At 53.1% G+C, this 64,855-nt stretch overlaps 4 protein-coding genes and 1 pseudogene across 5 annotated transcripts; 4 read left to right on the top strand and 1 right to left on the bottom strand.

Annotated features, from left to right (window-relative positions):
* The first annotated feature begins 13,685 nt into the window (after nt 1–13,685).
* Nucleotides 13,686–15,871, top strand: APOA4 (apolipoprotein A4). Its single transcript, XM_065417302.1, has 3 exons — nt 13,686–13,734; nt 14,240–14,366; nt 14,944–15,871. The coding sequence occupies exons 1-3, from the start codon at nt 13,686–13,688 to the stop codon at nt 15,869–15,871; spliced, it is 1,104 nt and encodes a 367-aa protein (XP_065273374.1).
* Nucleotides 15,872–23,188: 7,317 nt separating this feature from the next.
* On the top strand, nt 23,189–25,925 carry APOA5 (apolipoprotein A5). Its single transcript, XM_065417430.1, has 3 exons — nt 23,189–23,237; nt 23,971–24,082; nt 24,989–25,925. Exons 1-3 carry the CDS (start codon nt 23,189–23,191, stop codon nt 25,923–25,925), a joined length of 1,098 nt encoding a protein of 365 aa, XP_065273502.1.
* Nucleotides 25,926–28,683: 2,758 nt separating this feature from the next.
* ZPR1 (ZPR1 zinc finger) lies at nt 28,684–38,234 on the top strand. Its single transcript, XM_065417095.1, has 14 exons — nt 28,684–28,827; nt 29,691–29,852; nt 31,071–31,161; nt 31,837–31,907; nt 32,123–32,209; nt 32,312–32,434; nt 32,740–32,793; nt 33,082–33,148; nt 33,612–33,682; nt 34,166–34,255; nt 34,501–34,611; nt 35,528–35,614; nt 36,855–36,920; nt 37,442–38,234. The coding sequence occupies exons 1-14, from the start codon at nt 28,705–28,707 to the stop codon at nt 37,574–37,576; spliced, it is 1,338 nt and encodes a 445-aa protein (XP_065273167.1). The 5' UTR covers nt 28,684–28,704; the 3' UTR covers nt 37,577–38,234.
* An 832-nt stretch (nt 38,235–39,066) lies between these two features.
* On the top strand, nt 39,067–51,674 carry BUD13 (BUD13 homolog). Of its 2 annotated transcripts, XM_065416947.1 has the most exons (11): nt 39,067–39,188; nt 40,858–40,951; nt 42,709–42,793; nt 44,186–44,243; nt 44,891–45,792; nt 46,594–46,949; nt 47,243–47,351; nt 47,747–47,885; nt 48,290–48,474; nt 48,891–48,972; nt 49,985–51,674. In XM_065416947.1, exons 1-11 carry the CDS (start codon nt 39,067–39,069, stop codon nt 50,076–50,078), a joined length of 2,226 nt encoding a protein of 741 aa, XP_065273019.1. In that variant the 3' UTR covers nt 50,079–51,674. The 2 variants fall into 2 exon arrangements, with proteins under 2 accessions (XP_065273019.1, XP_065273020.1); XM_065416948.1 differs by lacking the exons at nt 39,067–39,188; nt 40,858–40,951 and adding an exon at nt 41,012–41,087.
* A 2,994-nt stretch (nt 51,675–54,668) lies between these two features.
* LOC135889182 (uncharacterized) lies at nt 54,669–62,215 on the bottom strand (annotated as a pseudogene).
* Nucleotides 62,216–64,855: the final 2,640 nt, after the last annotated feature.

Below are 64,855 nucleotides of genomic sequence, written 5' to 3'. Positions count from 1 at the left end.
CAGCACCGCAGCAGCGGGGAGAGGGCAGCAGGGCCCACGTGGGAAGCTGGATTGCCTGGTTACTGATGAGTTTTCTGGGCCCTGTCCAGCTACTCCCCCATGGAGAGTGGAGACCCAGGTCCAACCTGCTTCCCCCCAGGGAGGGAGAGGAGGAGCAGGGTGACCCTGCTTCTGATGACCTTTTGGCTCTGGCCCAGGTGACAGCCCCCAGGGCTCCAGGCCATGTCATGCCCCAGTCACATGGACCCCCATAAGCACCAGCTGCAGCCCTGCTAGCTTCCAGTTCCGGAGCATGCCCCGCTCAGCTGCGGCAGTGAGCGGAAAAGAGGCCAGGCTCCAGCACAGCTGAGCTGCGTGGAGGTTTGGAGAGGAGGCCCCTGAGGCATATTACAGCAGCAAGCAGGGGTCCCAGCCCTGCACAGACAGTCCCTGCCCAAGGAGCTGGCAGCAGAGAGACAGACTGGCCCAGGAAGTTCCCCCTTTTCACAAGTGGGGAGCAGAGGCCCAGAGAGACTTGCCTACCGGGGGAATAACTGGTAGCTCTGGGCATTGAAGCAGGACACCAGCATGGTAACGAGGAGCTCAGCCTTCTGTGGCTCCAGGCTTGCTGGGTTTGGCAGGGGAGGGATGCTATGAGTGCACAGACCAGCCCTGCCTTTGCTTTGCTCTCAGCATGAGCCGGGACATCCTGCTGCTGCTGGCATCTTCCTCCCCGAGGTCTCCAGCTAGCTGGTGTCCTGCACAGGGTCCTTCTACGGCCAGGGCAGGGCAGCAGCCAGGGCTCTTTGGACTCTGGTGACGTCATCCCCACGGAGCCCTGCCACTAGCCCGTTGCCCCAGTCACCTTGTCCTGTGAACCGGTGATAACACATCGCAGGTGAGCTGCAGCCTGGGCCCGGGAGCCAATGTGCTGCATCTCTGGGGAAGCTCTGGGTTGCCACCGGCTGGGGGACGAGCTGTGGGGAGACATTTAAATGTGAACTAGGAAAACTCGGGGGGAGGCTTGCGCTGACGCCTGCAGCTGTGCCCATCCGGCGCTCTCCATTTCTCCCTCAGCGCTTAGGTGGCTTGTCTTACGCTCAGGCTGCATCTCCTCCTGCTGCTGCTCGTTCCCCTCCTCCGGGCTGAACCGCGCCCTGTGACATCATAAGCGGCCGCCATGGAACCGACTGTGATGTCACAAAGCGAGGAATATGATGTCAGGTGTCCCAGGAGCTCGCCACTCTCCTCTGGCCGAGCTGGTGGAACTGCAGGTGGGACTGGGCCGCTTTTTCCCTGGCCCAGTGATGGTTTCTCCAGGCAGATGTATTTTTAGAGCACTAGCTTTTCCTTTGTCTGGATCCAGTTTGTTTCCAGACTGGGGCAATTCCAGGGGTAAACATGAGCCTCTGGCAGCGGGCTGCACGGTGCCTTAGCTCACAAGGAGAATGAACTTCCTGAAGCGCAGTTTGTTCCCTGCTGCAGATTTGGACACATCACAAACGCAAGCCTTGATTTCGTACAATGGGGCCTAATTGTCAAGAAGAGGGTGGGAGATGGAGGAGGCGACAGGGCAAGACTTGACGTACATCAGCAGATCCAGAGTGCAGGGGAAGGGCTGGAGACGGGGCTGCTCTGGGTGAAGGGTGAGGGGGGTTGGCAGAGCCGGGCACAGGGCTGGAGACGGGGATGCTGTGGGTGAAGGGTGAGGTGGGTTGGCAGAGCCGGGCACAGGGCTGGAGACGGGGATGCTCTGGGTGAAGGGTGAGGTGGGTTGGCAGAGCCGGGCACAGGGCTGGAGACGGGGATGCTGTGGGTGAAGGTTGAGGTGCGTTGGCAGAGCTGTCTGGGACCCATGTGATTGGCCAGATTTCTGCAAATCAGGACTGGTGTCTGAGCAGGTCCAGCGGTAGCAGTGTGCGCAGGTCACCTCTGCTGTGCCTTGCTCCGGCTCCATCACCCAGCACACACCTAGGCCCTCTGCCCTCGTTAAGTCACTGAGTCCGAGAGGCGGGAGTGGAGCGGAGCCGAGCCTTGGTGCATCCAGTGTGCACTCAGACTTTGCCTCCCGCCCAGCCTTGGCAGTACCATGCTGGAAGCCAGGACTTTGACACCAGCGTCTGGTTAGCAAACACCCGCAGACCATGTTGCTCAATCCAGCCCTGCCCAAAGCCAGCAGAGCAGTGGAGCATGGCCATGCGGAGCGGTCGCCTCCCTCCATCCCTGCTGGGAGACTGACCCTGCGCTGGGCAGGAAAACCAAACAGCCACTTTGCCCATAACCAAACCCGCCTCGCCCTGGAGCCAGCTGCCGGGTTGGGCCAGGCTAGATTTGCTCTGCACCCGTCACTGACCCGTGGCCTGCAGGGCACTGTGCCTGCTGCCTGGGGCAACGCCTCTTGGGCCTCATCCTGCAGTGTGCTGAGCACGGCCCCTGCCGGGTAGGTCAGTGAGCACTGGGGACACTCAGCACATGGCCAGGCCCTGGCTGAGGCAAAGCTAAAGGAAATGCTAGACAAGCGGCCCCTGCACTGCTGGCCACGGTGCTAACGCTTCCTAGGGCTCCCCGACCTCCCGCAGCACAGCGTCCGCTGGGACTGGGACACATTTCCCCCTCCTGTGGGATACTCCTGGGCAATTAGTCTTTACTGGGCGCTGACGGCTTCCTCTGCCATGTGCCCCTCGGCCCCTGCCAGCTGGACACCGTGCGAGCTGGGGCCTGGGCTGCCTGGGCCTGGGGGTGGGACGGTTCCAAAATCCGTTTCTTTTTGTGCTGGGCTCCTGAGCCCTTGTTGTGCCCCTGATCCGCCCCCTGCCCCCAGCCTTCTCACACACTGGCACTAAGCATGCTGTGGGGTTTGAGTGGGGCTGGGCCTGCGTCTGCCAAGGCCTGGCCAGTGCCAGCGCCTCATACGGAAATCCTGGGCTTGCTCCCTCCTCCCACAGGATATACAGCAAGTCGCATTGGCCCCAGTGTTCCCAAAGCCATTACACGCCCCTTCCCCCTGTACACGCACCGCGTGCTTGTCTGCAGCCCTAGGGGCACAGGCGTTCCGCACTCGAGGGCTGGCTGGGCGCACGCTCTGTCCCTAGCTCCCCGTACCTGACCCGAGCGTGCATTGCTAGCGTCTGCCCTGCTGCGCAGCTGGAGAATCAGGCCTGGGCTGTTGAGGTTTCTTTAGCCTTCTTGGAACTGGTTCCTCCCTCCTCAGCTGGGACCCTTGATCCAGGTACCCTGGGGCAGCAGCCCATCACCTGGCCACCTGCAGCATGGGGAGCGGCCAGGCCTGCTAGGCAGTGCCTGAAGAAATGGCCCATGGGGTGGGGGGAGAAGGACCCACACTGAGTTTAAGGGCTTGGTCCCAGTGACATCTTTTTGCATGACATGTCGCCATGCATGTCCCTTCACACACACGCACACTCCCCCCCCCGGGGGTGACTTGGAATGACAAACAATGGTCGGATCCCCAGCGGGTGGCGATCAGGGCACTGCTTCACATCAGCTGCGGCTCTGGCCCCAGGGCCCCTGTGCTCTGCTGCCCCAGACGGCCGGGGGGCGGCTCAGCGCAGAGACTTTTCTTCTCAAAATCACGGGACGGATGGATAAGAACTGGGCCCCTTGCTAGGCCGTCCGGAGCCTGTGTGGGGTGGGTCCTTCAGGGCATCAGTACGGACAGGGACTCCGGTGCACCTGGGAGCTGGGCTCCATGAGGGCAGCGAAGCTGGCTGGGGAGGGGGCAGTGAGGACCAAAGGGTGGAACGGACGTTAAATGTACTTTGCCCATGATACAAGAAGGGGAAACTGAGGCACTGAGCCGGGTGATGGGCCTTGCTCCAGAGCCAGTGGCGGAGCCAGTAGAGCCTGAGTGTTCTGCATGGCTGCACCCCGGGTCTTCCCACCACGCAGCAGCTTCACATCCACCCTGCAAGCAGGGTTACGGGTGTCCCAGCTTCACATCCACCCTGCAAGCAGGGTTACGGGTGTCTCAGCTTCACATCCACCCTGCAAGCAGGGCTACGGGTGTCCCAGCTTCACATCCACCCTGCAAGCAGGGTTACGGGTGTCTCAGCTTCACAGCCACCCCTGCAAGCAGGGCTACGGGTGTCTCAGCTTCACAGCCACCCTGCAAGCAGGGCTACGGGTGTCTCAGCTTCACAGCCACCCTGCAAGCAGGGCTACGGGTGTCTCAGCTTCACAGCCACCCTGCAAGCAGGGCTACGGGTGTCTCAGCTTCACAGCCACCCTGCAAGCAGGGTTACGGGTGTCCCAGCTTCACAGCCACCCTGCAAGCAGGGTTACGGGTGTCTCAGCTTCACAGCCACCCTGCAAGCAGGGTTACGGGTGTCTCAGCTTCACATCCACCCTGCAAGCAGGGCTACGGGTGTCTCAGCTTCACAGCCACCCTGCAAGCAGGGTTACGGGTGTCTCAGCTTCACATCCACCCTGCAAGCAGGGTTACGGGTGTCTCAGCTTCACAGCCACCCTGCAAGCAGGGTTACGGGTGTCTCAGCTTCACAGCCACCCTGCAAGCAGGGTTACGGGTGTCTCAGCTTCACATCCACCCTGCAAGCAGGGCTACGGGTGTCTCAGCTTCACAGCCACCCTGCAAGCAGGGTTACGGGTGTCTCAGCTTCACATCCACCCTGCAAGCAGGGTTACGGGTGTCTCAGCTTCACATCCACCCTGCAAGCAGGGCTACGGGTGTCTCAGCTTCACAGCCACCCTGCAAGCAGGGCTACGGGTGTCTCAGCTTCACAGCCACCCTGCAAGCAGGGTTACGGGTGTCTCAGCTTCACATCCACCCTGCAAGCAGGGCTACGGGTGTCTCAGCTTCACAGCCACCCTGCAAGCAGGGTTACGGGTGTCTCAGCTTCACATCCACCCTGCAAGCAGGGCTACGGGTGTCTCAGCTTCACAGCCACCCTGCAAGCAGGGTTACGGGTGTCTCAGCTTCACAGCCCCCCTGCAAGCAGGGTTACGGGTGTCTCAGCTTCACATCCACCCTGCAAGCAGGGCTACGGGTGTCTCAGCTTCACAGCCACCCTGCAAGCAGGGCTACGGGTGTCTCAGCTTCACATCCACCCTGCAAGCAGGGTTACGGGTGTCTCAGCTTCACAGCCACCCTGCAAGCAGGGTTACGGGTGTCTCAGCTTCACATCCACCCTGCAAGCAGGGCTACGGGTGTCTCAGCTTCACAGCCACCCTGCAAGCAGGGTTACGGGTGTCTCAGCTTCACATCCACCCTGCAAGCAGGGTTACGGGTGTCTCAGCTTCACATCCACCCTGCAAGCAGGGCTACGGGTGTCTCAGCTTCACAGCCACCCTGCAAGCAGGGCTACGGGTGTCTCAGCTTCACAGCCACCCTGCAAGCAGGGTTACGGGTGTCTCAGCTTCACATCCACCCTGCAAGCAGGGCTACGGGTGTCTCAGCTTCACAGCCACCCTGCAAGCAGGGTTACGGGTGTCTCAGCTTCACATCCACCCTGCAAGCAGGGCTACGGGTGTCTCAGCTTCACAGCCACCCTGCAAGCAGGGTTACGGGTGTCTCAGCTTCACATCCACCCTGCAAGCAGGGCTACGGGTGTCTCAGCTTCACAGCCACCCTGCAAGCAGGGTTACGGGTGTCTCAGCTTCACATCCACCCTGCAAGCAGGGCTACGGGTGTCTCAGCTTCACAGCCACCCTGCAAGCAGGGTTACGGGTGTCTCAGCTTCACATCCACCCTGCAAGCAGGGCTACGGGTGTCTCAGCTTCACAGCCACCCTGCAAGCAGGGTTACGGGTGTCCCAGCTTCACATCCACCCTGCAAGCAGGGTTACGGGTGTCGCAGCTTCACAGCCACCCCTGCAAGCAGGGTTACGGGTGTCTCAGCTTCACATCCACCCTGCAAGCAGGGTTACGGGTGTCGCAGCTTCACATCCACCCTGCAAGCAGGGTTACGGGTGTCCCAGCTTCACAGCCACCCTGCAAGCAGGGTTACGGGTGTCCCAGCTTCACATCCACCCTGCAAGCAGGGTTACGGGTGTCTCAGCTTCACAGCCACCCTGCAAGCAGGGTTACGGGTGTCCCAGCTTCACAGCCACCCTGCAAGCAGGGTTACGGGTGTCCCAGCTTCACATCCACCCTGCAAGCAGGGTTACGGGTGTCGCAGCTTCACAGCCACCCCTGCAAGCAGGGTTACGGGTGTCTCAGCTTCACATCCACCCTGCAAGCAGGGTTACGGGTGTCTCAGCTTCACATCCACCCTGCAAGCAGGGTTACGGGTGTCCCAGCTTCACAGCCACCCCTGCAAGCAGGGTTACGGGTGTCTCAGCTTCACAGCCACCCTGCAAGCAGGGCTACGGGTGTCTCAGCTTCACAGCCACCCTGCAAGCAGGGTTACGGGTGTCCCAGCTTCACAGCCACCCTGCAAGCAGGGTTACGGGTGTCTCAGCTTCACAGCCACCCTGCAAGCAGGGCTACGGGTGTCCCAGCTTCACAGCCACCCTGCAAGCAGGGTTACGGGTGTCCCAGCTTCACATCCACCCTGCAAGCAGGGTTACGGGTGTCGCAGCTTCACAGCCACCCCTGCAAGCAGGGTTACGGGTGTCTCAGCTTCACATCCACCCTGCAAGCAGGGTTACGGGTGTCTCAGCTTCACATCCACCCTGCAAGCAGGGTTACGGGTGTCCCAGCTTCACAGCCACCCCTGCAAGCAGGGTTACGGGTGTCTCAGCTTCACAGCCACCCTGCAAGCAGGGCTACGGGTGTCTCAGCTTCACAGCCACCCTGCAAGCAGGGTTACGGGTGTCCCAGCTTCACATCCACCCTGCAAGCAGGGTTACGGGTGTCGCAGCTTCACAGCCACCCCTGCAAGCAGGGTTACGGGTGTCTCAGCTTCACATCCACCCTGCAAGCAGGGTTACGGGTGTCTCAGCTTCACATCCACCCTGCAAGCAGGGTTACGGGTGTCCCAGCTTCACAGCCACCCCTGCAAGCAGGGTTACGGGTGTCTCAGCTTCACAGCCACCCTGCAAGCAGGGTTACGGGTGTCTCAGCTTCACAGCCACCCTGCAAGCAGGGTTACGGGTGTCCCAGCTTCACAGCCACCCTGCAAGCAGGGTTACGGGTGTCTCAGCTTCACAGCCACCCCTGCAAGCAGGGTTACGGGTGTCTCAGCTTCACAGCCACCCTGCAAGCAGGGTTACGGGTGTCTCAGCTTCACATCCACCCTGCAAGCAGGGTTACGGGTGTCTCAGCTTCACAGCCACCCTGCAAGCAGGGTTACGGGTGTCTCAGCTTCACAGCCACCCTGCAAGCAGGGTTACGGGTGTCTCAGCTTCACAGCCACCCCTGCAAGCAGGGTTACGGGTGTCTCAGCTTCACAGCCACCCCTGCAAGCAGGGTTACGGGTGTCTCAGCTTCACAGCCACCCTGCAAGCAGGGTTACGGGTGTCTCAGCTTCACAGCCACCCTGCAAGCAGGGTTACGGGTGTCTCAGCTTCACATCCACCCTGCAAGCAGGGCTACGGGTGTCCCAGCTTCACATCCACCCTGCAAGCAGGGTTACGGGTGTCTCAGCTTCACAGCCACCCTGCAAGCAGGGTTACGGGTGTCTCAGCTTCACAGCCACCCCTGCAAGCAGGGTTACGGGTGTCTCAGCTTCACATCCACCCTGCAAGCAGGGTTACGGGTGTCCCAGCTTCACATCCACCCTGCAAGCAGGGCTACGGGTGTCTCAGCTTCACAGCCACCCTGCAAGCAGGGTTACGGGTGTCCCAGCTTCACATCCACCCTGCAAGCAGGGTTACGGGTGTCGCAGCTTCACAGCCACCCCTGCAAGCAGGGTTACGGGTGTCTCAGCTTCACATCCACCCTGCAAGCAGGGTTACGGGTGTCTCAGCTTCACATCCACCCTGCAAGCAGGGTTACGGGTGTCCCAGCTTCACAGCCACCCCTGCAAGCAGGGTTACGGGTGTCTCAGCTTCACAGCCACCCTGCAAGCAGGGTTACGGGTGTCTCAGCTTCACAGCCACCCTGCAAGCAGGGTTACGGGTGTCCCAGCTTCACAGCCACCCTGCAAGCAGGGTTACGGGTGTCTCAGCTTCACAGCCACCCCTGCAAGCAGGGTTACGGGTGTCTCAGCTTCACAGCCACCCTGCAAGCAGGGTTACGGGTGTCTCAGCTTCACATCCACCCTGCAAGCAGGGTTACGGGTGTCTCAGCTTCACAGCCACCCTGCAAGCAGGGTTACGGGTGTCTCAGCTTCACAGCCACCCTGCAAGCAGGGTTACGGGTGTCTCAGCTTCACAGCCACCCTGCAAGCAGGGTTACGGGTGTCTCAGCTTCACAGCCACCCCTGCAAGCAGGGTTACGGGTGTCTCAGCTTCACAGCCACCCCTGCAAGCAGGGTTACGGGTGTCTCAGCTTCACAGCCACCCTGCAAGCAGGGTTACGGGTGTCTCAGCTTCACAGCCACCCTGCAAGCAGGGTTACGGGTGTCTCAGCTTCACATCCACCCTGCAAGCAGGGCTACGGGTGTCCCAGCTTCACATCCACCCTGCAAGCAGGGTTACGGGTGTCTCAGCTTCACAGCCACCCTGCAAGCAGGGTTACGGGTGTCTCAGCTTCACAGCCACCCCTGCAAGCAGGGTTACGGGTGTCTCAGCTTCACATCCACCCTGCAAGCAGGGTTACGGGTGTCTCAGCTTCACATCCACCCTGCAAGCAGGGTTACGGGTGTCTCAGCTTCACATCCACCCTGCAAGCAGGGCTACGGGTGTCCCAGCTTCACATCCACCCTGCAAGCAGGGTTACGGGTGTCTCAGCTTCACAGCCACCCTGCAAGCAGGGTTACGGGTGTCTCAGCTTCACAGCCACCCTGCAAGCAGGGTTACGGGTGTCTCAGCTTCACAGCCACCCTGCAAGCAGGGTTACGGGTGTCCCAGCTTCACATCCACCCTGCAAGCAGGGTTACGGGTGTCTCAGCTTCACATCCACCCCTGCAAGCAGGGTTACGGGTGTCCCAGCTTCACATCCACCCTGCAAGCAGGGTTACGGGTGTCTCAGCTTCACAGCCACCCTGCAAGCAGGGTTACGGGTGTCTCAGCTTCACAGCCACCCTGCAAGCAGGGTTACGGGTGTCTCAGCTTCACATCCACCCTGCAAGCAGGGTTACGGGTGTCTCAGCTTCACAGCCACCCTGCAAGCAGGGTTACGGGTGTCTCAGCTTCACAGCCACCCCTGCAAGCAGGGTTACGGGTGTCTCAGCTTCACATCCACCCCTGCAAGCAGGGTTACGGGTGTCCCAGCTTCACATCCACCCCTGCAAGCAGGGTTACGGGTGTCCCAGCTTCACAGCCACCCCTGCAAGCAGGGTTACGGGTGTCTCAGCTTCACATCCACCCTGCAAGCAGGGTTACGGGTGTCTCAGCTTCACAGCCACCCTGCAAGCAGGGTTACGGGTGTCTCAGCTTCACAGCCACCCTGCAAGCAGGGTTACGGGTGTCCCAGCTTCACAGCCACCCTGCAAGCAGGGTTACGGGTGTCTCAGCTTCACATCCACCCTGCAAGCAGGGTTACGGGTGTCTCAGCTTCACAGCCACCCTGCAAGCAGGGTTACGGGTGTCTCAGCTTCACAGCCACCCTGCAAGCAGGGTTACGGGTGTCCCAGCTTCACATCCACCCTGCAAGCAGGGTTACGGGTGTCTCAGCTTCACATCCACCCCTGCAAGCAGGGTTACGGGTGTCCCAGCTTCACATCCACCCTGCAAGCAGGGTTACGGGTGTCTCAGCTTCACAGCCACCCTGCAAGCAGGGTTACGGGTGTCTCAGCTTCACAGCCACCCTGCAAGCAGGGTTACGGGTGTCTCAGCTTCACAGCCACCCTGCAAGCAGGGTTACGGGTGTCTCAGCTTCACAGCCACCCTGCAAGCAGGGCTACGGGTGTCTCAGCTTCACAGCCACCCTGCAAGCAGGGTTACGGGTGTCTCAGCTTCACAGCCACCCCTGCAAGCAGGGTTACGGGTGTCTCAGCTTCACAGCCACCCTGCAAGCAGGGTTACGGGTGTCTCAGCTTCACATCCACCCCTGCAAGCAGGGTTACGGGTGTCCCAGCTTCACATCCACCCTGCAAGCAGGGTTACGGGTGTCTCAGCTTCACAGCCACCCTGCAAGCAGGGTTACGGGTGTCTCAGCTTCACAGCCACCCCTGCAAGCAGGGCTACGGGTGTCTCAGCTTCACAGCCACCCTGCAAGCAGGGTTACGGGTGTCTCAGCTTCACAGCCACCCTGCAAGCAGGGTTACGGGTGTCTCAGCTTCACAGCCACCCTGCAAGCAGGGCTACGGGTGTCTCAGCTTCACAGCCACCCTGCAAGCAGGGCTACGGGTGTCTCAGCTTCACAGCCACCCTGCAAGCAGGGCTACGGGTGTCTCAGCTTCACAGCCACCCTGCAAGCAGGGTTACGGGTGTCTCAGCTTCACAGCCACCCTGCAAGCAGGGTTACGGGTGTCTCAGCTTCACATCCACCCTGCAAGCAGGGCTACGGGTGTCTCAGCTTCACATCCACCCTGCAAGCAGGGCTACGGGTGTCTCAGCTTCACATCCACCCTGCAAGCAGGGTTACGGGTGTCTCAGCTTCACAGCCACCCCTGCAAGCAGGGTTACGGGTGTCTCAGCTTCACAGCCACCCCTGCAAGCAGGGTTACGGGTGTCTCAGCTTCACAGCCACCCTGCAAGCAGGGTTACGGGTGTCTCAGCTTCACAGCCACCCTGCAAGCAGGGTTACGGGTGTCTCAGCTTCACAGCCACCCTGCAAGCAGGGTTACGGGTGTCTCAGCTTCACAGCCACCCTGCAAGCAGGGTTACGGGTGTCTCAGCTTCACAGCCACCCCTGCAAGCAGGGTTACGGGTGTCTCAGCTTCACAGCCACCCTGCAAGCAGGGTTACGGGTGTCTCAGCTTCACAGCCACCCCTGCAAGCAGGGTTACGGGTGTCTCAGCTTCACAGCCACCCCTGCAAGCAGGGTTACGGGTGTCTCAGCTTCACAGCCACCCTGCAAGCAGGGTTACGGGTGTCCCAGCTTCACATCCACCCCTGCAAGCAGGGTTACGGGTGTCTCAGCTTCACATCCACCCTGCAAGCAGGGTTACGGGTGTCTCAGCTTCACAGCCACCCTGCAAGCAGGGTTACGGGTGTCCCAGCTTCACAGCCACCCTGCAAGCAGGGTTACGGGTGTCCCAGCTTCACATCCACCCCTGCAAGCAGGGTTACGGGTGTCCCAGCTTCACAGCCACCCTGCAAGCAGGGTTACGGGTGTCCCAGCTTCACAGCCACCCTGCAAGCAGGGTTACGGGTGTCTCAGCTTCACATCCACCCTGCAAGCAGGGTTACGGGTGTCTCAGCTTCACAGCCACCCTGCAAGCAGGGTTACGGGTGTCTCAGCTTCACAGCCACCCTGCAAGCAGGGTTACGGGTGTCTCAGCTTCACAGCCACCCTGCAAGCAGGGCTACGGGTGTCTCAGCTTCACAGCCACCCTGCAAGCAGGGCTACGGGTGTCTCAGCTTCACAGCCACCCTGCAAGCAGGGTTACGGGTGTCTCAGCTTCACAGCCACCCTGCAAGCAGGGTTACGGGTGTCTCAGCTTCACAGCCACCCTGCAAGCAGGGTTACGGGTGTCTCAGCTTCACAGCCACCCTGCAAGCAGGGCTACGGGTGTCTCAGCTTCACATCCACCCTGCAAGCAGGGCTACGGGTGTCTCAGCTTCACATCCACCCTGCAAGCAGGGTTACGGGTGTCTCAGCTTCACAGCCACCCTGCAAGCAGGGTTACGGGTGTCTCAGCTTCACAGCCACCCCTGCAAGCAGGGTTACGGGTGTCTCAGCTTCACAGCCACCCCTGCAAGCAGGGTTACGGGTGTCTCAGCTTCACAGCCACCCCTGCAAGCAGGGTTACGGGTGTCTCAGCTTCACAGCCACCCTGCAAGCAGGGTTACGGGTGTCTCAGCTTCACAGCCACCCTGCAAGCAGGGTTACGGGTGTCTCAGCTTCACAGCCACCCTGCAAGCAGGGTTACGGGTGTCTCAGCTTCACAGCCACCCCTGCAAGCAGGGTTACGGGTGTCTCAGCTTCACAGCCACCCTGCAAGCAGGGTTACGGGTGTCTCAGCTTCACAGCCACCCTGCAAGCAGGGTTACGGGTGTCTCAGCTTCACAGCCACCCTGCAAGCAGGGTTACGGGTGTCTCAGCTTCACAGCCACCCTGCAAGCAGGGTTACGGGTGTCTCAGCTTCACAGCCACCCTGCAAGCAGGGTTACGGGTGTCTCAGCTTCACAGCCACCCCTGCAAGCAGGGTTACGGGTGTCTCAGCTTCACAGCCACCCTGCAAGCAGGGTTACGGGTGTCTCAGCTTCACAGCCACCCTGCAAGCAGGGTTACGGGTGTCTCAGCTTCACATCCACCCCTGCAAGCAGGGTTACGGGTGTCTCAGCTTCACAGCCATTTGTTTCAGCAGGCGCACCTGCAAGCAGTGCTGGAGACTGATGGCCAGGGGGGGCAGGGGGCAGGCGGGCTCTTTCTGGGAGCATATTCTCAGCAGAGGCTGCCAGTGATTTTCCTGCTAGCTGAGAGTTCCCCTCCTGTATCGGCTGGGAAGACATGCAGCCCGGGACTCGGCCTGGCCTCTGTGCCTGGCTGGGCAAAATGTGCTTCATTCTTGGTCCTGACCCTGCGAAATAAAAAGCGCTATCCCAGAGCCCGCTCCCCGGGCAGCCCCCTCCCCGCTCTGCAGAGCTACCTGCTGTGCTGGGCTGATTAACAACACCTCTCCCTAGCTGCTGAGCAGGGGGAGGGAGACGGGATCCCCCTTGGGCCGCCTCAGTGGAAAGTCCCAGACACGAGCCCAGCAAATGGCCTGGGCTGAGTCCAGTTCTGCTCTCCCTCTCCCATGTCCACGCCTGTTGGCTGCCGTGAGTTACACCTGGTTCCCTGCAGTGCTCCCCCCCCCCCCCCCATCTCCAGCATCGCGTCCCAGCAGATAACGACACACCCGTGCACACGTCAGGAGCTTCCACGTTGGGTCCTTACTAAAGTCCAAGCCCTGGGGACTGTGTCACCAGCCTGCGTGGAAGCCGGCGGGGGCTGCTGGCTGCGGTATAAATACAGGCCAGCAGGGCACACCCGGCAGCCGAGGAGCAGCAGCAGCACAGGTCAGAAGGCTGGAAGGGGGAGCAGCAGACAGCCTAACCCCTGTGGCAGGGAGCTGCAGCAGGAGCCCTGAGACCGCAGGCCCTGCTGGGCAGTGGTCCCTGTCCCTGGCTCTTCACTGCACAGTGTCTCGCTGGGGAACGGCTGCAGGGGCATCCTACAAGGGGTGCAGCCAGGAGACGGGCAGGGTCTAAGGGTCTGTCCAGAGGAGTCAGTGGGGGGGTGAGATGGGCACTGGGAACCGCAGCCGTTTCCAGGTCAATGGCTGAGCTGCGGGGTCCCTGCGGGGAGCTCAGCCCGGCAGGAAGAAGGGGTGCTTGGACGGGGGGACAGAGGAGGGGGAGGAATCCCAAGCTGACCTCGTTTGTCCCCCCCTGCCCTGTGACAGCGAGGGGCTCAGCATGGGGTGGGGGCGCTGCGGGAAGAGCAGGGTTAGTGCACACAGGGAGACTGACGCATTTTGTTCTCTCTGCAGAGTGGCTCATTTTGCCTGGCCGGTCCCTGAACCCAAACAGCGCAGGATGTCTCTGAAGGCTGTCACCCTCGCTCTGGCACTTCTCGCCATCACAGGTAAGGGAGAGCAGCCTCTCCTGCTGGGCGGGTGCAGCCCTCGGGGCTGGGGGCCCTCTCGGGCTGCCTCCTGTCCCCGTCCCAGCATCCTAAAAAAAAAATAATGGAGATATCCCATCTCCTAGAACTGGAAGGGACCCCAAAAGGTCATCGAGTCCAGCCCCCTGCCTTCACTAGCAGGACCAAGTACTGATTTTGCCCCAGATCCCTAAGTGGCCCCCTCAAGGATTGAACTCACAACCCTGGGTTTAGCAGGCCAATGCTCAAACCACTGAGCTATCCCTCCTGCTCCGCAGAGCCATGACCAACTGGACTCTTTGCTCCTGTCTTGCTCGGGTCGGCTCCAGGGAGTGAGGAGGGCCTTACCTGGAGAGGTGGCCTCAGGGCTATGTAGGATGCTCTCTGAGGCTGGATGGAAAGGAAACCCCTGGGAATAGGAGAGAGGTGGGGCAGGCCTAGGGCTGGCTGCACAGGGCACTGAGCACTGGTGCTCGTTTCTCCATAGGGGCCCATGCAGATGTCAGTGCCCAGCAGGTGGCCGATGTGGTCTGGAATTACTTCACCCAGCTGACCGGCAATGCCAAGGAGACGATGGAGCAGATCCAGCAATCTGAAATCAGCAAGCAGCTCAAGTGAGTGCACCTGAGAGCAGGCCCCTGGCCCCCACGGGTGGGCGGGTGAGGCCGCGATCGGTAGGGAGGGGTGTGTTGGAGCCTGTGGGAGGGATGAGACCTGAGCAGGTTCCTGGGGCTGGCACGGTGGAGAGAATAAAGCGCTGGTACCTGTTTCTCTGCACTGGTTTTAGGAGATCCAACTAGAATAAACAGTAACACCAGAGCAAAAAGCAGCAATGAAAGAGAAGCCGGCTGCCCGATGTAACAAGGGCTTATGGCCTGCCAGACCCACTGCCCCACTAAGCGGGAGGGACCCACTCTCATGTAAAACAATGGGGACAACAGGCTTGCAGGGAAACGTGCCCCCCCAGGTCAGGAGCAGGGTAGCTGGGAGAGACGGGGTTCTCTAGAGGCACCGACAGGCAGGTCTGCAGCCAAGGGCTGCTCCGACAAGGGTGAGAGCACAGAGATGGGTACCCCGGAAATGCTGCTAGATGTAGTTGCAAGGGTACAGGGTAGGGGACGGGGCTTGAGTGGTCAATGAATCAATGAAAGACACTCCAGGTGCTGAGCGTCCCTTCCCCTTCTCCCCCAGCACCCTCTTCCAGGACAACCTCCAGAATGTCAACTCCTACGCGGGGGACCTGCAGAAGAAGCTGATCCCCTTCGCCACCGAGCTGCATGCCAAGCTGAGCCAGGACTCGGAGAAGCTGAAGGAGCAGATCCGGCAGGAGCTGGAGGACCTGCGCCTCAAGCTGTCCCCTTACGCCGACGAAGTGCACCAGCAGATCAGCAAGAACGTCCAGGCGCTGCAGCTGAAGCTGAGCCCTTATGCCGAGGAGCTACGTGGCCAGGTCAACCAGAATGCGGATTTGCTGCGCCAGCAGCTGGCCCCCTACGCCCAAGAGCTGCGGGACAAGCTGCAGGAGAACGTGGACGGCCTCCAGGCATCCCTGGCCCCCTATGCCGAGCAGCTCCAGCAGCAGATTGACAAAAACGTGGCGGACATGAAAGAGAAGCTGGCGCCCTTGGCCGACGAGCTCCAAGTCAAGCTAGACCAGAACGTGGAGGAGCTGCGCCAGCAGTTGGCCCCCTACGCCCAGGACGTGCAGGACAAGCTCAATCGCCAGCTCGAGGGCCTGTCCTTCCAGATGAAGAAGGGTGCAGAGGACCTGCGGGCCAAGCTTTCGGAGAGCGCGGAAGAGCTGCGCCTGAAGCTGAACCCTTATGCCGAGGAGCTGAAGGAGAAGCTGCGCACGGATGCCGAGGGCCTGCGCCAGTCCCTGGGCCCCTACGTGGAGGGCCTGAGTGAGCAGATGGAACAGAAGATTGAGGAGTTCCGCCAAACCGTGGGCCCCTACGGGGAGGCCTTCAACAAGCAGCTGGTGCAGAAGGTGGAGGAGATGAGGCAGAAGCTGGGCCCCTACGCTGGGGAAGTGGAGGATCATCTCAGCTTCCTGGAGAAGGACATGCGGGACAAGGTCGCCTCCTTCTTCAGCACCATCAAGCAGATCGAAAACTGAGGGGATCCCTAAGAGGGCTCGGCTTCGCTTCCTATCGCCACTGCTCACCCTCACCTCCACTGCACAAGGCAAGCCACTGTCTACCTCAGAGCCAGGGGCGAAGCACACTGGAACCAGCCCCAGGACAGGCTCAAGGGCTTGCTGCTCTTCCGCAGCTCATGCCCCAGCGCGGGAAAGGGACCCGGAGCTGTGAATGCCAGGAGACCTGCACATGCTGGATGACTGTCTGTCTGTGCTGCTACTGACTTTCCTGCACTTGCCCTCACTCCAAAATTGCACCTACTGTATCTGCTGAAATAAAACTGCAACACAGCAATGCACATGGCGACTCTGTCTTTCTCTTAGCCTGACCCATACGAGACGCATTCTGCTATTACTGGTTCTGCAGAGGCCCTAGGTTCTTCCTTGGGTGCATGGGGTGGGGGGTGCTGTCCCTTCCCAGTTCTAGTGGCGTGATAAAGTGCCTAATTTGTTAAATTAATGAGCCCAGTACACTCCAGTGAGGCTGAACAGGAAACCAGGGAATAAACTAGGCTGGATGAGTGGAGAGGGAAAAAGATTATCTAGTTTTTCTTTCTTTCTTTCTTCTCACCAGTTGAAAGCCCTGTGCTGGGATGTCCTGGGATACACCCAGGTGATTGCCAATGGGAGGGAAGCAGGGTCTGGGCAGTGGGGGATGGAAAGGGACCTGCTCCAAGCAAGGTGGTCTGCATGGTCATGAATGGTGTGGGGCATGGGGCTGGGTGATGGAAGCAGGGAGGGGAGGTGTCCACAAGACAGTGTCTCTGTTAGTCTGTGGTCCACGCATTGAGCTACTTGGAGAACACTTGTAGCAGTGTCTGGGGTACAGACACTGCAGAGGGAGGTTTAAATCCAAGGGGAAACACTTTTAATTGGGATTGATAAACAGACCAACCCTGGGAATTAACATTCCCTGGCTTGCCCACCTGAGAATGACCCCCTTACAATCACCTCCTGAGCCCTGGCAGCCACCAGCCAGTTGTGAGCTCTTGTGCACCTCCCACTCTGCCCCACTCCACTTCCCTGAGCAGCAGATCCTGTGTCCCAGGATTGGACGGGGTCTCCCAGGGGTCCTCTTCTGCCAGGCGAAGACACTTGCTGCCCTGGGAACAGGGCACTCTGGTTTTCCCGGGCTCCACTTCCTACTCTAATAGTGTGTCATTCATCTACAGACAAGGAGCCAAACCCTGCACTGGGGTAAATCGGTGCAGCTCCTTTGAGGTCAATGCAGGTATGGTGCTTTGCATCACCCGAGGACCCGGTCTGAGGGACCCTGGAACACCCCCAGCTGAGGGAGCGTGGTTTGGGGACACACGAAGGGCTGCTAGCTACAGACAGCGGTGGTGCTTGTTAACATCGGAGCCATATTGATATGCAGCTGTGACTGTCTGCCAGCTGTGCGCTCTGACAGCAATCACTCCACCTTGGCCCTGCTCTTCATGGAGCAAAACCCCAGGGCTGGAATTATTAGTGTTTGGTTCACGCTGGATTGACCACCCAAGGGTCTCTACCCACGGAACAGGGACAGCTTTTCCCCACACTGTCACAGCCCTGGCCCGAGGGCTCCCTCTCCCGGGGGGAGAAGGGACTGCAGGCTCCACGGTGCATTCATCCCCTTGGCTGAGGCTGCTAACAAGGAGCTAGTTAGTGCTGTGAGTGATGGGGATGCCTGTCCTGCAGCAAGGGGCTGGAGACCCACCCACCTCTTTGTTTCAACGAGGCCTCTCAATGGCCAATGCATGGAAACCATTTTGGGTGCCTACCACCCCGTGCGCGCTGTGAAGCTGTAATCTAGAGGGGTGGATTGCCGACACTCCGGTGTGTTGGTGATGTAGCAACGGAAGCCCTCGAATGCGTTGCTCTGAATCCAAACCATATAGCCACATTCCCAGCCTCTGAAGCCTTCATAACGCTGGGTAGGTCAGCCCAGTGCTGTTGTTTTGTTGTTCTCTGTGTGTGTGAATGCGTATGCGTGTGTGAGTGTGCACTGAACTTCTTACGCTGCACTGTCCGCAACGAATGAGGAGCAGGGCTTTGTCTCTTTCAGACACCCCAGGAAGGAAGCTGCTGAAGCAGGTCCGTTCTATTTTACAGCCGCATTGATTTTGTCTGGGGTGCTAATCTGACACCTGTGGGTGGAGGGCTTCTTTGGGCCTTTATCATCATCTTCATCATCCACATTCCTGCAAGGGGAAGCTTTCCGGCATTGCACTGGCTTTAGCCCAGACTGCCCCTCGCCTCTCTAAGGACAGCCCTGCTAAAGTCCAGGAGAGTGCTATGCTAGGCAAACAGCATCTAGAGCGATAGTGGGTTATCTAGCTCCCACTAGGCAGTCTCATTGCCCAACGGCCCCTAGGAAGCTGGGCCTATCTATTAGCATTCCATGAGAAGGGTCAAACTGGGATTAAGGTGGCAAGGAGAGGGCTTGCTTTGGCAGCAGCAAGCTAGCTCAGGCAGTTGTGAAGACGAGTCACTGTAACCCATGTCTCCTCAGAAATAATGGTTGGATTTCTGCTGCGTGCACAACTCACTCCCCAAAGTGACACCGAATCTGCTGTTGTGACCTGCCGCCAGGCTGCTCTCACAAACTAAGCAGTGTTAGGCTGGCTCTGTATTTGCATGGGAGACCCCAAGGGACACCTCGCTGCAGAGGGAAAGAGTGATGCAGGGGCCCCAGTAAGCTCCTGCTCTGTGTTTGTACAGCGCCTGGCACAATGGGGTCTCGGTCACTACTGTAATACCAACACTACAGACCAGTTATGTGGTTTAGATACCTGCTACTCTCAATGTCCTGCTCCTGGCTGGGCTGCCCTGATCATTAGTGCCCACACCAGCCACCTTCACCCGTCAGAAACCCAAGTTAACTCAGCATCAGAATCGATTTCCTGAGGAGCAGGGTGCATGTGGAGCCGTAGGAGAGGGTGTGGAGCGGGGCAGCAGGGCTGGGGAACGAGGGCAGAGAGAGACGAGCCCACTCACATGACTGAAGAAGCTGGGGAAGGCCTGTGGGAATGGCTCATGAGACCTAGGCTGTGAGCTCTGTGCAATGCCCAGCACTGTGGGGCCCTGGTCTCAGGTGGGGTCTCTGGGTTCTTCAGTCCTGCATCAATAAACAATACACATCTTTCCTCTCTCAGCAGCTTTTCGGCTCCGGCAGGGAGAGGCGGAAAGTTGTCCCCAACTCATGGCTCTTTGGTGGCCTCGTTCCAGTTCCCAGTGGCCGGTTCTGCATGTCCCCCAAAACACCAGCCTCATTCTCGGCACTAATTGGCCCCCTGGTGGGCAGTCTCAGGAGTGAGGCGAGGGGCTGAATGGGCCCTGGAGACTGAACGCCTCTCGCAGCCCTAAGGAGGTCAGTGTGAGGCACTCTGTTACTGCTGGGGAGCTTTACCAGGGCTGCTCCTGTCCTGGAGATGCGGAGAGGACCTAGATCCCCAGGCCACCTCGCCCCAGTGCTACATTCACATGAAAAATGTTTTAAATGGAATAATAATAATGGCAGAAATTGATGGACTAGGGCCAAGTTCCTCCAGGGGCTGGAAGGTGCCCAATTAGAGGGAGTTATAATAGGCATCATGCAGGAGCAGCTCCCCAGCTAACTGTCCAGGCTGGAGAGTGACTTCGGGGTCAGGTGGAGAGGAAAATGGGGGTGCAGCAGAGCCCTGCGCCCTGTGAGCCGCTCCTGTTTGCATGGCTCAGGGGAGAGAGGTGAACTTTGGTGTCAGAGGAGGGTCAGTGACTGCCTGGAACTTCACCCTTGCCTCAGGCTGGACTTTGCCAAATACGTGGATTGTCACCTCCTCTGCATGCAGATAACACATCCTCACTGGGAATGAGGCTGAAAACATGAAGTACCCTGTCTGCCTGTTTCCCAGAAAGGCCTTAGGTATTAATGTGATACAAAAGCTAAATGAGGTAAAGGTTTGCAGATCAGTTCTCGGAATAAGCAAATCGGAGGTGGAGAGACAGTGTCTGAGGAGTTTACTCCCGTCACTGTTTACAGAGTTTGATTCATTTCCCTCAAAACAAATATTTCCAAGCTTTGTTTTCCTATTTCAAATGCAGTGCCAGCAGCCCAGTGCTTGTGAGCAGCCCTGCACGAACACACCAGTGTGCCCAGACCAGAGTTCACCAGCTGTTACGTTGCTTTGGTTTGCTGTAGCAACCTGAGCCCAGTGGAAGCGTATAGATAACGTATAGATCTTAGCAGCGGTGCACGGTCTAGAAGTCAGCTTGGAGATCAAAGCACCTGCAGTCTATGCTGCACAGAGCCCCTTGGCTCTGCATCTGGTTGTATTAGTGACGCTCAGGTAGGATCCTCGTACACCTCCATGGATCATCTGTGTGCTGGAGATGTCTTGGAGATGTCTCGTGTTGTCTCCTACCTGCCTCGCCTGCTGTGTTCAGTGTGCTGCTGGTCACTGCTTCTGCATCAGCACAGACACAGGGGGCTGTCCAACAGTGTGACGGGTATGAACTGACCCTTCTGAGTGCTGGCCATTTCCTCGCCTGCCGTCCTCAGGAGAAGCTCTGGGCGGAGAATCTGAAATGCCAGTCAAAGGCGCCTGGAGCCTGGGGCCCACAATTTGTTCTGAATGTTTGAAAATGGCTCGGTTTTGGAAAACGCTCTCAAACGCGGCTTTTCACTTTAAACTGGCCCCACTTTCACTCAGCATGGCTGGTTTTTCAGTGACAAATATGCTTTTTAAAATGTTGTTTACAAAATTTGAAATTGTTTCACCGGTTAAAATACATGAATAAAACATGCCAAAAAGTTACATGTTGGGTGTTCTGGATGGACAAATAGCCATTTTGCTGAAACTGGGCAAAAGATGAGCTGTCTGGGTTATGAAATGGCTCAGGACAAAAAGGTACCATTTTCCCAAATCCTTTTGCTATTAATTATTATATTTCATAGTTCTATTCACCAGGCTCCAGCTGGGATCAGGGTCCCATTGTGCTGGGCAGTGTGCAGACAGATACAGAGAGATGGTTCCTGCAAAGAAAAGCTTCCGGTGGAAAGATGGGTACTGTGGCTACAGCCCTGGACTGGGACTCAGGAGATCTAGGTTTAGTTCCTTTCTGTCAGAGACTCCCTGTGTGACCATGGGCAACTCACTTCATCTCTCGTTGTGCCTCCGATCCCCAGCTGTAAAGTAGGGACAATAGCCCTTCCTTTCCCCCACCCTTTGTCCGTCTGTAAGTTCTTCAGGGCAGTGACAGACTCTCACTATGTGTTTGTACAGCACCCGGCACAATAGGGACTGATCTTAATTGGGGCCTCCAGACGCTACCATGATAATAAAACACTAGTAATCCAAATTCACTTAAGGGGATGTGCAGCTGCTTTTCCCTCTTGGATTCTACCCCCGTCAGGGCAAATAACCTCTTGCCATTTTCCACAGGATTGGCAGCTCACACTTGGTTGCGCAGCTGTTGAACCCAATGGCAGAACTGTCAAGCCAGGCAAACAGATAGTGCTGTTTGTCTTGGTGTATGAGACTGGGATACAAAGGTCAGCCCCGAATCCAGCTTCACCCGAATCCAGAGACCTGGGCAGCGCGACCAGCAAGGCCTCTCTTATCACTGGTAATAGACCATCTTATCCATCAAGAAGAGAAAGGTGAGGACCTGTGATTGGCTATTGTTCCTGGATACCCTGGAGCTCTGGTATTTTCTAACTTGCTAGCCCAGTGGATGCTTAGGAGGATGTCTGGCACATACATTTCTGCAGCATGCAAAGGGTTAACTTTGTTTGTAAGCCACTGGGGAGAGAGGTGGTTGGCTGGGGTAGCTGGAACTGAACTGGTCTGGTAGATGGGTGGGGCGAGGGTGGTGAGTGATCTGTGAGAGCCAGTCAGATGACTGGTACTCACGTCATCCTCTGAGAATGTCTTTGAACCTCCACGTTGTATTTACATGCAGATGCGTATGGGACCTCTTGTCACCTGAGCACTTCTGCCTAATACTGATCCATATATAAAGTGAGCAGCGTGATCCAGGGTCCAACTCACAGAGGACAGCAGGTGAACAGCAGCTAGGTAAGGTCCAGGTGAGACAATTTGTTAATTCTGCAGCAGCTCAAGGCATTTTCCGGGGAATGTTGTGTAGAAGTTAGAGCAGAAAGCTGTGAGTCAGGACTCCTGGGTTCTATTCCCACCTCTTGAAATGTTACCTAGTGCATAGGGACACTGGGAGTCATGTTTCCTGGGTTCCATTTCTGCATCGGGGGGAATATGGTTTAGTGGTTAGAGCAGGGAACTGGAAGGACTCCTGAATTCTAGACCCAACTCTTTCACTGACACACTCTAGGTCACATCTCTATGAGCCCTAGTTTCACCAGCTATAAAATGGGATAACAATGCCGATCTACTGTGTGCTACAGTGGCCTGTGATGCTGGATTACTTAGACTGCAAAGCTCTTTGAAAGCCTTGGATGAAAGATGCTTTAGTAGGGTATAGTGCTCTTGCATGGATTTCCGCAAGGGCATAAAGCTGTGAGGTGTGGGGGCTGTCTCACCTTAGAGCACCGTAAGAAGTTTGGAAATGAACCTGTATCAGGGCTATAGAGTTTTCCTTGACGTCAGTGGACGGATCTGTTAAAATGGTTTCCCCTGAGGTTGTTCTGAGTTATCTTCTTGAAAACAGTGCCCAGTGCAGAGCTGAGCTCTCTGATGATTTGGAATAACTAATTTCAAACCAACGGTGATATTGACACAAAGGGGTGATTACCATGCATGTGTGCAAATTGAGGTCACCTGTGCTCTCCTCACAAGGACCACTGAACTTGTATTATGATTTATTTATTTGTATTATGATAGTGCCTAGGAAGCCCTAGTCATGGACCAGGAACCATTGGTTGTGTCCATCGTTTGCTCCCACTCAGAGGCAGTTTATCTTGCTGACCAAGGGGGCCAGTTCTTGATACCCTTACTCACATTGAGAATACCTTACACCTTGAGCGGCCCCACTGAAATGAAATCAATGAAGCAGTAAGGTGCTACTCAATGGGAGGGTATCAGAATCTGGCCTCTGGCTGTATTTTACATTCACCATCTGGACTTTGTGCCATCCAGCTGCAATTTAAATCCCCACCTGAAATGTGTTTGAATCTAAAGAGAGTCATTGCAAAAAGCAACAATCCAGAAAGAAGATCCAGTCATTGGAAAATGAACCTGGCCCCCACCCCATGAGCCGATAAAGTGAAGGCAAAGCCTGGGTCATGGCAGGAACTCCACTAACTGCTTTCTGGTTGCTTTCTCTCCGCAGAGTCCCAGCCCAGTGACCACACTGACCATGTCTCACAAAGCTGCACTTCTGGCTTTGCTCCTGGCCACCGTCTCAGGTTGGTGATCTTCTCTATAACAACATGCAGGGACTCATTTCCCGGCTCTAGACACGACAGTTGAAAGGTCTCCCTGCCCTTCCTTGGTTGGGGCAGTGCTGGGGATTCAGCTGCGTGGCAGGGGGCACTGTCTGCTTACAAGAGGATGCAGCTTAGCGAGATAGTATTTTGGAACAGGAGATGACAAGTCCGTTGACCCATCTCGCCCCAGACAAGAAAGGTGTCACAGTAAGATGACCCAGTGACAGGTCCCCCAGGTATCTCTCCTTTGATGCTATCGCTGTACCCCAAGGCAGGGTAGCTCTGACCCTGTCACGGGAGTCTCAGGCGCTGTTCCTTTCACTCTGCATCATGTGTCACTGGCCTCCACTTCTGTTGTGTCATGTGAGGCAGCCCCCCCGACGAATCCTTCGGGTTATGCTGGGCCTGGCACCCAGAACGCCCACTGAAGTTAATGGGGGCTGCAGCTCTGGAAATCAGGGCCTTTATTACTTTGGGGAGGGGGCGCCCCTGGGACTTGTCAGTGTAGAGAAGCCTCCTGAGCATCCCAGGGATAAAATGCTGTCTCAAGGATTTACAGACTGTGAACTCCATCAGTTTAAGAGCAGCTCCCAACACCAGGTCTTCCCTTCACAGAGCTCCCCCATGCCACCTCCCTGCTACCAACCTCATGCTTTGCCACCAAGGCTCTCCCAGGGTCACTCTGTTAAATGCTCTTGTTCCACCCATGCAGCTGCTCAGGCTGAACGGGCGAGGAATGGGTTCTGGGATTACCTCAGCCAGCTCACTCATGACAAGGACAGTATGGCACATACCCAGAGCATGAAGCTGGACCAAGAGATCAAGTGAGTACCTCGTTCTCTGGGGTTAAAGAATTTGTAGGCAGTGCCCTGAAGCCCATTGCCCTGTCAGAGGCCAAAGAACATCTGGTTCTTGCACTTTGCCTTCCAATTGCTTCCAGGCTGATTGGTTTATTGATTGATTTTTAGAGAGGCATAGTGCCCCTAAAACCTTCCTATATATATAGGCATCTTGCCATTTCCAAAATCTGTTGAGTGAATCGTCAGTTGACTCAATACTATCCATCCCCTTATGTGGCTGGAGATCCCCCAGCTGGCCCTACCCAATAATAACTGAAATACAACAAAGAAAAGCCCAGTGGAAACCCAAAAATGATTCCTGCAGCTTGGCGAACATGAGCTCTGGCCCAGCAGCCAAGACCGGGAGCAAGGACCGCAGGCAAGGGCTCTCTGCTGAGACAGGACAGTGAGACTGGCATGACTGGTAATATTGGTTAGACCAGCAACAACCTAGGCAAGTGCTATGCAACCAGCTCTCTGAGGGCTCTATTGCAGTTGTGATACCCCAACTCAGCTCTGCCAATGCCCCTCATTCCTGACCTGCATCCCCTCCCTGCTATTCCATTCATGACCCTCATTCCAGCTCTGCCAATACACCTCTTTCCTAATCTATCCCACTACCTGCTTGCCTCTCCTGAGCTTAGACTCATGACGAATTCTGCCATGTAGTTTTTGTTCTATGGGCAAAGTCCACAAGGGACTAATCTAAGATGAGACCCAAGGCCCAGGTGTCAAGGGGTGAAAAGTTAGTACTTTATACATCTTTGAGAGCCCCCTTTCTTAATGCAGCGCCCAACTGTACAGTCATTATTGCTAGTAAAGTAACAAAAGGGCTAGGACGAGGAATCAGAGCTCAGGCAGTTAGAAGTGTGTGTCTGTTGTTTCTTACAGAAAAGTGAAAGAAAGTATCCAAGAAGGAGTCAACTACATGGGAAATCTCCTTGAGAAACTGGCCCCACTCAACAGAGGACTTCAGCCCCGGTTCTACCAAGACTCCGACAGCCTGCGAAGGCTCATCAGGAAGGAGCTGGAAGGCCTGAGGGTGAAACTGTCTCCTTATGTGGATGAGGTGCACCAAAAAATCAGCAAGAACCTGGAAGTGCTTCGCTTCCAGCTGACCCCATTCACCCAAGAGCTCCTGGACCAGGTCATGCTGAAAGCTAGGGAGCTCCAGCAGCACCTCACCCCCACTCGAGACATGAAGGCCCAGTTTCTGGAAGGCGTAGATGAAGTTCAGAGGTTTGTGTCTCAGTATGCCAATAAAATAGCCTTTCATACTGACCAAGTGAAGGAGGTCTTCCATCCGTACGCTGCCAGACTGGTGACTGAGATCCACCGCAACGTGGAAGAGCTCCATAGAAACGTCATCCCACACACCAAAGTCAGCCCGGAAAAACTCAATCAGTACATCCAGGAGCTCTCTGAGAAGCTGACCCAGAATGCCAGGGATCTCCACCAGAAGATCCAGAGGAATCTGAACCACCTCAAGGAGCAGCTGCGCCTTTACCCCAGTGGCCTCAGGGAGCACATTGCTGGCACTACTGTAGACCCTAACTGGGCTGTGGACCCCTACATGGAGGGCCTGGCTCAGGAAGTGCAGCAGAGAATTGAGGAGTTCAGAAGGGACACGTTCCTCCAGATAGACGACTTCACCAGAACCATTGACCGTGAGACAGAAGAAATGAAGTTCAAACTGTCTCCACTGTCCTCATACTCAGAGGAGTTTCAGGACAGCTCAGCACCTCTGGAGGATTTGCATGTCCGGCTTGACTCTCTGTGGAAGGATATTTCCCAGAGTTTAAATGAGAAAAGCAGCGATTTACAATAATATCCTGTACCTGTGTATAGAGAGGGGTGTGCGTGAGTGTGTGTGTGTGCTCGTGCGCATGCTTAAACCATGCCAGTGGAAAAGAAAAACTGTCAAGAGGTCATGTCCTACTCTACTGCACTGTTGGCTAAGGACACTTGTGGCCATGACTTGGACAACTATAACATGCCATCAACATGGCTTCTCGTGCCACATAAGTACAGCTTTTTTGTCTAGCTGCAGTGCTAGTCCAGAGTTCTCAAATCTGACGGGCGTTCAGCCAGCCCCTCCCTCACTGGGGAGGCCCCTGCGGCTGAAAAAACACGGCAACCTGCTCTCTCTTAGAAAGATAAAGCCACAAAGTCACCTTCTGTCAGAAGGATACAATTCTGTGACTCCGTATTGAATCATGCCATTTTACTAAAATAATTCCACAAACTAGCATTGCTGCGGTCTTTTGAAAGCCAAATGGGCAGAGTGCTTATCTCAGCAGCAGGAAAGAGGGAATAAGTACCATACCTGTAATTACCTATAGCAGTGATTCTCAAACTTCAGTGCACCATGACCCCCCCCTTCTGACAACAAAAATTACTACACAACCCCAGGAGGGGGGACCGAAGACTGAGCGCACCACCCCAGGCTGGGGGTGTGGGGAGTAAAGCTGAAGCCCAAGGACTTCTGCCCTGGGCAGGAGGCATGTAACCTTAGTCCCCCTTCCCAGGGCCAAAGCTTTGGCCCTGGGTGGTGGGGCTTGGGCTTGGGCTTCAGCCCCGGGTGGTGGGGCTCCCCGACCCACAGTTTGAGAACCTCTGACCTATAGCATACACTATATATATATATATATATATATATATATATATATATATATATATATATATATATATATATATATATATATGGCCCAGTTTTATAAACCTTACTCACATTGACTTCAGTGAGACTACTCAGGTGAGTAAGTACTAGTCAATGGGAGTAAAAGGTCCAGAATCTGGTCCATACTGTATGTGTTTGGATTAATACAGAGTTGAAATGTTGAATTATTTTTAAACTCTTGAAGCTGGACTTCTGGACTTTAACAATCTTCTCTGTGTTACTAGAGTGAATAGTACACGCTGCTAGTGTACTGCACCCTACTTAGGTTACTCTGCAGGGTTAACGCTTTCCTTGCACATTCTGTGTATATATAAAATATCCCTCTCTATAGTCACAACATTTTTTATGGAACAGTCGATGGGAATTCAGGTGTTTGGATGTTGTAAGCCACAGCCACAACGGTATTGATATGCCATTTGCTATACCAGTTTTATGGTTTCTTCCCCTGCAATTTAACTGACTGTCAAATCTGCTTCAATAAAGTTACATGTTGTTAGATTTCTTTGGAGTTGGTTTTTCCTTTTTTTTTCTGTTGAAATTGCACAATAAATACATTATCACAATGTGTAGACTTTTAAAGGCTATGTAGGAGTCACATTGCTTTGTCTCGCTCCACTACTTTGTGCTCAAATATCTGGGTTTCAAAACCCAGCTCAGCATCTGGGCATTCAGTATAACACAAGAACATAAGAATGGCCATATTGGTCCATCTAGCCCAGTCTCCTGTATTCTGACAGTAGCCAGTACCAGATGCTTCAGATGGAATGAACAGAACGGGGCAATTTACTGATGAGCCATCTCCAGGTGTCCAGTCCCAGCTTCTGGCAGTCAAAGATTTACGGACACCTGGAGCATGGGGTTGTGTCCCTGATGGGCCATTGATGGACCTATTCTCCATGAATTTATCTCATTCTTTTTTGAATCCAGTTATACATTTGGTCTTTACAACGTCTCCCGGCAATGAGTTCTGTAGGTTTACTGTGAGTTGTGTGAAGCAATTCCCCATGTTTGTTTTAAACCTGCTGCCTATTAATTTCATTGGGTGATTCCTGGTTCCAGTGTTATGAGAAAATAACACTTCCTTATTCACTTTCTCCACACCATTCATGATTTTATAGACCTCTATCATATCCTCCCTTAGTTGTCTCATTTGTAAAATGAACAGACATAGTCTTTTTAATCTCTCCTTATAGGGAAGCTATTCCATACTCCTAAGCATTTTTGTTGGCTATTGCTGTACTTTTTCTGATTCAAATATAACTTTTTTGAGATGGGGGCTGCGTGCGGTATTCAAAATGTGGATATTCTGGGGATTTATATAGTTCTATTGTCATATTTTCTGTCTTACTAGCTATCCCTTTCCTAATGGTTGCTAGCATTCTGTTAGCTTTTTTGACTGCTGGTCCACATTGAACTGATGTTGTCCTAATTTAGACCCCCATCAATTGTCTATGTATGGTTGGGATTATGTTTTCCAATGTGCATTGCTTTGCATTTAGCAACATTGATTTTCATCTGCCATCTTGTTGCCCTGTCATCCAGTTTTGTGAGAGCCCTTTGTAACTCTCTGCAGTCAGCTTTGGACTTAACTATCTCGAATAATTTTGTAGCGTCTGCAAACTTTGCCACCTCGCTGTTCACCCCTCTTCCCAAATCATTGCTAGGAATAGGTTGGTGATGTGTGCGCTCCCTCAGCCTCCTGCCATCCCCTGTGCCAGGCTGAGGCCTACCCCCAACCCTGAAGCCTGTGTGGGAGTAGCTCTGCGTCACGTGACTTAGTGCAGGCGTTCCTCCCGCCCCACGAGGCCCGCGGAGCGCTCTGGCTCCCCCTCCGCCCCGCCCAATCTCTTTAAAAGGGGGCGTGGCCCGCTAAGGAAGTTCCGGGTCGGAGGGTGGCCGGGAGGCGGAAGCGGAAGCAGAGAGCAGCATGTCGGCGATCGGGGAGCTGGAGCCCGTGCGGGGCGGCCCCTTGTTCCGGCCCCTCAGCGCCGAGGACGAGGAGCAGCAGCCGGACGAGATCGAGTCCCTCTGCATGAGCTGCTACCGCAACGTGAGGCCGGGGAGGGGCCGCCCCGGGGCTCGCCCTGCGCGGGGGGGGGGTACGGGAGTATGGGGGGGGCAGCTGCTCCCCTGCCCGGGGCGCGTGGGGGGTGGGTACGGGGGGGGCAGCTGCTCCCCTGCCCGGAGCGCATGGGGGGGGTGTGGGGGGGGCAGCTGCTCCCCTGCCCGGGGCGCGTGTGGGGGTGGGTACGGGGGGGGTGTCAGCTGCTCCCCTGCCCGGGGCGCGTGTGGGGGTGGGTACGGGGGGGGGCAGCTGCTCCCCTGCCCGGGGCGCGTGTGGGGGTGGGTACGGGGGGGGGTGTCAGCTGCTCCCCTGCCCGGGGCGCGTGTGGGGGTGGGTACGGGCTGGGGGCAGCTGCTCCCCTGCCCGGGGCGCGTGTGGGGGTGGGTACGGGCTGGGGGCAGCTGCTCCCCTGCCCGGGGCGCGTGTGGGGGGGGGTACGGGCTGGGGGCAGCTGCTCCCCTGCCCGGGGCGCGTGTGGGGGGGGGTACGGGCTGGGGGCAGCTGCTCCCCTGCCCGGGGCGCGTGTGGGGGGGGGTACGGGCTGGGGGCAGCTGCTCCCCTGCCCGGGGCGCGTGTGGGGGGGGGGTACGGGCTGGGGGCAGCTGCTCCCCTGCCCGGGGCGCGTGTGGGGGGGGGTACGGGCTGGGGGCAGCTGCTCCCCTGCCCGGGGCGCGTGTGGGGGTGGGTACGGGCTGGGGGCAGCTGCTCCCCTGCCCGGGGCGCGTGTGGGGGGTATGGGGGGGGTCAGCTGGGCCTGGGGCGTGTGGGGGGTGGGGCCCAGTGGGAGGTGAGTGGGGGGGGGGCCGCTGCCCCGGTGGCTCCATGTTCCCTTGGCTTTGCTCTTCCAGGGGGTGACTCGGCTGCTGCTCACCAAGATCCCCTTCTTCAAAGAGATCATCGTCAGCTCCTTTACCTGCGGCAGCTGTGCGTGGTCTAACACCGAGATCCAGTCGGTGGGGCGGATCCAGGAGCAGGGGGTGCGCTACACCCTTGCGGCTACTGCGCGGCAGGTGAGCCAGGGCCCCTTCGCTTCGGCTCCTCTGAGAGGGAGGCGGGGGCAGGTCCATGTCCAGACCTGATGGCAGGTAGCGTCTTAGCGCTGGGTGGAAGATGTCCTGGCAATTCTGAGGTATCCTAGTCGCCACTGGCCTTGTCTGGATCAATAAAAACATAATTGTGGAAAAACAGCAAAGCTATCAAAAGCCTCAGCTTGGGGGATACAAATGGCCTGACTTTAAGCGTTCAGCACTTGTGATATAATAGGAAGCCCCTGAGTATATTGTTGATCGTGGAGACTGAATCTTGGGCCTCGTGCTATAAAAGACTGAGTACCTACTGCCTGACCTAGTAGACCCAATTCTCCTAGTCAATGTTGTAGCAGGCTCATGAACCTACATATTGCCCAGCCACTGAAGGGGGAAGGAGTGCCCCACTGAATAAGCACAGGTTACACTTCTGATGCTTGTTGAAATGTTGTGGCTGATCCTGGGCTGTCTGCATCTCTGAAGAGCATGTTTGGTGCCTGTGCATCCTGACTGAAAGTATAGCGTGGGTTGAAAGGGGTGGAATTTAGGTAAGCAGGTTCCAGCCAAGACTCTAGGACTGTCAATACTTGCGTATAAAGCACAGCTGCCCTCAGAGTATAATACAATAGCAAATCTGTTTCTGACTACTGTAAAGTAACTAATATTTAATGAGGCACTATCAGCTGCTCATTAATGGGATGCTGACTCTCTGGGAAGTACTTTGGTGTAAGATGTCCACACAACATGCTAAAACAGGCTGTTTTGTGGAGACGTTGTGAGCATTTGAGGAAGGGAGAGCCAGTCAGCGGATCAGTGTTTCCCCTGATGCGTGGCAGCTATGGTCAGAAAAGGTGGTGGTGGTTTTTGTCGGGTTCATTGATGCTTTGATGTATCTGCACTTACAAGGTGGGCAGAGTAGATGGGGGTGGCCTAGGGTGGCAACCATCCAAGTGTAACTTTCTACTTATGAACTTAGGTGTATGGGAAAATAACAGGTGGGAGAGGCAGCCCAGGGAGACAGTGAATGGAAACACTGGTTTCACTGGCTCTGTGTGTGAATGATCTTCTATTGGGAGGATGCTTATAACTGTGTTCCCAATGTGCTTCTCAGGGTTGAATTCCTTCTTATTTGCTCAGCATGTGTAGGGTTCCTGGCCTGTCGTAGCTTTATTTTTAATCTTTCCTATAAATTGTTCTGTCCAGGATATGAATAGGGAAGTGGTGAAGACAGATTGTGCCACGGCTAGAATCCCAGAGCTAGACTTTGAAATTCCTCCGTTTTCTCAGAAAGGAGGTAGGTATGTAATCTGAGCTCGCATGTGGCTTGGGGTGGCTGGTAGCTTAGCAGAGGTGTTGGTATAGCCACAACTTTTGGCTACTGGAATAGACAGCTACTCTGTATTTGAGTATGACCTAGTCTAGACAAGGGTTTGGATCTTTGTACTGGTGTGAATCAGTTTATGCCCAGCTTTACTGAGATGGCTGTCTGGATGATGGATGGAGGTGGGTAGAGCTAGGCTCTGTGGTATTACGGTCTTAAATATCTCCTGTTCTTGTACTCTGGACCCCAATTTATCCTGCTGCTAGTCAGTGCCTAGCATTGAAAGCTAGCTCCCCCAAATCCTGCAGTGTCTTGGAGACGGTGTCACAGCCTAGCCCTGAGGCGTCTCTTCCTTCATGAATGCTTCTCATGTAGGCAGCAGCAGCTTCTTCTATCGGAGGTCTGGGCTTCTGTCCACTGACATGTGCATGGTGAATCTGCAGCTGGATGGTGCTGTCGGAGTAGGGAAGAGACTAGACATACCAGGGCAAAAAAACAGGCGCTCTTAAGAGTTCTTGTTTTCCCATCTGTGGGAATGAATAGTTCTAGGAAGGACTGGTGGGCTAGGGATGATAAATTTAGAAGATTAACAACATTGCTCTGGTGTACTTAATGCTTTAATTAGGTCTGTTTTCTCCCTCTATCAAGCTCTTACCACTATCGAGGGAATAATTGACAGAGCTGTCGCTGGCCTGGAACAGGATCAGCCAGTCCGCAGGGTAAGGTGCTTTAAGAAGGGAATCTCAAAACAGATGTCTGCTTATGGTTTATACTTAACTACAAATTCTGTACCTATCGTGGTTACACATCCCCTACTAGATGATGAGCTGAGAACACTTCTTGGCTCACCATTATGTGCCTGTGACAGGCCTATCTGAAGGTCTAGGCTGGTACCAAAGATCCAATCCGATCTTAAGTGTCTCTCCTTTCACAGGCAGCAGACAAAGATGTGGCAGGAAAAATAGATGAGTTTATTGGCAAACTCAAGCAGCTGAAGGAAGTGGATTCTTCTTTCACCTTTGTAAGTATTAGCAGGAGGGTGAGGGAATGCATCTGCCCCTCTCTCTTTGGGGGCAAAACAGGGAGAATTCCTGAAGACTTTCCTTATCCTTCCCTCTGTCAGATCATAGACGACCCCTCCGGTAACAGCTTTGTGGAGAATCCTCGTGCGCCGCAGAAAGATGACGCTCTTGTGGTTACTCATTACAGGAGGACTGCCCAGCAGGATGCTATGCTTGGACTTGAGGTATTACGTCTGGGTGGGGAAGGTGTCTTAAGTTCAGAAGCGAGGGGAGGCCTGGCAGGTGTATGTTAGCTCTTCCCTCATTCCTGCTTTGCAGTCCCTGTCTTCCATAATGGAAAGGCAAAATGCCCTTCAAATCCTAGTCTGTGCCCTCCTTTATATGCTAGAGGGGATGCTGCTGAGTAGCAGAGGCATTCTTCTCTTCCACCCTGCCCCAAAGAGTCTGTTCAGAGATCCATGAATGGGAAGATGTATGAGGTAGAACTATCTGAGTTGGCATACTGATGCTGGCCTCTATGCTGTTTCAGGCGGAGGAGACTGATGATAACCCAGCTGACTCTGTGGAGGATCTGAGGAATGAAGTGAGTAATGTTCCTTGTTGGCCACCTGGAGCTATCTAACTGGATTGTAACTCTGTCCTGATTGCTCTGAGGAGCATATGGTAGTGGGCACACACATAGGGATACCTAAACTGCCCCATTTGCTGGGCTAATTCTTTCTAAGCTACAGTGATCAGGGCCATAAGTATCGAGATGGAAGCTAAATTCATGTGTTGCTCCTGGTTGCAATATTCTTTGGTATCTGTCTTTAGGCAAGTAAGTGCTCATAGTGCAACAGATCAGACTCTTCATTGTGTTCTTCTATTGCAGGTGTTACAATTCAACACAAACTGTCCTGAATGTAACGCCCCAGCCAACACTAACATGAAGCTAGTGCGTATCCTTCTGATGGGACTATGTGACCGTACAAATTGGCCTCTTCCTCCTGTGCAGAGGGGTGGGGTTCAGTATTGTGCACAGGCCTGGTGCTTTGTATTCTGCCAGAGAGAGGCTTAAAGGTCTGACCCAGGATAGCAAAGTCTGTGACTCCGGAGACCCAGCTAAGTGCTACTTCTAGCTTGGAAACAAGCTCATGTTTGAATCCTGATGGATGATCCCATTAAATAGGAGCAAAAGGCTGGAAATCTACTAGTGCCTGTCAACATGACTCTCTGCATTGGTGCTCAGTACCTGCATTGGCACTGACATGCTAATCTCCTTTGAATGCTCTTTTGAAGAAAGTTGCAGCCTTGCGTGGCAAGGCTGACAGGGCTGGGAAGTAGCTTAGTCCTCTGTAAGGAAGCCAGAAATTCTTTATCTTGGAGGTATTTCAGGCAAACTTCCCTAACGGTCTGTCCCAGAAATTCCACACTTCAAGGAAGTGATCATCATGGCTACAAACTGCGAGGCCTGTGGGCACAGGACAAATGAGGTGAGCTGCAAACCTGACCATGTCTTCTTCAGAACATGCCACCCTTCTCCTGTGCTCTCCAAAGGGATGGAATTTTCTGTCTGTCCCCTGCCTGCACCCCACTCCTTATGTAATCCAGGAAGCCAGGATTATGATATTGGACAGAGGAGACTAGGAGAGATGGGGTTTGTTAAATGTCTTTTGTAGCAAACTCAGGTGGGTAAGACCACAGCAGCTGAGTGGCTAGCATGGGAACAAATACCTGCAGCTCTGTCACAGTATGTTAATCCGCTAAGTAGCTGACTTGGATGACTAACCCTTCTATCCCCAAAAATCTGTCCTAAACCTAAGGTTGAGGCACTGACCCCAGATCTGGCTGGCCCACTGCAGGGTCTTAGATGCAAGACATACACCAACTCTTAAAGCACACTGTAGTGGCAAGAGGATTAAAGTATTCTGAATGCTTTTGTCACTTGTAAACTAACTCTAACAGATTGTCTCTAGGTTAAATCTGGAGGAGCAATAGAACCGCTGGGTACCAGGATCACCCTTCGTGTTACAGACCCTTCAGACATGACGAGAGATCTACTAAAGGTAATCTCTTCCTTCAGATATCTGATAATCTCTAAATGTGTGTGGCTGCTTCTTGGGACCTCTTCTCTCAATTTGGCCCTGCTGATGAAGGGAGTGGGGCCTAGTTAGGGCTTCTGGGATTTATTCCCAGCTCACCATAGACTTTCTGTGGTCTTGGCTCTCAGATGGAAGCTGCTCTCTAGCACATCACCATTTTGGATGACCTGGAACTAAGCATACCATGTGTCTCTCTCTGTTCTCTACAGTCAGAGACGTGTAGCGTGGAAATTCCAGAGCTGGAGTTCGAGCTTGGCATGGGAGCGCTGGGGGGAAAATTCACTACTCTGGAGGGGCTGCTGAAAGATATCCGAAATCTGGTAAGTGGCCTATATTAAGCTCCTGTTTAGCTGAGGTCTGTACCTGTATTTGGGATGAATAGACCCCCATGAGTGCTGAGTACCTGTAGCTTCCTGTAGACTTGGATATGCTGCGCAAGTGCGTAGCACCACTGAACGCAGTCGTTCATGTTATGCTGCAGCCTTCACTCACCCTGCCTGGAGGCGTGTCTGGAGAGGGGGGAGCACATTAGCCACTCTCAGTGGCTTGCATCCTCTTCTGGGGAGAGGTGGGTTGTCCTTCCAGAATTCTTCCCTCCCCTTCTCCATGTTTCACTCCAACTGTTCTTGTACACCGTGCTCCCTAGAGCCAATCAGTGCATGAATCACTCCCTCCCTAGGCTCTGGATGTGCTGCCAGCCCAGGCTCCCTCCTTCTGAACAACTGAGGGCAGCTCTGATATGTGGCATAGCTTAATGCCTACTCTGTTCTGGTGCACTGATGCCCACAGGAAGGCAGGCTGTAGAAGTGGGTGGCTGAGGTCATAGTAGATGGAACGGACAGTGTCCCTCTAGCTCCTACATCTGCTTCTGAAAGCAAAGATCTGTAACCAGTGCACAGGGTGACTGAGATCACTGTACAGGGCCTCTGCACTGTAGATAAGACGCCCCTCTCCCCTCTGAGCTGAGCTGCAGGACTTCCCCTTGACTGATCTAAAGACAGGAACGAGCCTTTGGTCTCGAAAGGAAACGAAACGAGCTTTCAAAGGCCTATTATGGGTTGCCTAGAGCAGCATGCTATCGTAGAAGGCTGCCAATTCCTGTTAGCTAGGGACTTCCCATGGCTCCCCTGAATGCCCTGGGCCAGGCTGGGCATAGTTCACATGCAGGTACCACGAAGTATTCAGCAATAGTAACTCAGTGTGGCACAGTGTGAAAGAACCTGTTTTCTGTTGCAGATTGTGAAAAACCCCTTCACTCTGGGGGACAGCTCTACTCCAAGCAGAGTGGAGAAGCTCCAAGAGTTTGGCAGAAAGGTGTATCAGGTTAGTAGCTTTGGTGTCCTATTCACACCGAACCTGGCAAGACTGACCTGCTCAGATGCGTTCTTTGGCAGCATTGCTGCAAGTCTGAAGTGTGTAACTTTGGGGAATCTCTGCAGGCATGTAAGTTTACCCCTCCTTACCCTGCCATCCTGTTCGCAGTTCCCACCTTCCATCAGTGTCCTGTGTAGCCATGCTATAAGCCTTCTGCAGGGAGGGGGCTTGTGGCTCCTGCTTCAGGACCACTGATGTTGCTCCATATATCATTAGGCAGGGAGCACCTCCTAACACAACATGCTTGCACCCAATGAAGGCAGTAATCCTGAAGCTTGCCCTGACCTCAAACCATCACACAAGCTAGACTAAAGATCAGCATCCCTCCTCTGGGCCACCTAAGGGTTGGGCAGAGCCTTCCTTTCACTGAAATGAGACAAACCAGCCATGCTGCAATACAGTCCAGGCCAGAGGGGGCTAACTTCCCATGTACATTGAGCTAATGCTCTGGGGCACCTCCATGCCATAGGATTTCCAAATCTGGTACCTAGAACTATATACATCATGGACTTAGATCAAATCACTGGCTGTATTAGTATTCTAGTAGCCAGTATTCAGAAGAGTAATGTAATACGCTTTGGCTCTGTCTGCCAGCATGCAATGATCCAACTGATGGGCGGGGGTGTGTGTCAAGATGGAGCACTGCATGCTGGGAGATCAAGGCACAGCCATATTAGATTACTGCTTCCTTGTCCAGTGTGGACAGCTGTGAGAAGCTGCACTTCTATTTGCAGATCGTCATTGGCTTGCAGTATGTTTCCTGAACATCCTGGATAATGGGGCTGGGGGAGATGCTCTCTTAATTTGTTACACCAGACTACTCAAACCCTCAAATGTTGCAACTGTTCATGATATGAACAGGCACTAGATAGGAAGCAGCATGACAGCAGTGCTTTGCTATGCCTGGAACTCTGTCCTGCTCTAAGCCTCCTCACCTGAAGCATGTCCTGTCTTGAGTGAATGCTGTTCTGCACAGGAAATGTTCTGTCTAGAAAGCACTGTGCATTCTTCGAGTGGTGTATAAGGCTTCTGTAGCTCCTCTCCATAGATGAGTGTGGTGATGACAACCTGCAAGATGCAGCAGGGACTTGGATTTTAGGATTGATCATTGCTAAAATGGAGCATGTGGGGTCCTGGCAACTCTTCAGCAAAGGTGCTGAAACTGTTAATCTGCCTTTTGTTTGCTCAGATTATGGAGGGTCACATGGAGGCTCACTTCATTCTGGATGATCCTGCAGGGAACAGCTACCTTCAGGTAGAGTATTGAGCACTTGTAATGAGACTTCCTTTTAGGGTCTTCTGAATGCAGAAATCCACAGATGCACAACTTTTCTTCCCCCTCCCCCCCCCCCCATGCTATTGAAAACAACCAAGGAATCACTTTGGAGGTGGACTGAGGTGGGAAGAGAATTGGTTTCTTTCACCTCCATGCCCCTGTACCTTAACTTCTGTCGCCGCCATTCCAGGAGGTGATCCCATTGGTGGTGGTAGGAAAAAATGAGATGGATGGTTCTTCAGGGGGCTGAGAGTTAGGATCCTAACACTCTATTGACTTCTGGAGCTTGGGCAAGTCACTTGATCTCTCTGCCTCGCATAACTCACTTCTAAAGGGGCGGACCCTTGCCTTCCTAAAAGGGAGAGTAAGGCTCAACTATCTGTAAAATGCTTTGTGATCCTTGGCTGAAACTTGCCAGAGAAGTGCAGCACATGCAACTATGCTAGGCTCTGACCATACCAAAGCACAACTAATGTTCTTTCTTTCTCTTTGAACCAAAGAACGTCTATGCTCCAGAAGAAGATCCAGAGCTAAAAGTGGAGCACTATGAGCGCACATTTGCACAGAATGAGGATCTGGGCCTCAATGACATGAGAACTGAGGGCTATGAAACTGGGCTGACCTCTGAGCGGTAGCAGCACACGGAGGGACAGAAAAGCCAAACTCTTTTCACCAAGTTATTACTAATTACAATAGGGCTAAGGAGCAGCCCTGTCTTGCACTGGAAGCAAGCTTTTTCTTTTTGTTGGACAGCTGGAGGGAACACCTGTTTAACTTACTTTTTGGAAGTTGGCAGGTGGGCAGACCTTAAAGTCAAAAGTTCTGAGTCTGTTAATTACGTTATTTTGGAGGTTTATACTTGTATAAAGAAAAATGTAAACAACCTGTTTGCCTGGGTTTCAGTTGTGTTCTTTGTCTCCCTGTACACCTGTAAATGCATCAACTGGGATCAGTCAAGCCCCTCCTCCAGCATGAGTTGGCATTAGCTCCTTGAGCAGCTGTTGGCTCTGCAGCTAGTGGCTCCGGACTGATGGTACACTTCTACTTTGAAATGAAAACCACCCTCACTGTCTCTGTAATCTGTTCCGATGTAAAGTATTAAACAAAGTGTTGCTTTTGTATAGTTCATATGTCATTTTGTGTTTTTGTGCATGTCCTCAAGCTCACATCTGAGAAGACTCCAAGCACAGAGAAGCTTGGGTTTGAATGGTGGGAGGAAAAGCTAACAAAGCTTAGTAGGGGATCAACACAATCTGATTATGGCTAATGCTTAACCACGGGAGGGGTTTGGCTGTGTAGATGCAGTTCAATGTACTCAGCTTTGCTCAAAATAAAAAAGCAATAACTTGACAATAACTGGGTTTGTTTAATGTTCCATCTGAGATAAAATGGGGCAGCTGTAATGCACTCTTACGTGCCACTTGTAGGAGCAAAGAGGATGCTGGCTTCTTATCATAACAGCTATGTTTTTTTTTTTTAAAAATGGAGGTTGTGCATGCCCTAGAATCTGATTTCAGCCCTTGGGAGCTGCAGGATCCCCCTGCTGTGGATGGCAGCCAGCAGGACCCGCCAAAGCACCCTAGCCACTGTACTCAGTGGGGGGACCCCATAGCTGAGCTCTCTGTTTTGTCATGGACTTATTTATATTTACACACACACACACCCCTGGCCCAGTATTGGCCTTCTGTGAATTTTTCTTTGTAGCCTGGGACTTGTCTGTGACATTTACTGAAACTATCTATGACAAAATCTTAACCTTCCTTATAATCCAGCAGGGCCCTTTGCCTTACCTGGGGTTTTTAATGGCCGGAGAGGCAGTTTTAATAATTTACCCTGCTGCAGCCTATGGAGCTCCCTTACCCGCCCCCCCCCCCCCCCCAATCAGTCACTGACCCTCTCTCCTCCCCTCCCCCCGGCTCAGGCGGGGCAGACCAAGGGAACTCCCTGCTGCAGGAGCCGCGTGCCCCGCCCCATCCCAGCGCTCGCTGTACGTCACACGCCCTGCGCAGCGCGTGAACAGCCGGAAGCGCGCGCCCGCTCGCCCCGCCCCACGTGCGGCGGCCGGGGGCCAGTCGGTTTCCGGTGCGCGCCTCGCGCTGTTTTGTCCCGTCTGCGCCGCTCCGCAATGGCGGCCCCGGGCCTGTCCAAGGCCGAGTACCTGCGGCGCTACCTGGGCGGGGCCGCGGCCGAGCCGGAGGGCGGCAGGCGCAAGCGGAGGAAGAAACCGCCAGGGAGCAGCGGCAGGGGGTGAGCGGCCGGGCCGGGGGCATCGCCCCTCCCCCCCCGCTTCCGGGTTTCCCCCGCCCCTCCCCAGGATTCCTCGGGGTCCCCCTGCCTCTGGGGTGCCCTGGCCCCCTCCCGTTCCAAGGACTCCTCGGCCCCCTGCGCTCCCCCAACCCCAAGGCTGCCCGAGCTCCCCCAGCCCTTAGCCCCCCTTGCTCCCAGGGACCCCCCCACGCTGCCCTAAGGGTTCCCCTGGCAACGCCAGACTTTCCCCAGCCCCCCCCCCCGATTTCCCCCACCGCGCGTAGGGAAACGAGAATGATTAATGGGTTGAAAAATGGGCCCTATAGCAGCGGTTCTCCATCAGGGGGGCGCCGAGGTCTTCCAGGGGGTCCATCAGCTCCGCTAGAGATTTGCCTAGTTTTACAACAGGCCACATAACTAGCAGTAGTGGAGTCAGTACGAACTAAAATGTCAGACAGACAATGACTTGTTTGTACTGCTCTATATACTATACACTGAAATACATGTAAGTGCAATAGTTATGTTTCAATTGATTATCTCAGACATATAAAAACAAGAAAGTCAGCCCCTGTTCAGTACTAGTGGGCGGTGACACTTCTGTATTTTTATGTCTCATTTTGTAAGCAAGTAGTTTTTAAGTGAGGTGAAACTTGAGGGTACGCAAGACAAATCAGACTCCGGAAAGTGGTACAGTGGTCTGGAAAGGTTGAGAGCCACTGCCTTATAGTGACAGACTCAAGGATCTCAGACTACTTGGCTTAACAGAAGGTTAAGGGGTGACCTGGTTACAGTTTGTAAGAACCTAGATGGGGAATAAATATGTGATAATGGGCTCTTCAATCTAGCAGAGAAAGGTAGAACTCGATCCAGTGGCTGGAAGTTGAAACTAGACAAATTCAGACTGGAAATAAGGTGTACATTTTTAAGAGTGAGACTAATTTACCATCGGAATAATTTACCAAGGTTTTCTATCTCAAACGTTTTTAAAATTAAGACTGGATGTTTTTCTAAAAGATCTGCTCTAGGAATTATTGTGGGAAAGTTCCCTGGCCTATGCTATATAGGAGGTCAGGTTCTCAACCTGTTTACCACTGTGGGCTGCATCCAATACTACCTGTATGGCCCTGAGGATGTCACGTAGGCTGCTGCTCTGTGCTGATTGGGCCACGAGCGGCCTGCTGCCCGCAGGTTGAAAACCTAGATGATCACAATGGTCCTGTCTGCCCTTGGAATCTGTGAGACCTCCCCCACTTTCACTTCTGAAGGATCCCCAAGTAACCCCTTAAACATGGGGGCCCACCAAGCATCTCCCCTGCCTCTGAGACCGGAACCCCTGTATCTATCCCTATCTCCAGTGTGTGTTAGGGGATTTGGGGCTTGTGTAGCTTCTTTTCTTGCTCCCCCCTGCCCTGTTCACCGGGTCTGGGGAGAGGTATAGCTAGAGCATCCCCCCCAGGTGGCTGATTGGGGGCAGTTGCTCTTACCACAGTGGACTATGGGGATGCCAAAAGCAACCACTGTGTCTAGTCTCTGAGGGGCCTTCTTTTGCCTGCCACGTGAGTTGCATACATTGGACACAAATGCCCCTTATTGCTTCATTCATCTGCTTTGTACTCCCCTGAGCCATGGTCATTTCCTAATGCCACTACCTTTCTCCCCCTCCTCTCAGGATGCGAATAGTGGATGATGATGTGAGCTGGAATAGCATTTCTGCTGCACAAGAGAAAGAGGAGGAGGAAGAGGAGGAAGGGGACCTGCCTGTGGTGGGTACTCTAGGGTCGGGAGGCTTGTGCTATCAAAAATCAAATTACTAATTGTATTCAGCACCCCTACAAACTTCCTGCTGTCATCATGGGGGGAAACACTTGCCAAGCAGTGCCCGGGGGAATGGCTGCCTGTGTAAGTGGACAAAGTGAATAACTCGTCTGGTTTAACCGTAGAGAGATCTCATTAGTATCCTAGAAAGAATGATACTTTGCATTCAAATGTTTTATATATGCATTGTGGTAGATCTAAAGGCTTAAAGCAGTTTGGAGCCTCATTCTGCTAGGCCTTCTACAACCATCAGCAAAGGGAGCATTTGGTGTGTAAGCTATTGCGTCTCGATCTTGCATTAAAAAAATTAACAAAACAACATTATAGCAAAAGGAGAGAGCAGCTGACCCTGCAGTGCTGCTGTTCTGTGAAGGGGGTGCAGAAATAGAAAGTAAAATTGACCAATAGCATAAGTGGGTGCAACTCTGTTGGCCTTAATCAGTGTCAGATTTGTATGTGGCTGCACAAGGGCTGTTTTACACTACACGTCCCATAGAGAATCCAGGATGCCCAGTGTCTGAAGGTCTCTAAGTGCTTTTCAGTTACTATTATGCTTCGTGACTCATGTCCCTCTTCTGGGGGTAACTGCTTCCTAGAGCGGAGGTTCTCAACCTTTTTCTTTCTGAGCCCCCCCAACATGCTATAAAAACTCCATGGCCCACCTGTGCCGCAATAACTGGTTTTCTGCATATAAAAGCCAGGGCTGGCATTAGGGGTAGCAAGCAGGGCAATTGCCTGGGCCCCATGCCACAGGGGCCCCTGCAAAGCTACATTGCCCAGGCTTCAGCTTCAGCCCCGGGTGGCGGGGCTCAGGGACCTGGGCTTCCGGCCCATGCAGTGGGGCTTTGGATTTCTGTCCTGGGCTCCAGCGAGTCTCATGCTGGCCCTGCTTGGAGGCCCCCCTGAAACCTGCTCGTGGCCCCCGAGGGGGGCCTGGACCCCTGGTTGAGAACTACTGTACTAGAGCATATTCTCCTGTGCTTTGTCTAGTTCAGGTTCTAATGACAAACTATAAGTAGATAGACTGTCATAGCAACTTTTAATGGGATGTTATTGAGTTAACAATCATATTTTTAAAAGCCTTTATTTGAGTTACTAACAGCACCTGAGATATGCAAAGATTTTTAATTAGACTGATCAGTTTCACTTATTGCTTCTTTTGCAGTAGCCCAACTTCAATGTCTGATGAACAGATACTGTTTAGATCTAAAACTTCCCTTCAAACAAATAAAGTTCCCATTGGAATTGATAGAAATTTTTTTGCTAATTCCTGGTTTTGAGCCAAATCTAAATTTTGAGCTGAGACTGCTTGACATGGTGGGTCTTTAGAGATCGATTTTTAAATGAAAAAGAAGCAGTGGAGAGCTGTTGCAAAACAAAAGCAACAGATGAGAGAAATATTTTGAAAAGTTTTAAAACAACCGCTTGTAATGAAATCAAATAAGCCCGTGCAATTGATGATGTGAGCTAAACTTTGCTACTTAAGTAGTAAGGGTTGTGTTCCATTCTAGAGCTACAGAGAACAATCCAGAGACTAATACATAGTCAGAGGCTTTAGCAGTATTGTATGTTTTGATATCAATGTACAAGAAGTCTGTGCAGCATAATAATGGAGGATTACAGGCAACCACATTAGTTGCCTGAGTGTGTTTATTTTTGAGAGTAGAAAATCTCCTGGGTTGTAACTCTGCTACGTTGCATCCAGGTGGCAGAGTTTATTGATGAGCGTCCAGAAGAAGTGAAACGGATGGAAGAATTCCGGACAAATAGTAAATGGAAGCTTGTAGGAGGTAAGCTTGGAGTGGTGGCTGTGGTTGTTTTATCCCCAGCAAAGTATTCAGCTTGGTACGATCCCCACAAATGTAGTAAGTCCTTGTTCCAAATAATTTACACTTAAAGATAGGTATGTAGAAGATAGGAAACACTGGGTAACCCAGAGATGGAGAAGGCTTAGGTTTTATAGGGTTTTCATTCCACATTTCAATACATATATCTTCTTATGAGCCTTACAGAAGAAAAGGGCTTTCAAGGGGGACTTGACCGAAGAGAGATGGTTTGGCTTAGAAGGGGTGTTCCACAGGAAAGGGCAGCATGGAAAATTACACATGGAGAGTGATAGAAGGAAATGAACAGAGATTAAGGACTGGCATTGTACAGAGAACAGAGGGGCTGATGGGATACAGTAGGACACAGGATGAGATGTGGATGGGGGGACTTGTGAATGGGTTTGAAGATAAAGCCAAGAGCTTCAACTTGACTTCAGCAAGGTGGTGCCCTGCAGCTGTCAGGTTGTCATAAATGGAACTGAGGGTGAAAGTGAGAGTAGTCATCATCTGCAGAAGATGTGAGGGCAGGGGCCTTCTTAGTTGTTTGCAGGGAGCCCTGTCTGACTTCATCTAGGGAGCATGTCTGGGCTAACTTTCCATCCCCTTCCCCTGAGTGTTTTGCTTCTGCAAGCTGAAAAATGAAACACCAACAGAAGAAGCATGTACCCCATAAGTCCTGAGATGTGCTCTCATTGTATGGAGGAATCATAGGACTGGAAGGGACCTCGAGAGGTCATCTAGTTCAGTCCCCTGCACTCATGGCAGGACTAATTATTATCTAGACCATCCCTGACAGGTGTTTGTCCAACCTGCTCTTAAAAACCTCCAATGATGGAGATTCCACGACCTCCATAGGCAATTTATTCCAGTGCTTAACCACCCTGACAGTTAGGAAGTTTTTCCTAATGTCCAACCTAAACCTCCCTTGCTGCAATTTAAGCCCATTGCTTCTTGTCCTGTCCTCAGAGGTTAAGAAGAACAATTTTTCTCCCTCCTCCTTGTAACAACCTTTTATGTACTTGAAAACTGTTATCATATCGTCCTCCCCCAGTCTTCCCTCACAGGCCATGTTTTCTAGACCATTAATCATTTTTGTTGCTCTTCTCTGGACTATCTCCAATTTGTCCACATCTTTCCTGAAATGTGGCGCCCAGAACTGGACACAGTACTCCAGTTGAGGCCTAATCAGTGCGGAGTAGAGCGGAAGAATTACTTTTCATGTCTTGCTTACAACACTCCTGCTAATACATCCCAGAATGATGTTTGCTTTTTTTTGCAACACTGTTACACTGTTGACTCATATTTAGTTTGTGGTCCACTATGATAAGAATCTAAGTGATTCTTTTCTTTTTTTAGATCAGAATGAAGATTCACAAAGCTCAGACCTTTCTCTAGCTGCCAAGTCTACAGCAAGGTATGGGGCTTTGCCTGGGGTTGTGGTCTCTCAGTACTTTACAGTTAAGCCTTATGATGTAGGTAAGGGATATATGAGGATTGCTTTATTCAACGCTAAAATGCATTCACCTCTGGGGGAGAACGCAGTAACTGTCTAATACAGTGTACAGAAATAATACACAGCACTTTAACACAGGAAGCAGATTTATTCCATAGTCATTTAAATACGTAGGGAAAATGTAGGTGGCTGCATGCTGGCAAGCAAAGCCGGAATGTGATGAGGACAGTAGAGTTCCCTCTTTTTCATAACAGCCTTGGGATCTTTAAATTCTCACATGACTCCTGAAAATATTCCGACTGCCCATAAAATCTGTTTCAGCCCCTTCCACTATTAAGTGGATTGGTCATAAAGTGATTCCGGTAGAACATAAATGCCAACCCGGCTGGAGATCAGAGGGCCCAGGTATAGGAGCCCTTTTGGGGTTTTTGGCGTGGTAGTGGCAGATCAGAGGTGACAAGTTCAGGCATTAATCTGTGTGAACGTCTGTCTGTGAAACTGAGAACCAAATGTGAATTGGTAACCAGCGCTTCATTCAGCAGGGCTATTAGCTCCCTTTAAACCCTGCTGGCTGCTTTACAAACCTCTTGTTTTGTTTTTATTTCCAGTTCAGAAACCACAAAACAAAAGAAAATTAAACACTCGTCTGAACCATCACCTCCCAGGAGAGGTCGTCATGATTCGCCTGAGATTTCTCCAGCCAGGAAGCAGCGTCATGATTCTTCAGATGAGTCTCTATCCAGGAATCAGCGCCGCGACTCGCCGGACCTGTCGCCGCCCCGCCGGGACCGCCGCGACTCGCCAGATCTGTCGCCGCCCCACCGGGGGCGCCGCGACTCGCCGGACCTGTCACCGCCCCGCCGGGGCCGCCGCGACTCGCCAGATCTGTCGCCGCCCCGCCGGGGCCGCCGCGACTCGCCGGACCTGTCGCCGCCCCGCCGGGGCCGCCGCGACTCGCCGGGCCTGTCGCCGCCCCGCCGTGGGCGCCGCGACTCGCCGGGCCTGTCGCCGCCCCGCCGTGGGCGCCGCGACTCGCCAGGCCTGTCGCCGCCCCGCCGGGGCCGCCGCGACTCGCCGGGCCTGTCGCCGCCCCGCCGGGGCCGCCGCGACTCGCCGGGCCTGTCGCCGCCCCGCCGGGGCCGCCGCGACTCGCCGGGCCTGTCGCCGCCCCGCCGGGGCCGCCGCGACTCGCCGGACCTGTCGCCGCCCCGCCGGGGCCGCCGCGACTCGCCGGACCTGTCGCCGCCCCGCCGGGGCTGCCGTGACTCAGTGTCAGGAAAAAAAAGCAAGAAAACTATGGACAAATCGCTACTGGGAGGAATCCAAGGAGAGCGATCTAATCTGAGATCTGGCTTCCCACACAAGTCCTCATCACATCATAAGCAGCAGATAACTCCAGATCTTTCACCCCTCAGGAAGAACAGAGACAGTTCTGACCTAGCCACATCACCATCTCGGAGAAAGAGAACTGGATCACCTAGTGGGCTGAAAAAACAGAGCAGCACAAGAGGTGAGTGTGTATGAGATCATTCAGTGCTAGCCAGGTGCTCTTGGGAACAGCAAGTCACTCAAGTTCGTGTTATTTCTAAACATTTGTCAGGCCCCCGTCTGTGACCATGTTTGCACACTGCTGCCAGCCGTGGGATTTGGAATCAGTGTTTCACACTTTCTCTTGATAAGTTAAAGATGGAAAGACTTGGACTTACCTTACAAGAAGTACAAAAATCCCCAGTAACGAACGTTTTGTAATGGTAAAGCTAAGTCTCTCAGTCCTGTTCTGCACAGACTTAGCAAGGGGTTAAAAATCAACCCAAAGTCCCTATATCAAAGGCAAATTGCGAGTAAAAGGAACCCCACGCAAAGAGAAGAATATTTCAAACACGTGTTAGCGAATGTTAACAATATCCTTTTCCCCCTGCACATGAAGAGGTGGCCTTAGGGACAGCTGACCTAGCCCATGCTGATGGGAAATAGCCTCATTCAGGAATGAAGCTATTGGAGCAATGCTGATTATACCTAAGTGTACTTACCAGTATTTTTATAGGTGTAGAAGAGGGATTTTCAAAATAACTTCCAGGACCAGTCGGGGCTGTTCTCAGTGCTTGATATAGAGTTCTAAAAGGAGTGCCCAGGGCTTAGCTGTCTGTGTACCCTATTATCACATGGCATGTTTAACATCTCTTCTGGTTTCCAAACTGGCTAGTTTAGCTCTGCAGAGACGCACCTCAGACGCTAGCATGTCCAGGCTTTTACAGGGTTCCAAACTGTATTTCTTCTGTGATTATAATTTGCTATCTCCATATTATTGCAGGCTTTTCTCCAGCCAATAAAAAGCCTAAACAGGCTCCGTCGCCTAAAAGGCGCAAGAGACATGACTCTGATTCTTCACTGGCACAGAAGAGTTCCCAGGACTCGTCTGATTCCGACCTTTCCCCCCTGCGGAACAGTCATAGACCAGGCCTGCTACACCGTGACTCCCCCTCCAAACTTTCTCCTCCCAAGAGGAATCAGAACACGTCTTCAGATTCTGATTTATCTCCTCCCCGAAGGAATCAGGCAGCTGGAAAGAAACTCCAAGGTTCAAGGAGCTCTCCTGGCCTCTTGCCTCCTCGTCGAGGCCCAGATTCTAAAAGATCTTTCCAGGGGGAGAGAGGAGAGGACCAGAGGGTAAGCTTGTAAGGTATAAGTTTCCTATGCTGCCCTCCCTACTTGCCTCACCCCGTCCTGCAGTGAGCATTGCTAAGGATGAGTGAATAGCTTTGTCCTCTTGCCCCACTCAGTCATTGTGTGTCTGCTGAGAGTGCCCACAAGGGGGCCAGTTATTGCCCCGGAGAGGGAGGTGGCTTGGTGATATGGACATTTCTCCTAAGAACTGGACTGAGATCACCAGCTCTTTACATGGATGGGCCTCCACAGCCTTCAGCTAGTGGTAATGTGTGGTATCCCTTTTGGATTTTCAGGCCAGCCAGATGCTCTCTGGGGGTAAAGCTGGCTTGGTGTCAGCCGACCTGCTGCGGAGAGAACAGCAGGAGCTCAGGAGACATGATAGAAATAACAAACACTTGGAAGGTAAAGAGTTAATGAGACTGTAATGGGCATCAACCTGCTTTCAACCTACAGCCTGGTTCCTACTGGTTTTTTCTGTGCTAGTTGTAGGGGTTTGGGGTGTGGTGGGCCCTGGCTGAAGTGCTTCTCTGTGGGGTAGCATCTAGGCACTCTGAAAGGCCTTCAAGGGTGGTGTCATGGGGCCTGTATAAGCCCCTTCGTTTTCAGTTTAAATCGTTTTTTACCAAAAGAGTCCCAAGTTTTACAAAAAGTATTCATTTTTTTTCTCATTTTTTTCTCATTCTCATCAGCCAACCAAAACACAGGGCTGTTGAAGTGCGTAGCAGTGATGGACTGAATTGACTTGAGATTTTGGAAATGTTCTAAAATGACTAACCTGCAACTTCTCATGTCTTCAGATGAATCCCAAAATGCTGAAACAGTCTTTCGAGACAAGTCAGGCCGCAAGAGGGACCTTATGCAGGAACGACTTGAGCAGCAGAAGAAGGCGGAGGCGAAATCTGAGAGAGATGAGCTCTATGCCAAGTGGGGCAAGGGGTAAGAAGCCCCGGAGTTCAATAGCAAACTGCTCAGTCCTGTTCCATGGCATAACATCCCCTCCCCCTAATGATGTAACACCTCTGTTGCCAACAAAGATGGCCGTTGTGAAGGTGGTTTTAGTGATATGGATGCAGGCCCACTTGTGACTGGACTGAGACCACTGGACTCCTTTCCCAGGGAGCACTGACCAGGCACTGAGATTCTGGACCTGTACATCAAATGTTCTCTATCATCTTAGAGATCTCTTGAATTTTCCTGTCCCGCACTGGTGTGCGGATTGTGAGTGCTGTACACTTGTTGGTAGCACAGGATTGCAATCAGCCACGCACACTGAGCAAGCAATAGGATGTGCCCTGGGTCTGACATGCTCTAACATAAGGCTTTGTATGTTTCTTTTCAAGCCTGGCCCAGAGTAGGCAGCAGCAGCAGAATGTGGAGGATGCAGTAAAGGAGATGCAGAAGCCATTGGCTCGTTACATTGATGACCAAGACTTGGATCAGATGCTTCGAGAGAAGGAAAGAGAAGGGGACCCCATGGCTAACTTCATCAGAAAGAAGAAAGCCAAAGAGAGCAAGGATAAGAAAGGTTGGTTTGTACTTAGGTTATGGCAGTTTAGGGCTCCAGTGATGCACTGATGAGCAAGGCTGCTGTTAATAAATGCACAGCACAAGACTCACCGTAACGGATCAGTCTGTTTTTGGTGGATGTTAGTGCAATAGTGGTAATGACTCACTGTACTGTTGTTGGCCAGCTGTGTTCTGATTGGCTTAGAGACCAGGTGAACAACAGTGCTATGCTCTTGTGAACCAACAGAGTTAAACTAGATTAAAGGTGGTATTTGGAAGTTGCCTCCATGAATAATGGTCAGCGCTCAGCGATCTGGCTGGCTGGCTCAGCATTCAGTGCATGTGTGTGTACGCTGTTTTAGATTGATGATAACATAACCACATGGTTGAGCTGAAATAGTAATGGATTATATTGCTGCTTTTCTCTGTCTCTAGAGAAGCCCAGGTACAATGGACCAGCACCTCCCCTGAACAGGTTTAACTTATGGCCTGGGTATCGCTGGGATGGAGTGGACAGGTAGGCATTCCTCATCGGTTTGTATTGCACCTAGCATGGTGGTGGAGGTAATAGATGGGCTTCTGCCCTGAAGAGCTTACCTTTAGCTCCAGGGGTAACGCAGACAAAGGCATGGGGGAAGTCTGCTGTACTGCCTGCACACAAAGGCGTTTTCACACAGTCTCTTGGCTTACTGAGCTTCCAAACCTTTTTTTTAAATGATGTGACTTTCATGCCAGAGTGAGGTGCTGGCTCAACACTCCAGAAGACCAGAGTCCTCTGTTGACCAGCACACTGGGAGCAGCCTGGGCAAGCAGCACTGCAGGCTTCTCGTTAGAGCTGCTTGCATTTTTGGGGGGTGAAAATGGCTTGTCAGTGGTACTGAAATGTTTGTGTTTGCAATTTTACAAATAGTTGGTCAAATTGAAATGACAAATTATTGGGTTTCAGTTTTTTTCAGGTGCCTGCCCCCTCCTCTTTTCCCCTTTCCCATCCTCCCCCTCTTTTTTTCCAGTGAGGTGGGAGGAGGGCCCCAACTGCTCTTTTTTGTATTGAATATAAACAATTTTTTAATTTGTTTGATGAAAAATCAAAAACTTCCATGAAATGTTTTTAATTTTTCACAGTAAATACTTGCCCTTTTCTCATCATCTGTGTTTCCCACACCCTGCTCTCCCCCTTGCTAATATGCCTCAGTGCTGACATTTGCAGACCCTTGCTATGGTGGGCTGGGAGACCTATCTCCATAGTTTGCCTGTCTTGCCAATGTGGGGATACGTGGCCTTTGCAGTCGGGACATCTATCATTAAAAACTGGAAGGAGACGCACCTAATTTGCTGTACAGTGGCCACTGAACTGCCACCAGATGGCACCAGCTGTTGTTATCTACAGATGGGGCTGAAACTGAGCCAGCAATCTAGAAATGGAAGGGAGCTTGAGCCATCTGGTCGTTCCAGAAGGTTTCGTTTCTCAGAAATGGCTTGGTAAAGTATATTGTGCACCAACCCACGCTCTTGTTGATATTATTTTGTAGGTCCAATGGGTTCGAACAGAAGCGCTTTGCCAGGCTAGCCAGCAAGAAGGCAGTTCAGGAGCTTGCATATAAGTGGAGTGTTGAGGACATGTAAACAAAAGAGAAAACCAAATGGAAGACCGCTCCTGGCTCCCCTTCGGGGAGGAAGTGAGACCCCAGTACAACCTAATGCCATTGCAAGAGCTGTAAGGAATGGCTCATTCTTCCTTGAACACCTCTTTTTTAACACTTTAGCATTCAGTGTTAAAATGGACTACCTGGGGGTGAGAAGGCTGCCTCTAAAGGAAAGTTCAAGATGCTCCTGGAAGAGGATGAAAACAGGTCACTCTCTCCAGTCAGGCAGAGAGGAGAAGGCGGGAAACTTTGGGTGCCTTGAGCACAGAGAAGAACTCCTACAGCTTTACTGCGAGCAGCCGGAAGGTTGAATGCAGAGGGAAAGTGCAGTATCCAGCTACCTGCAGGAGCAGTTCTGCTCTCTTGGACCTGCTGTGAGATGCAGAAGAGACACCAGTTTCTGACATTAATATTTTTTTAACAAATTATATGTAAATACATTTGTAATCCTATTTTCAGCCAAACTCTTGGTTCCCTGGAGGTGTTTTGGGGATCTGCTGATTTTCAGTTGTGTCCCAAATCTCAGGTGCTTCTCTGGGGTGCGGAGAGGATTAAAGAAAACTCATTCAGAGAATAATTATGCTTTTGTGTGTTGAGATTGTAAACTGAAAGTTGAGATTTCAGCTGTGGGGAGCTCAACACGGGTTTGTAGGCAGTGGTGGCAGCTTGGGCTTTAATACCATCAGCTGGCTTGTTGCTGTTGTGCCCCAGCAAGTCTGCCTGATGTCATTGCAGGACAGAAGAGCCACTTCAGGCTCCTTAGCAATGTGGATTCCCCGACTGGCCGTGAAAGCCCCTCCTGTTCCTCGTTCTGAGCTACGCTAAGTAGATGAATATTTCCTACAATGCCTTGCTCCGTATGGTGGAACATCACTGTCTGGTCCCTTCCTAAACAGGGTTTTTGGAGAGGGGGTGTGGAGGAGAAACTCTTGTTGTATTTGACAACAAACCCATCCTGGCTAGAAGCTCTGGGTTAACTGCTTATGGAAAGATGCAGTTAATGGTGGGTTTAAATGTACTACCCTGAATGGGATTTTTATTTTGAGCATCTGATGGCAAGGGGTTGGTCTCTATCAAGAGGTCTGACAGTGCCAAGCTAGCTTGGCAGTCGCATAGTCACAGCATTGCTGTCTGCATGTTTGTTTAAACCTGAAATCTAACTTTCAGAAAAGACGACCGCTCTGCCACGACTCTGAGCCACAGCTAAGGTAGAGACAATGTGGCCTGGTCCCTCAGTGTGTTAAGAAAGCACCTCTGATCTCAAACGCAGTTGGAGTTTTCTCTTTCTTTACTTTGCAGAGAGAAGGTGTTGAATGCCCCAGCTGTTTCCATGGAAGGTCCTTGCCTTAGTAGCAGTCTGGGTCTTGGGATAGGAATTAGGCTCCCATGGTTCTTATGCTGCATGAGGGTGCGGGGTAGGAAGTATAGCGTAAAGGTTTTCTTAGGAAATGTGATTCCTGGAGTGGTGCTTTCTCCCCGTCAAAAGGTGATGCTCCTTTTTTATTTAACAGGTTAAATTTCTAACAGTCCTGTAACCTGGATGAAAAATTGTAAATAATAACGTTTTTTAGCTGGCTCTGTGTGTGGTGTGGTTTTTTTAAACATATAGTGGGGTTTAAGTTAGCATAAGTGTGTCTCAGGGGTGTGGATTTTTCACAGCCCTAAGACAAGTAGCTCTACTGATTTAAGTTCCTGGTGAAGACCAGCTCCAAACACAAATACATGGGTAGGATAAACTTATGCATGGGGCAGATATATTATAATCTTTCACTACAGTTACCATTGTTTGAATTGATGATAAAAAAAATTAACCCTTGGATTTTTTAAGTCAATGTAAGTTGTAGGCCTTTGCCCTCTTGAGATAGATGTATGTGTGACGGGTTGGATCACAGAACCCCCCCTTGGGAGCTGCCATCCGATGTGCCAAGACTACTACTACTACGCTTGCTTTCCCTGCCAGCTCAGGACTCCAGCACCCTGTCTTGCTGAGCCTGACACAACCATCTGCTCCAACAAAGACCCAGGGTCTGAATTACTTGCCCCAAAGCTGCAGGTTTACTTGAAAGCAGCTAACAGAAGTGTTCCTGTCTAACACGCAGGTGCCTAACTCCCCATGGGGTCTAAACCCAAATAAATCCATTTTACCCTGTATAAAGCTTATGCAGGGTAAACTCAAATTGTTTGCCCTCTATAACAGAGATATGGACAGTTGTTTGCTCCCCCAGGTATTAATACATACTCTGAGTTAATAAATAAGTAAAAAGTGATTTTATTAAATACAGAAAGTAGCATTTAAGTGGTTCCAACTAGTAACAGACAGAACAAAGTAAGTCACCAAGCAAAATAAAATAAAATGCGCAAATCTATGTCTAATCAAACTGACTAAGATCCTCACCAGTTCCAGAATGCTCCCTTTTACAGGCTAATCTCCTTTTAGCCTGGGACAAACAATCACTCACCCCCCTTGCACACTGTCCTTTGTTCCAGTTTCTTTCGAGTGTCCTGAAGGGTGGAGAGGCTCTTTCTTTAGTCAGCCGAAGACAAAATGGAGGGGTCTCCCAGGGGTTTAAATAGACTCTCTTGTGGGTAGAGACCCCCTCCTCACTCCCATACAAAGTCCAGCTCCAAGATGGAGTTTAGGAGTCACCTGGGCAAGTCACATGTCCATGCATGACTCTCAGTTTTTACAGGTAGCATCCATTGTTTACATGCTACCTTGAACCTTCTCAAGTAGACATCTTATGGGGATTGGAGCATTCCAAGATCCATTGTCCTTTAAGTGTTTCTTGATTAGGTCCTTAATTTCAACATTCCTTTCTCCAGGAACTGACCAAATGCTCTACTGAGGTTATTTAGAAAAATCAAGCCAGTACACAGCCAACATTCATAACGTTGAATACAAAATTGATACATGCATACAAATAGGATTAATACATTCAATAGATCATAACCTTTACGAAGATATGTTACATGGCATATGTAGCATAAAACACATTCTAAGCATATTTCCATAAAGCCTTATGGGAGGTACACTATGTAAATATACTTTTGTTTTTGTCATCTGATTTTTCTGATAAGTCACGTGCTGCTGGTGCTCCTTTGTTACTCCAGCCTTGCAGAAAACTACTGTCTGGGATTCTTCAGATAGAGAGAAAGTTGAGAACACTCCTTTTGCTGAGGAATGCACATCCCTCTAATTAGGACTATTTAAGTGCTAACACTAAGCACAAGCAATTTTTATTATCTTTAAAATAAAATGCAAAATAATAGACTAATGCACTCTGAAAGCTAGTGTTACAATATTAACAGTAGCATTCCTACAGCATCCTTAAACAAACAGGAAATACAATGAAATTAGGTACAAATTATTGAATAATTTCAATAGCTATTACATTTTGTATTGCTGTAACTTAAGAAACAAAATACCACATCCATGCACAACACCCAAATTAACGGCAGCTATTCTAGGGTGTGTCTGCACTGTGATGGGTTACCCACGCTAGCTTGAATCTCACTAACCTGGCTAAAAGGCCGTGAAGACATGCAGGCTGTACAAGCCTGCCGAGAACCCTTGGGATGGATTTGGGTTCCTATTCTGTGCTGCTGCATCTTTGTTTTTAGCCCTGGTAGCTAGATTAAAGTTCGCGTGAGTTAGGGTTACCATTCGTCCGGATTCCCCCGGACATGTCCGGCTTTTAGAGTTAAAAATGGCATCCGGGGGGGAATTTGTAAATGTCCGGACTTCCCCCCCCGCCCCTGCAGAGCACGCGCTGCTGACAGAGCAGCGGGACCGATGGTGCCACTTACATGGGGCTCCGACAGCCAGAGAGAGCCCCTCCTCCGCTTCCCCCTCCTCTCCCCTGCAGCTGAGAGCACTCCCTCCCTCCCTGCATTCGCAGATCACCAGCCGGCCATTCGCACCGGCAGTCTGGAGCTCCTCCCCCTGCTCCTCCTCCCCGGCATGCTGGTCTGAGCGGCAGAGTAAGGGGGCCAGGGGGTCGGAGAAGGGGCAGGGAGGTTCTGGAGGGGGCAGTCAAGAGACAGGGAGGGGGGGGGTCGGGAGGGGCTTTGTGGGGGTGAGGGGGTGGATAAGGTTTTGGGCAGTCAGGGTAGAGGGTAGGGTCTCAGGAGGGGGCAGTTAGGGGACAAAGAACAGGGAGGCTTAGGTGGGGGTGGGGTTCTGGAGGGCAGTTAAGAGCAGGGGTCCCAGGAGGGGTAGTCAGGGGACAAGGAGCAGGGGGAGGGTTGGGGGTTCTGAGGGGGGCAGGAAGTGGGAGGGAGTGGACGGGGCAGGGGCGGGGCTAGGGCAGGACAGGGGCGGGGCTCCTCCCGTCCTCTTTTTTGCTTGCTGAAATATGGTAACCCTAGCGTGAGTACTTCTGTGCAAGCTGCAATCACACCTCTGCAGTGTAGGCATACTCAAGTTTCAGAGATTTTAGATGATGCCATTTTAATGTTGCCAAGATGCACAAAACACAGTTTATCAAATTGTCTAGTTAGTAATTGTTTGCCCATTAGCATCCTGGGGACAGAGTTGATTTGGCTGAGGGACCTGGATCCACGCTGCATATCAGGCTTTAACGGGCACAAGAGAATTCATGGTTTCTCTTCCCTGCTGCTGTTGCTGGATCAAGTACATTTGCAAACGACAGACTGGGAGTGGGATTGGCCTGAAAAAGAAAGTGTTGAGAACCCAGTTGTGTCTGTCTGTCTGACTGGTGCAACCGGAGCCGTAGTTGCATGGCAGCAATCATAATGCTGCCATCGCCTGCCTGGACTCGATCCCCGAAAGAGAAAGAAGCTGTACCTGTAAGACTCCCTGTGGATGGTGGAGAAATCCTGCTTTCCCTGTGCTCGGATGGGTTTCTGCTCTGGTTTGTAGTTCTTCACCTTCTCCGCTCTCGGGGGCAGGAACGTGCTGTGTGTGGTAGTTTGGCTTTCAAACTTGGCCTAGAAATCCAAACAGTCACAGAGTTCAGTCCCTTTTTTGGTATTTTACACTGCAAGGTGTTGGGAGATGCTATCAAAGCGCCCCCCGCCCCAGCCATGCCTACATTAAACATGAGCCAACTGCTAACTAGAGATAGCGGCAATCTGTCAGCTTCCTTTCCATTCTGCATGCGGACCAGAGGTAATTACATTTGAAAAAGAAAGAACTGGAGAAAGATAGGAAATTGCTTTTAGGAAATATTAAAATGTGTTAGCAAGGAAGTGGGGTTTTTCCCCTGTTGCCACGATTAGTTGTAGATGCTCTGTCATTGCCAACATAAAAGAACAGATGAGATAAGGCACTTGTAAATATACAATAGGGCTGTGCATGGGGCAGACAGACATAGCCTGTTTGGACTCTGCCGTCTGTTTCTGGATATCCCTGAATGCTGTTTGCTAGGGGGTCTGGGACATAAGGTAGCATATGTGTGCTGCCAGGGGAGCATTCAAAATACCCAGGTTTAACTTGGTGAACGTTAGTCTAAGGGCTGCTTTCCTCCACCTGTTGCTGTCTCAGCTGTGCCCCTCCTGGGGGGAGCAGTAGAGGACCCTACACTGGCTGGTGGCAGCAGCAGCAGCAGGGTGCCCAGCTCCAGCCTCCTTTCCCCCCCCCCCCCCACTACACATTGCAGCAAGAGGGCTGTCTTTGTTCTGGTCATTGTTTCCTCACTGGATGTTTACTCCAAGCTCCTGTTCCCCTCCCTCCTTCCCTGCCCACCAGCTTCCTCTCCCTACACATCTTTGCCCTGGGTAACAACTCCCTCACCTCCCATCATGTTAGTGCCACACGTCTTCTTTAAAAGGTGATACCTGCATCCATCATGCTGCCTGTCTCTCAAAGCCCCCTCTCCCCATGTGTCTATTCAGATAATAAACTCTGCAGGGCAGGGACTGCACGCCTGGGGAGTCTGTGCAGCACCTGTCATGGTATGACCCTGACTGAAATAGGTGTTGGCTGCTGTTCTCTCAAGCACATTATCATTCATGGGACAGTGGCCTCTGTCTTTGTGGTACCCTGTGGAATTTGTCTGGTGTACAAGGCTGTGCTGAGGCTCTTGGATGCATTCCGCTTTCACAGGACCATCTGTGTTGTGTGAGGGTGCCAGCCATGGGCAGCCCGTTAGCAGGAGCGGTCTCCTGTCCCCATTGTATTACCAGAGGTTGGATGTAGACTCCATCGTGGGGGTCACCTTGCCGGATCCGGGGCTGGACTCTCCACTCTCTGAAGAAGAACTTGTGGGCTGTGGAATCGTCAAACTTTGCAGGGAGGGATCTCAGCACTGTGGGGGGCCACTGGATAGTCCCCGGAGGCCTGTCCAAGGGCAGAGGAGGGTAAGAGAGCTGGAAAGAGACACGAGAGGGTCAGAACAACCACAAGCTCTTTATAGCACTTTTCACCTCTAGATTGCAAAGAGGCAGGGCCAGATTTTCAAACGAGTTTTGCACCTTGGAGCTCCCATCGAGAACACTGCAGAGTTCTCTTTTTTAAAAAGTCTGTCCCTTGGTACGTAGAGAACGTGGCAGCGGGAAATGCTGCTTGCTGTTCCAGGCGTGGAGCTGGGAGTGGAATGGCTGAGTGCAAGATTTACACCAATGGTTTATTACTGGGTCATAATGACACCAGGGGAAGAGGGAGCCAGCCCATTTCTGCCATGCAGGGACAGGACAAAACCGTGGACAGTGACACTGATACCTAGGGGCGGGGGTTCAGGCAGGGTTCCCTCAGTCTCATTTTTTCTTTAGCTTCCTTTTTCCCCCCCACTGTCAGGATCACTGCAATAGGGGATTCTCTGTCCATGCTACACAAAGCAACCACTACACCCCCACCACGAAAGCCAAGGGGTGCCCAGATACTGGCCCCACCTCACCCTGCTTTAGAGTTACTGACTTATTGAATGAATGCAGAATATAAATATCCTGAACTTCTGCCATGGCTTGTCCAAGAATCTCCAAGCAATTCATCAATGGGACCTGCGTGGCCCACACCCCTTTACAAACACTGGCTAATTAAGGAGGAGATTTTCAAAGCCTCCCAGCCTATGGGGCAAAGGAGTGTTACTGTTCCCATTTTACAGACAGGAGGGGAAGAAACTTGCCCAAGGTCACAAAACAAGGCAGTGGCAGAGCTGGGAATTAACCTAGGCACCCTGACTCCTAGGCCTTGTGCTCTACTCACTAGATTTATTCCCACTGTGTGAGTGAGAATCTTCATTCATTCACTGAAATTAACTGTGCTCAGCGTCCCTTTATCTCCATTTAACCCCCCTCTCCTTCCTTTCCCATTACCTTGGTCACCGTGTCTCCACTGACTTTTCCATCCCTCTCTTTCCCCAAGTCTGCCAGCTCCTCTTTCAGCTTGATGGGGCTGGCACGAGGGTATCTGCGGGTGTCCCAGCCATGGTAGCTTTCCCTCTGCACCGTCTGAAAATCTGTGCTGGGTGGAAGAGGGACACACTTCAGCGGCGAGGTGAATCAGGTGTTTCAGAGCTTTGCACCACCAGCCATCACTGCAGCATCTCCTGTGTTTTATTCGTGGCCCTGCCAAGGACTCTCTGTGCATCCTCAGGCAAGTCACTTCATCGCTCCATGCCTTAGTTTCCCCATCTGTAAAATGGGGTCAACACTGAGCTACTGCGTTTGGTAAGCGTGTGCGTTAATATCAGTGAATGTCTGCCTGCCGGGCACCGTTCACCTGAGGATCTCAAAGCCCTTGGCAATGTTGTTTGTAGGAACAAAATCATGTTTCCTTCCTCTTCCCAAAACTTGTTGCTGGGGTTGGATGCAGCCTTCCTCAGACTGTGAGGAGGGGGAAGGCCCTTGTGCTAACTCTCTATTAAAGGCTCCGCTCACCTGCTCTGCTGTCCCAGGGATCCACAGCCCCCTTGCTGCAATGCTGAGACAACCCCCCCGTCCTGCCTGGAGTTTCCCCATTCCAAGCCCTGCCCAGGGGGGTTACTTGATGGCTGCACTCACCTGAAGCCCTGGTTGATTGCCAGGTTGTCCAGAGGAGGCTGAGCAGGCCGAATCCGTGCAGGTAACAAGCTGCATGCTGCGAAATCACTCTGGTACTTGGTCATGTATTCCACCTGGGCTCGTTTCCCTGCTGGCACTATTCCTTTACCGCGTGACTGGGCTACCCGCTTCTCCAAGGGCACAGACTGGTAGGTGCTCTGGTGGGTTGTCGTCATGTCATGATCACCTAGCAGAACAGAAACCAATGTACTGCCCCATGCCGAGGGGGTGAGGGTTAGACTTTGGAGGGGCTACCCCGTCTATAGGAGCAGGGTTTGGCTGGTTTGCCAGCCCTACTGAGAGGGACTGCAGAAATCAAGAGCGTCCCCTGTCTTAGGCCAGATTAATAAATGATACATCTCACAGCGGGTCTCAAACTTGGACAGTAAACTCAGGCTAGAGCATGGGGAAGCTTTTCCCAGTTCTGGTTTGGAAAGTAGCCCAGGGAGAGCTCAGCCCAGGCTTTCCATGTCGTCTCAGCGCTCAGACAGCCCCATGGCTGGCAGCTGAGGGATGACATGGAAACGAGCCCACCCAACCGGTGTGCTCAACTCTGCCATGCTCGCAAGCCTCTGAAACTTTGTGCTGCTTCCTGCATATGGCACAGCCCCATGCTGTACTTCCAGCATCATATCATAACGCCTAGCCGTGACCAGCCTCCTGGGGTGTGTCTACACTGCAAGGGGCAGGGAGTCTCAGAGCCTGGGTCCTCAGGGCTGTGCTACAGTGCTAAGAATAACGTGGAGCTGTTCAGACTTGGGCTCAGAACCCCAGGGAATGGGGTGAGCGGCAGAGGTCGAGCTGCAAATTCCACACAGCTGTTTTTAGCACCTAACACGAGCCCCAGGCCGTAGACTTGCTGCTGATTGCACAGGGACGCTCAGAGTGGGTTCGGGCCCCAGTGAAAAAAATTTTTTGGGCCCCCCAGCAAGGGCAGACCGGCTAAACAGGGCCAACGAGGGGGGGGGGGAAGAAGCCAGGCCCCAGGCCCCCTTCTAGACCACCAGGCCCTGGTAAGGCAACGGGGGGAGGAGGGGAAGCCAGGCCCCAGGCCCCCTTCTGGACCGCCAGGCCCCGGTAATTTGTACCAGCTTCCCCGCCCTCATCATCCCTGCGCTTGCATTGTAGATGTACTCCTAAACCAGTGGCTCTCAACCTTTCCAGGCTACAGTACCCCTTTCCAGAGTCTGATTTGTCTTGCCTACCCCCAAGTTTCACCTCACTTAAAAACTACTTGCTTACAAAATCAGACACAAAAATACACGTGTCACAGCCCACTAGTACTGAACAGGGGCTGACTTTCTTGTTTTTACCACTAATTATAAAATAAATCACTTGGAATATAAACATTGTACTTACATTTCAGCGTATACACAGAGCAGCATAAACAAGTCATTGTCTGTCTGACATTTTAGTTTGTACTGACTTCACTAGTGCTGTTTACGTAGCCTGTTGTAAAACTAGGCAAATCTCTAGATGAGCTGATGGACCCCCTGGAAGACCTCAGCACCCCCAGCTTGAAAACCTCTGCCCTAGACCAGCGGTTCTCAACCTATTTATCTCTGTGGGCTGCATCCAATACTACCTGTATGGCCCTGAGGCTGTCACATGGGCCACAGGCTGAGCATCACTGTGGGCCACATCCAATACAACCTGTATGGCCCTGAGGCTGTCACATGGGCTGCAGCTCGGTGCTGATTGGGCCACAGGCTGAGCATCACTGTGGCCGCATCCAATACAACCTGTATGGCCCTGAGGCTGTCACATGGGCTGCAGCTCGGTGCTGATTGGGCCACAGGCTGAGCATCACTGCCCTAGACTGTCTCACCTTGGGAGCCGCTTGGGCTAGAGGAAAAGGGCCCGGTCACAGGCTGGCCCTTTCAGGGGAGCGGGGCTGAGCCTTGCTGTGACCTGGCAGCTGAAGGTGATGTGGAGGCAAGGCCAGTGACTGGTCCCAGCTGTGGGGGGGACTGGAGCTGGCTGCACAGAGAGCGGAGAACGCAGTTGGGAGGAACCCAGGAGAGAGGAGCTGGGACAGGCTTGGCAAGGCAGCTGCGAGAAGGGCCTGGAGAAAGGTGGTAGCTGGGGTGAAGCTGCCTGCAGCCCTTCAGGAAGAAGGTAGGCACGAGCGCTAACCAGCGGTGGGCCCAGGAGGCGCTAGCGGGCCTGGGGAGGGGGTTCTAACCCCAACTAGGAGGATGTTGTTATGCACTGATGGGGGGGACAGGCCTGTGCCCCGCAAAGGTGGTTAGAGCAGGGGTTCTCAAACTGGGGGTCAGGACCCCTCAGGGGGTTGCGAGGTTATTACATGGGGGGTTACAAGCTGTCAGTCTCCACCCCAAACCCTGCTTTGCCTCCAGCATTTATAATACTGTTATAAATTAAAAACACTTTTTAAGGGGGGGGTTGCTATTTGAAAGGGGTCACCAGTACAAAAGTTTGAGAACTACTGGGTTAGAGGGCTGCAGAGGGAGGGTGAGCGGACTGAAGCAATAAAACCAGCAGAGCGGTGCTTGAAACGCTCGCGCGTGTTGGAGAGGGGATTGCTAAGACACCAATAGCGAATGGAACCCGGCGCTGCTGAGCCAATGCGGGGGCAGCCCTGCTTCCGGGCCCATGTGGATGTGGGGCTGGAAGCTTTCATCCTCTCTGTTACCTTCAATGGTGAGCTGAGCCTGGAGGCCTTTGACCAGCTCCGGTTTGGGGATGCGTTTCTCAGTGAACTCTCGCTGCGTGGTGCTTTCCATCTCGGCTGCCCGGTCAGGGGACAGGAGAGCGCCTAGGGTGGAGAGAATGGGGCTGGTGCTGCTCAGTGTTCCCAGCGTGTCAGGCTGAAGCCCGGGCTTCGGGCATGTTCCCGGGCACAGAGCCCAGCACAACCCAGCCCCGCTTCAGGCACTGTGGGCCCGGTGTCTGGCATTGGCGAGCCCCTCCTGGCTCCTGTAGTGCCGGTGAGCCCTCAGGGCACTATCAGGATCCAGGACTCAGGGATGGGGCACGTGGAATGGGGGCACCCCAAGTTAATGAAGCCCCTTTGGCTGATCTCAGCCTGGTGGCGGGTCTCAGCTGTACCTGCCAGGGCTGGCAGCTCTCCATAGCAGTCTGGGCGTTCCGCTCGCCATCCTTTGTAGCTCTCCTTGGTGGTGGTGGTGTGGGGGAAGCCGGAGCCGTCGGGCTGCCTGGGAGTCGGGGGCCGCCGGAGGGTGGTCACGACCGGCTCCCTGGGCGGGAAGTGGAGGCGGTACAGACTCTGGCTTTGAAAGGGCTCCTGTGGGCACTGATACACCTCCTGCAAAACACGACCGCCCCGTGCCCTGGGCTAGAGAGGTCAGCCTGTCTCCTCCCCGTGGGGCGGCTGGGCCCACGCCGCTCCCAGGGAGCAACCCATGGCGCTAACCCTGGCCCAGTGGAGAGCAGGCAGCGCAGCCCCCGTTGGTGCTGACTGGGTTCCAGAGTGCCCAGCCGCAGAGGGCACCTCCCCACATGAGGGGTGACGGGTGGGTTAATTCACAGAGCCCCCGCGGCCTGCAGGCCTTGCCATGGCAGGTGTGTGGGTGGGGTAGAGCCCTGGCCTTCTCCACGGGGGCGGGTGGGGAGAGAGGGGTTCTCCTTTCTCCCTCGGGAGAGGGGGATGGCAGGAGCCTAGCCTGGATCGGCTGTGGTGCTGGCGTTACCCGGACATGCGGCTTGGTCCTCTGGCCCGGCTCCCAGGGAATGAACTCTGCCCGCTGCGTGGTGCTGAAGGCCATGGCCGGGGGGTTGGGGTGTGGAGGGGTGCGGAGCGGCCTCTTGCTGCTTCGAGGATGCACGTCTGGAGGAGAGGAAGAGTGAGGAGGTGACCGGGAGGCGCACGGGGCATGTGTAAAACACTCCCAAGGGAGGCTGCTTTGGTTCCCCTCGCTTACTTGGTGGCTGGGTGTAAGTTGCCTTGTAATGGGACAGCTGGGGCCTCCTGCAGTCCTGAGGCGCTGGCCTGCTCCGCTTCTTGCAGTTCTTGTGGTGCTTGTGTCAACTGAGCGTGACAGAGAAGCAGTTGAGAGAGAGAAACCGAAACCGGGCTCCCCTCCCCTCTGGGAACATTCTCCACATCCAGCCCGCGTGCCGCAGGGGAGCCATCAGAGCCAGGGGAGGTGACCACCAAGGCAGCCGGGTCTGCTCGCTGGGAGCTGTGTGCTGGGCAGTCGGATGCTCTGCAGCTTTCAGGGCCCCTGAGAATTGCTCCCCTCTACTTGGTGTCTCTCAGAGCTTCTGGGGAGACGGATGCAATTGGTAGGAGGAAGAGATCTCTCCTGTGGTGGAGGTAGGAGCTGGAAGCTGCCAAATACCCCCCCCCCCCCCGCCTGCTATTACCCAACTCCCACTAGCAACATGGCTCAGGGCACGGCTGCAGGCCCCTGTCATGTTCTGTAAAGAGGTGGTTAAAACCTGTAAGTCCCCAGGGACGTGAGTAAACACTCCAGAATATATCCATGCACACGCACGTGGAGGGTCTGTGGGGCAGAGACTTTCTCATGCCTCTAGGTACCACAGCAGTACAAGTGATGATCGCTCTTTCTAAAACGGCTCCATACTAACGCAGAGAGAAAGAGACCTAGAGCGAGAGAAATAAAGCAGGCGGCTGTCCTTCTCCGCTGCCCATGGCTTCTAGCCCGCCTGCCCAGCTCAGTGCCAGCAGCTTTTGCTTAAGATCAGGTCTGGTGTGTGTGGAGGGGGGAAAGGCGAAACGAATCCAGTCTTGCTCTAGAAGCCTTAAGCAAAAATAAATAAGGGCGTGTGCCTGTCTGTGCCTGTTCGAGCGCTCACTTACCCACAGTCGCACAGTTCACAGAGACAAGCAAACTGCAGGGATTCCATCTCCCAGGCTTTGTGGGTCAGGCGGGCAGAGGGAATCCCTCCACCCCCCGTGAGAGGCAGTGTCTGGTTCTGGAGACGACGGGCTACGGGGCTGGCAGTATGGACCCAGGAGCGCTCCGAGCAGCTACTTCTGGGCTCCAAGGAGTCTCCGTTTGGGCTGAGCTCAGGGGTTTAGTGTGTGTTGCAGGTTGCTATGGTTGCTGGTCTCCTGCCTTTCACCCAGGGGTGATTTGAATGTGAATGGCGCTCTAGCAACCCCACGAATGCCAGGTTACCAGGAGCTTAGAGGAGGGGAGGGTGCTGCGTTTCCCAGGCTAGGTTTGTAACTGACAGAGGATTAGGAGCAGCAGGGGCTGTCCGCAGGGCCGCTAACAACCAAGGGAAAGTACACAGCCCTCTGGCAGGGGACAGTCACTCGCAGGCTGGGGCCCCAAGGTCCTGGGTGCTGTGCACAGCTGGTGAGCTCTGCGGAAGGGACTGTCTGCATAGTGAAAGGGTGGGAGGGGAAAACCGGCCCAAAGAGAAGTGACTTGCCCAGCAGAGCTGGGGTTAGACCCAGGGCTGCTGACTCCCAATCCAGGACCTTCCACACTGCCTCTCTAATGCTAGTTAGAACGTCCCACAGGCTTGGGGGACTCTGGATCGCCCCGGCCAGTACTGTTCAAGGCAGTCTGCACAGTGCCTGACATCTCTAGAGCCAGCTCTTTGCAGAGGCGTAGCGAGCGCCCTCCGTACCCTCCGACTGGAGGGGGCCCCGCAAGGAAGGGGCCCCCTAAAAGTGGCAAAATAAATACCGCATTCCAGTTTCTGCATTGTAAGGGGCCCCGCCCGGACATATGTTCGGAGGGGGCCACCGTTCTTTGTTGCTATGGCCCTGGCTCTTTGGCATGGCCGCAGGAAGCTGCCTGATCCGGCCAACCGCTACGCTGGGGCTGGAGCTGCTGAGGAACCGTTCAAGGCTGAAGTCGCCACCAACAAGGAGCAGGCCAAGCCAGCGCCAATTAGCTGAGAGGCCAATCAGCATGTTAATTGAGTGTCATCAGTCATTTAATTGTTCGAAGCACTGTTTCATTAACAAGTTGAACGGTCCTGGCAGATGTTAATGGAACAATGCAGAAGAATCTGCTTCTCGCTGGTTAATAAGGGGGTAACTGCGCAGTAATTGGAGACAATTAACTGGACACTGCCTGTGTGTGTGAGAGAGCCATCTCACCAAGCCAGTTCTGCTTGTAGAGAGAGCTCTGGTGCTGTGGGAGGCTCTCCGATCCCCTGGTGAGGGGCATGGTATAAACCCGAACAGACTGTTATTATTAAAGAGACATGTACCTTTTTAAACCTAAAAAGCCCTTTTAAAATACAGGTATTAGCAGCATCACCAGCCCAAAGGGTTCACAAATCATGAGTCAGGGTCCAAAAACCCATGAGATTGGATTACAGGTAACAAAGGTTATCCCATGAGCAATAGGAATTTAGCTTTCTTTCTTTCTTAAAGTGAGATCCTTGGCTAATAACCTGACTCCCAGGCTTGCGACTTTTACTAATAAATTTACAGTGTTGCCAACTCTCAGATTTTTATCATGAATCTTACAATATTTGCTGTTCTACTTAACTGGACTGGATCCTAGAACAAACAGAACAGAAAACCATTCCCTTCCAGCCCTGGAGACTTGGCCAAGTTGAACATAGGTCGCCTCTCTCCTTCTCCCCACCCTTTTGAGCCCAGTCCCTCGGGAGTTTACCAAACTCCCAGCAAAATGCATTAAAAAAACCCAAGTTGCCTTGGGAGCTGTTCTCTTACGAGTCCCGTGAAGGTGAAGGAGCAGTTCAGTCCTGCTGACCTGCCCAGGGCTGCCCACCCCTCTCCTGTAATGATGTTTGGTGAGCCTGTGTCTATATAACTTA

The sequence above is a fragment of the Emys orbicularis genome, chromosome 15 (genome assembly GCF_028017835.1).
Source record: "Emys orbicularis isolate rEmyOrb1 chromosome 15, rEmyOrb1.hap1, whole genome shotgun sequence".
Lineage (NCBI taxonomy): Eukaryota > Metazoa > Chordata > Testudines > Emydidae > Emys > Emys orbicularis.
Note: the sequence above shows the minus strand (reverse complement) of the source record. Positions and strands in the feature narration are given on the sequence as shown.

Coding starts and splice junctions, on each gene's coding strand:
- APOA4 (XM_065417302.1), top strand. CDS start 13,686: ATGTCTCTGAAGGCTGTCACCCTCGCTCTGGCACTTCTCGCCATCACA. Junction 13,735..14,239: donor GGCACTTCTCGCCATCACAG/GTAAGGGAGAGC, acceptor GTTTCTCCATAG/GGGCCCATGCAGATGTCAGT. Junction 14,367..14,943: donor GAAATCAGCAAGCAGCTCAA/GTGAGTGCACCT, acceptor CTTCTCCCCCAG/CACCCTCTTCCAGGACAACC.
- BUD13 (XM_065416947.1), top strand. CDS start 39,067: ATGGCGGCCCCGGGCCTGTCCAAGGCCGAGTACCTGCGGCGCTACCTG. Junction 42,794..44,185: donor TAAATGGAAGCTTGTAGGAG/GTAAGCTTGGAG, acceptor TTCTTTTTTTAG/ATCAGAATGAAGATTCACAA. Junction 48,475..48,890: donor AGAGAGCAAGGATAAGAAAG/GTTGGTTTGTAC, acceptor CTCTGTCTCTAG/AGAAGCCCAGGTACAATGGA.
- ZPR1 (XM_065417095.1), top strand. CDS start 28,705: ATGTCGGCGATCGGGGAGCTGGAGCCCGTGCGGGGCGGCCCCTTGTTC. Junction 32,435..32,739: donor ATGCTATGCTTGGACTTGAG/GTATTACGTCTG, acceptor ATGCTGTTTCAG/GCGGAGGAGACTGATGATAA. Junction 33,683..34,165: donor GTGGGCACAGGACAAATGAG/GTGAGCTGCAAA, acceptor GATTGTCTCTAG/GTTAAATCTGGAGGAGCAAT.
- APOA5 (XM_065417430.1), top strand. CDS start 23,189: ATGTCTCACAAAGCTGCACTTCTGGCTTTGCTCCTGGCCACCGTCTCA. Junction 23,238..23,970: donor GCTCCTGGCCACCGTCTCAG/GTTGGTGATCTT, acceptor CCACCCATGCAG/CTGCTCAGGCTGAACGGGCG. Junction 24,083..24,988: donor AAGCTGGACCAAGAGATCAA/GTGAGTACCTCG, acceptor TGTTTCTTACAG/AAAAGTGAAAGAAAGTATCC.